At 45.9% G+C, this 70,930-nt stretch overlaps 5 protein-coding genes and 2 non-coding genes across 8 annotated transcripts in view; 5 read left to right on the top strand and 2 right to left on the bottom strand.

Moving 5' to 3' along the window:
• LOC128706718 (fructose-bisphosphate aldolase) overlaps positions 1–10,635 on the bottom strand; it is a 12,924-nt gene extending 2,289 nt beyond the window's left edge. Inside the window, exons 1-5 of one of the 2 annotated variants that reach the window (XM_053801659.1) lie at positions 10,501–10,635; positions 10,182–10,425; positions 7,914–8,104; positions 7,415–7,843; positions 4,947–5,064 (exon numbers count right to left, since the gene is read on the bottom strand). In XM_053801659.1, the coding sequence (XP_053657634.1) occupies positions 4,969–5,064; positions 7,415–7,843; positions 7,914–8,104; positions 10,182–10,425; positions 10,501–10,635 (1,095 nt within the window). In that variant the 3' untranslated portion in view covers positions 4,947–4,968. Of the gene's footprint in view, positions 1–4,946; positions 5,065–7,414; positions 7,844–7,913; positions 8,105–10,181; positions 10,426–10,500 lie in introns of those variants that run through there. The other variant, XM_053801660.1, reaches the window with a different exon arrangement.
• A 5,819-nt stretch (positions 10,636–16,454) lies between these two features.
• Positions 16,455–17,613, bottom strand: LOC128707451 (ras-like protein family member 10B). Its single transcript, XM_053802403.1, has 5 exons — positions 17,470–17,613; positions 17,155–17,391; positions 16,809–16,916; positions 16,674–16,741; positions 16,455–16,575 (listed from the first exon to the last, which is right to left on the bottom strand). The coding sequence occupies exons 1-5, from the start codon at positions 17,533–17,535 to the stop codon at positions 16,455–16,457; spliced, it is 600 nt and encodes a 199-aa protein (XP_053658378.1). The 5' UTR covers positions 17,536–17,613.
• A 2,299-nt stretch (positions 17,614–19,912) lies between these two features.
• Positions 19,913–19,985, top strand: Trnaa-agc (transfer RNA alanine (anticodon AGC)). The gene has a single exon. It is a non-coding gene; the product is annotated as a tRNA-Ala (tRNA).
• Positions 19,986–29,475: 9,490 nt separating this feature from the next.
• Positions 29,476–38,404, top strand: LOC128710079 (odorant receptor coreceptor). The gene is made up of 8 exons (XM_053805119.1): positions 29,476–29,914; positions 30,169–30,329; positions 31,841–31,939; positions 32,112–32,229; positions 33,752–33,959; positions 37,734–37,938; positions 38,027–38,182; positions 38,354–38,404. The coding sequence occupies exons 1-8, from the start codon at positions 29,476–29,478 to the stop codon at positions 38,402–38,404; spliced, it is 1,437 nt and encodes a 478-aa protein (XP_053661094.1).
• Trnaa-agc (transfer RNA alanine (anticodon AGC)) lies at positions 33,274–33,346 on the top strand. The gene has a single exon. It is a non-coding gene; the product is annotated as a tRNA-Ala (tRNA).
• A 10,474-nt stretch (positions 38,405–48,878) lies between the features above and the next one.
• Positions 48,879–56,927, top strand: LOC128718889 (alpha-tocopherol transfer protein-like). Its single transcript, XM_053812505.1, has 3 exons — positions 48,879–48,935; positions 55,932–56,236; positions 56,306–56,927. The coding sequence occupies exons 1-3, from the start codon at positions 48,879–48,881 to the stop codon at positions 56,925–56,927; spliced, it is 984 nt and encodes a 327-aa protein (XP_053668480.1).
• Positions 56,928–58,200: 1,273 nt separating this feature from the next.
• On the top strand, positions 58,201–59,982 carry LOC128709551 (odorant receptor 83a). The gene is made up of 4 exons (XM_053804558.1): positions 58,201–59,256; positions 59,491–59,595; positions 59,708–59,863; positions 59,932–59,982. Exons 1-4 carry the CDS (start codon positions 58,201–58,203, stop codon positions 59,980–59,982), a joined length of 1,368 nt encoding a protein of 455 aa, XP_053660533.1.
• Positions 59,983–70,930: the final 10,948 nt, after the last annotated feature.

Below are 70,930 nucleotides of genomic sequence, written 5' to 3'. Positions count from 1 at the left end.
AGCTCTGCACAGAACTCAACAGGACCGAATCGTCCTCTCCACCCATTTTGTGGGCAATGAATACGTTTTGTGCCCACGATGAGCGAGTGGAATTTCTACACATTTTCCCAGCTCTTTTGTTATAGCTTCCCACACTTCCTGGGTTCGGCGATTCTTCCGAGCCCTGGCGAGGGATAAAGAAGATTTATCTCCACTTTTACACACGGGTGGCTAAATTAATTCCTGTCTTAATCCATTTCATCGTACCGGGGTTTTGTCCTGCTCCCATGCAAGCCGACCTTGTCCCCGCTGTCTGACAGCTGCTTGACCCATCCCCGTCGAGGCTCCTGTCCCGACTAATGATGGGGAATGATGGGAGTTAATGAATATTCAAATGACATTCACAATGGAACTCCACACCCGGACACACACTCACAGTGTCTGGATCAAGATCGTACCGCCCCGATTGGCGCAACTCGAACGAGCAACACTGTTTACTGTCTGGTGTACCACGCGCTCGAAAGACCGGAAGTCCCGCCGGTCTACTGCGTGTACAGCGAAGGTATGAGTTCCCCGCACTGTGTCCAAACAAAGAACCACTTTCATCCAGTTCCCCACATCGCACACTCAGTTCTGTTCGATTACACCCATTATTGGAATCGGGTAGCTGGAAACCAGCTGGAAGAATCAATGTTCAATTTGCATTCAATTATATCCTCAATACGGGGGGGTTTGCTAATAGCTTCGCGATGCGATCGGGCTCATGTCAATTAATGTACAACCGAACATCCGTGCGGACGTGTCCAATTTTTAATTGAAGTCAAGCATTTTCGGTCAGCCATTCCCACACACACACACACACGGGAGGAATGATTTAGTGGCGATCGATTTTTGGGTGCGGCAATGTACAACTTTGACACATGTAAAGTCCTACTACTACCGCTGAAACGGGAGGTTCCGGGTTCTAATCTGCAGCACAATAGCACACGCAACAAGACTTTGCGTTTGTTTTCCAGCTACAAATAAAGCCTGTGGCGTACAAATCACAGAAAACCTTGAAAGTGAATGGCGCCAACTTGAGATTCTGTGTGCGCCATGCTTCCTCCTGTGCTAAGACGCATTCGTCTGAGGTTTGTAATCAACAAAAACAGACACTCAAAACCCCACGTACCCGTACAGTACTTTAAGACAAATAGAAAAAGTCTTTTGCTAGTGAAGATCGCGCTACACTTACGTTGGAAAGATTTGCATTCGGTCGTTGTTTGATCAGTTGATCATCTTGCAATATCGACCTTGCGGGTAATTCGTTATTCTGCCACAATGGGCCAAGAAAAGTAGCTTTCAAATCTTCAGTAGAGGCTCTGTTCCAGTGTTATACTCAACAGATTCTAGCGCTCCACAGTGAGAGATACTAGCAGATACTCCGAGGCACCACAAAAAACAACACCACATGTGACATTGATCGATGTTGGTACAATTCCAAAGAAAGAATAAATTAATTCTTCCGTCTGAGTTCAGGGAACCTCAGTTCAACCCCAGGTATCGGTTAGCCATTGTTCGATTGATCGATTCGCTTTAATTGCTTAATTACTGCTAATAAAGCACATCCACACGAATATGCGGAACTCGCTGGCAGCAAACCAATACATCCGAAATCTCTTTCGAGCAAACTAATGACCTTCTAGGATTTATCCGTACTCTAGCACCACAGCAGCAAACCACATTACAATGCGCATCCTTGTTGCCAGGGGTGTCACACACCGTTCGCACTGGTTAATGTAAACTTTCACATTCCATGCGCCGTTCGTCCGGGTGCAGATTGCCAACGTTGTACTGTCGACCTTGAACTTGCACACGTTCGTACATTCATGCATTTTTGAAAGGAATATAATATTTAGTACCGAGATTCGACGACTCCTTTACTGTGGCAGACGGGCTCGATGCCAAGCAGTGTTGCCAAACGGTGTAATGGAGCTGTAGGGGGTGGGTCCGGTATCTCGAAACCGCAACAACCCCCCGAGTGCCAAGAAAGCGTCGGAATAAACGATGTGGTTTAATTAGTTCTGGTTCGGGGTTTTCGGCAAAGTTAGCTTTCTTCCTGTGTACCGATTAGACGTTTTTGGGGGTTGGTGCTGTTGCCCTTGCTACAACAGCAAAACGGCCCTCCGCTACACAACCACTGCCCCAAAAACGCCGATGATTAATGCGAGATGGTTGAGCGGACTCTGGTTGTGGGATCGTGTGGGCTGCCAAGCACCAAGCTGGGTTGGCAGGAACAACACTCGGGAAACGGTTTTGCTAATATCATTTGGAAAAAGAAAAACCTCCTTCGGATCCACCCGGAGGGTGGTTGTACAGCTGGAGTTCCGAATTATTTCGAAACAAGTCGCTAACATCCTTCTCGGAAGCAGCAGCTGGAAACGGAAGGTTTGTTGTTAGAGTCAACACACTTTCTCGTTGGCTTTTCTGCGCAAACATACTTGCGGCCGGTAGTGAAGGACGCTTGGGCCGTACTTCCATGCTCCGTTATCGTTTATCATCATCACGATCATCACTACCACAGCCGTACACGCGTCGCCACATTGCATTATCGCCGTTTGGAGACACTTTTGCCATTGCCACCGTCACCGTCAAGGCATCGTCTATTAGTGTGCTATCCGCTTCTGGCCACACATCCTCCGCTGCACAAACAACGATGAACGACGGTGTAAATTAATTGCCCCACCAACCAGGCTAACTGTCGCTATTTTGGCCGATAAATAGTCCACAATCACGTTAAGAAGGCGTTCCTTACAGGGACTGGTGGATGTTTTTTTTTCTTCCTTTGTCTCCTTCCCTGTCTGTTCCCTCTCTACTTCAACGGCAACGGTGAAATGTAAACATTTCTCCAGCGTACAATTAGAAAGCCATTGTAAACTCTGCATCATCGGCTGACAGGTTGCCAGTTTATAACAATATAAGGTGAGCTGCTGCGTGGTGCTGGAAGCACTTTCATTTTCTTGCTTCCCCGTCGTATCATGCCGGCACTCGTGTCATGCTTAATGGAATTCGGTGCAAATCGATGCAAGACAGCGATTAAACGTTTTAAGCGGGTGGTTTTAGCTTCAATTGACAGCAATAATAAATACTCAATCGAGCAATATTTGAGGTACTATTTACAACTTCGGCAGCTTCGGGGTTGGTACTGCGGGTAAATTTTAGTTGTTTCATAAATCATAATTGAGTTTCGATTTGCTCGATATTTCTTTCGTTTGTTCTTATATAATTATTGCAGTAAGCGACCGATTTGAACTGTGTAAGTTACTCAAATGAAGAATATTTAAATTTCAGATGAATTTTGAGCTACCGGATCAGGATTATGAGAAATTTGTCTCGACTCTCTTTTCACGCTCCAATGGAGGGTTTGACGAATAGTAAAAAATATCAGTATACTTCCCATTGAAAGCTTACAATTTTTTATGCTGAGCTTATAATGATATATAAGCTTGCTTCTACAAATTTGAGTTGATTGAAGACTTTTTAAATTTTGCATTCACCAAGAGAGCTCACTGCAAACTTTTTCATGCGAGTTCCGTACTTTTCGCAGGATCTCAGTGTTTAACAATACACTAAATAGAGATTTTTAATGTATTTTGCAATGTTTTTGGTTGATTGGTTGAAATTCGTAGGGAAAACTTGGTTGCAGTGAACGACTATTTGAGTGACTGAAGTTGAGAATATTGAGAGAAAGTGATGATGAAAGTGATTACAGTTCAAATCAGTAACTTTGGAACTATTGCTTTAAAACAAGCATAACTTTGTCATGTAAGGTTCTCAAGATTACGCTATGAAACAACTAATTCTTTGCTTACAAAACTTACAAAACTAAATAAAAGCAGAGAAAGAAACACATAAAAGCAGATAGAAATAAGAAAACGGAGGAAAAATACATGCCTCGCCGTAGCGATCGAACGTGCAATGTTTTTTTTTGGTTTCTGTTTTTTTAAAGGCATTCCAGCAAACGAATTTATTTTTCATATACACTCTTACTTTCCAATGGCTGCACGCGCTCCCTTTCCTGACTTATGTTGCGGGTTGACTCCTGCGGTCTCAGACTACCTGCTGTGCGCATTCTCCCATTTTGGATCGATTTTATTCGTGTGGGGTTTTGTTAATTCCCGCAGTGATCAATTTATACATCTTTTTGTTTTCGTCACAGGCTTACGCACAGCATGTCGGTCCCCCCTCAACAGGGAGGCTGTCTTTCCTGAGTACTCGCACACACACACACACACACCCGTCTAGCTGCACAGGATTAGGGTTTCGAATCAATTGTTTGGGTGTCGTTTTTTTCTGCTACAATTGATTCGTTTAATCCTAATCCACCACCGGCTAGCAGCTGTGTGTGTGTGTGTGCTTCCGATTAAAAACATTGCACATACTGATGGTTTAATATATAGACGCCAGAGATTAGGAACAATTGTGGTACGGGTTATATACTATCGAACAGGGTCGGGGAAGTTTACAGATAAAACATTCAACACTTTGTGAGAACAATAAAAACATTGTTTGTTTATAAAAATAACAAGCGAGAATCGTAATCAAATCTAACATTTAAGAAAGTGTGTTATAAAACATTATTTAAAAAAAGAACGACATTCAACAACTCTGTGTCTCTGTGTGAGCGTGGTAATTTTGGTGTGCATCGGGTTTCCGATAGATGTGTAAGTCGCAACGTTGTTCGAGTGGATCCTGCGGTTTCGGAGCATGATGCCACACTTAAAAATGAGACGAGAAAATGTGTCCTGCACGGTTCATGCTATTGAGTCCCTCGTTCTCTCTCCATCTACTTCTTCCAGCTTATCCGTTTGTGTTTATCCGCTCGCCGTCCTCCTTCGTACCATCCGGTTCTCCTTTACAGTTGGGACACTATCGGTTTATCATCCACTGGATGTGTTTGTGTGTGTGTCTGGACGAGCGCGAAGAACCAGAGAATGGCTGGGCAGGTTACTAGTAGGCGTGCGACTTCACGAACAAGCTAGCGTTAGCGGCGTACGAGGGAATCGAACCGGGGACATACTTTGCCTGTGCAGCCAATCCGTTTGCCTGCGAATAATGTTGCGAATTGTTTGTGCATTGTTGTTTTGGTTTTGTTCAATTGCGGTGTGAACCATATTGGTGTGAGTTTGTAGTGTAGGGTAGGGTAAGCAGTTAGTACAGCCAATGTTAGTGATCTACACGGGGACACGTATTAGTATGGGACTACAGACTTCACACAAATAGAAAACGCATGCAAACACACAGGAATTTGTACATTTAAAATGAAATCTCTACTTTACTTCCTTTGGGGTATTGGACAACTGTCGATGTAACATCGTTGCTCTACTTCTCCACAACTCAGTGGCGAACTCTCGCAAGCAAGATAAATCAAACCACATCAAACGCCTCCACTCGCAACTTTACTACAATCCACAATCGTAAGCCGATCAACTAGGCCAACTAATTGCCGATGCCAAGCGCTCAAGAGCGACCGTTCGTGCGTTCGTTGCGTTGCTGGGTGCTATCCACCACCGAAGGTCAGTCTGCTCGTATTAGGAAGGACGTTTCGTGGGTGCCGTAGGATGACCAGCAGCTGAGCGGCATCTAAAACGATGATGGTTGCACCCCATTCCACGTACGGAGCGGTAACATGAGACCCGAACAATGACCGCCAACCACAATGGCACAATTCGTCGTGACGGCACTATTAAGATCAGCCACCGCACACGTTTTATGCCATTGAACTTGGCTGTGCGAGCATGACATCAACCCGGGGTCCACACATATTATGTCACTCCCCCTCCCAGCACCGTTGAAACCCGCGCGAGCGGTTCGGACAACCACGGAAGGATTTGAATTTGGTGGGCCAGATTGAAAGTTGTCCTAGCTTTCTTTGGCAAACCCATCAACGATCTCTCCGGGGTCGGTGAATGACACTGACTTTTCGGAAAAGGGCTGTTGAACTTGACCACCAAAAGAAGGTACCGGTTCGGACGAAAGATATGCGCCATTCGCCGGGTTCAAGGGTAGCTGGACAACTTCAGCACGAAACACACCACGGTAGCGGTCCGGTATTTTCCCGTGGGCATACGAAGCGTGTTCAAGGTGCTCTTGGTACAGGTGCATACCTCACCGTGCAGATGAGGTCACTCCCGAATAGTTTACGAGGGCGTGCGTATGTGCAGTACCTTCCACATAGGATCCGGTTTGCACCATCGGACGGCAACCGGTCCGCTCATTATGGGCAATTTGGTGGGACATCAGCATGAAATAAGTGGAACCATTAAAAAATATTGAGAAAGTCGCGCGTGTCGTCTAGCACACAATCTCCGCTGGACGATTAATTCGCTTTCGCCCACGTGCGCGCCCAAGATTCCGTCCAAGAATCTTCCCATACGGAAGGGTTAGATGCCAACGGCAGAGTCAGACGTCGCGTCAAACGATACTGCTGTGTAAGAAGAAGTAGGGGGAATTAAACTATTCTTTCTGCGACTCTTTTTCACTGCATGCGCGTAAATGAGAAGGCAGGCAAGCAAGTTGCACAAAACTGCAACCATTTCCCCTTCGTGGTTGACGATCCGAAAAGAATGAGCGGGCGGATAAATATAATGACGGATAAATTATGACAATTCTGGGGTTGGCCCCTCACGTCCAGCTCCCACTAAAGTTTCCTGCCGTCCCGCACCTTAAGGAACGCACCTAAGCGCTGCGATTCAACGGTGAAGGGACGTTTCTTTTTTTTTTTGTGTTACCTTTATTCATGGCGTTTCGTGCGCCACCGTAGGACACACGATGCGCCATCATGCGAACTTGGGTAAAAAGGAAATCGATAGTGGCGTCTGCAATTCCCAGACATGCCGGGCGGCGGGGCGTCGTATGACATCAACCGCATCTAACCAACCAAGGCGTGTCATAAATAAATGATGAGCGTGTAGAGGGGAAAAGCGAAATGGCATCGCTTTACCGGTGTGTTTGTTACAAAAATATATCATCGATTGACAGGGAAAGCGATCCTATCGATTCACGTGATCGGGTGAATGGAGAAGCGGGAGAGGATAAAGAGCGTACTATGAACGTCCGCACAAATAAACAAGTTGGATGATGCAAACATCCATTTGATTGATTGCGATACCCATCCTGCTACACGCTAGAAACGTTGGAGAAGGGCCAGAATCGGTACTCATCCGAGCAATAAGTAATTAATTCACTTCGTACCTAACATTATCCATACGCTCGGTCGAATCGAATGGACATATTTCCATAATATGCTATCGTTATCCCCTTTATGGGCAATATCAAGGGGAAAATGCGCTTGGACAATAGACAACACACGACACATAAGTTCCCATTACCAGTAAAAAGGATTTCATCCGTTAAGCCCACCTTCACCGCTTAAAGAACATGAAAACAAACTTACCTTTGCACGCTTGATGAGCTCCTCCTGAGCGGCCTTGAGGTTCTCCTTCTTGCCACCCCAGGCACGGAGCACCGAGGCCTGCAGAGCACGACCGTACGAGAAGGTCAGGGCCCACGGTCTCAGTAGCGGCACCTGGTTGATGGCGCTCAGGTTTACGGAAGCTTCCTCCTCGGACTGACCACCGGACAGGAAGGTGACTCCGGGCACGGCAGCTGGCACGGTACGGCGCAGAGCCGTCACGGTGGCGAGGGCAATTTCCTGTGCCGATGGCTTCTTCGCGCAGCTCTGGCCAGCGGTAACCATGTTCGGCTTCAGGAGCGTACCCTCCAGGTAGACGTGATGGTCGTTCAGTGCCTTGTACACTGCAGCCAACACCGTCTCCGTGACCTTCTGGCAACGCTCCAGATCGTGGTCACCGTCGGGGAGGATCTGGTGGAATGGAATGAAAGCAAGAGTTAGCATAGCATATCGAAACAACCACGATGGGTGGCGTGCTTACCTCTGGCTCAACAATTGGGACGATACGCTGCGACTGGCAGATGGAAGCATAGCGGGCCAGCACGTTGGCGTTCTCCAAGATGGCCTGGTAGCTCGGGATGTTTTTGCCGATCTTCAGCACACAGCGCCACTTGGCGAAGTCGCAACCATCCTTCTTGTACTGCGCGCAACGAGCAGCGAGATCGTCCAGACCTGGCAATGAAAGAAAATGCAACGATTAGTTGGAATGCACAAAGCCACATACACACACAGTAAGATGGCATAATTCAATTTGCTTTAGAGAAGACTTCTAGTGAGTGGCATAATCCGCTAAGAAAGACACCAACTCACTGGAAGAACACACCACTCCGAACAATGTTGTAAAAAGCAATTTAATTTCGATCTACTCCTCTCTGGCTGTAATCCGATTTACTACTGCTTTCCGAGTTTCAGAAGTGGGATTTAGCTTCAACTGTCTCTCATACTTCAGCAGCATTTGCAAACAACAGTTCCCCAGCAGAGCACGATGATTCATGTTGACATCCACTGGTTTTAGATTGTCGAGAAAAGTATAGCGATTTGCACGACACACCCGAGCGTGAGCTGCGATGAGCGATGAGCACCAGCTGTAAGAAAAGCGCTGCTCAAGTTCAGGGAAATAAAGATACGTATCCGATGCGATGCGACGCACGCTTCCCATTCCCATCAAGCTGTCGGTTCTGTTTGATTTCTCGAAAATAAACGACGGCTTCCTGCTGTCTGCTTTCGACCCAACGTAACACAAGCCAATGGAAATGGAATGAAAAATCGCATTACGTTAGGACCGAGCGGTGGTACTACAGTGCGGAAGACTTTACTGTAATAAAAGTCTCACCCATTCCCAGAGGGAAGTACCATAAGTGTTGCATTGACCCAGATAGCTGGCTGGTGGCGGGATTAATTGTTTGTACAGGGAAGCATTGCATTGCTGCAGCCATAAACCCACTTGTGTTACCAAGGATGAGGTTTGCTTCAACGAAAGAAGCACAATAAAATAAGTTTAAGACGTCGCACACAGCCGGCAGTACAGCAAATCTTGTTTCTTTAATTGAAATTTGGCGAAACACTTTGGAACACTGGCTGCTGCTCCACACATTGCACATTATGCTTTCGCAAATTCTTTACAGTGCAGTGGAATGAGTTTTTTTTCCCTAAAATAAAGTTCCTGTTCTGAGTCGATCGAGGAAATAGGATTTCATGTCATAAGCAGTGCAAAATGGACTTTAGTCCCTTTTGTTACTGCTTACAGTGGCAGATGGAACTTAATTTGTTTCCTCTGCTAAGCAAAACTCAACCACTAACCGTTCTATTACTTCCCGGTGGATAACGTGACACCATTTGCACGGTCCACTTTCTTAAAAGAAAATGTTTTGCTCAATCATCCATCCATCCATCTGCATTCACGCTTGAGACGCAATTTTCCGCAACGCAGCAAATTGCACAAGAAATGCCCTTTAATTAACCCACTTCTTCTATTTCTTGGTTTGATTTGTCCAACGGTCCAGTGCCGCACAGTGCACCAATACCCTGACCTAAATAAGGACGATTTTCTTTTCCGCTAGGGTAAGGATGTGCCTTCATCGTTGCAATGTTGATCTAGCGCACAAACACACACCCACATACCCATCCTTCCATCTATGGTCGCAATGATCAGCGAACCGGGAAAAACAAGAACCGTCACGGAGTAAGTGTTGGAAAATCCTTCCACTCTGCTGCGACCCCTCCCCAAAGGCACCCACACGTTTTCCGTCAAGTGGAAAACTAGCGCATAACGGCAGTGGGCGGATGTCCTCTTATTTACTCACTTAGCGGATGTTTTGTTTTCCTCCGCAGCAAGCCCCAGCATACAACAACGCGTGGGCTCGTGCGCTGGTATCCGGACGGTTGGTCAAACGGCAAACAACTTCCTTCCTAGCGCTACACCACGACAAACTGCCGCCCATTCATCTTAATTAAATACAACTACACGCTACAGACGCACGTTTTTCCCGCGCTTATCCACCTCATTCTCTCCCTGCGGATAAGCAATCCTTCGGCCGTTCGTGAGTATCATCATCGGCAACACTTTATCCGGCACATGCACAACGCAAAAAGGAGAAGCTTTAATTAACTGCTGATCACACTCTGTGCAGCTCCATTTGGGATGGGCCACCTTACAGACACCGTCTGACGACATCCCATACGAAGCGCACTTTTTTTAACGCACTGATACTTATTAGCCTACATTCCACACAGATGCTGGGATGCTTACCCTGAGTAGTGCATTCGCCTTCCGAGCCCATCAGATCGACGACACCCTTGTCGACCTTGATACCGGCCAGGATGCCCTTGCTTTTCAGCAGCGCCGCCAACGGAGTGCCATTGTCACCCTTCTGGTAGAGGGTTTCGTGGAACAGGATCACACCGGAGATGTGTTCCTGCAGGCGCTCGTCAGCGGTGAACAGCAGCTGGCGGTACTGGCGACGGTTGTCTTCGTTGTTCTCAACGCCGATATCCTACAAAGCGAACAGAGTGTGAAGGCACAACGTTAAACGCACTTCCGGGAGGCCATAGGCGGTTCGTTTACTTACAGCGAAACGCTTGCCACAGGTCGCCGTGGACTCGTCGGCGGCCAAAATACCCTTACCGGGGGCAACAATCTGCTTGGCAATCTTGGCCAGCTCCTCCTGAATTTCCTTTGGTGGATAATTGAAGTAGGTAGTCATGATGCTGGAGGTAAGTTTGTTGGTATTGATCGAGCTGTAATTAGAGAAACGTAATGATTAAATTTCAGCGATGATGTCTTATTTCAAATTGCGTGAGAATTGTGCGATAGTGAGATTATGAAACCGCGAAAGTGAGAAGAAGCGCACTCTGTAGAGAACATGGCGAACGTAAACACACGACCAGAATAGATGGCGCTAGCGTCCATAAAGCAAATACACCCACCGCCAATAGGAACTCAAGCGCCATCTGTACTCAAACCTAGGAAACCTATTGTGTACACATAGGTGGCGGAGATGGGTACTCGGGCAGACCCTCTTTCTAGAGCGTGATTTGATCCTAACCGCAATTTTGGAGCATCACTAGTTCCCATTGCATCTAACATGATTATTATTACGTCATTGTTGACTTCATTTCCATCATATTCTTCCCACTCCCGGAATCCTAACGCCTGATAACTAGCCCCCATTTTATAAACCGTACTATCGACTGGCGTGCTCTCAGTCATGATAAGCCCGTCGATTGACGATCAAAAATTAGGATCGTTTGTTTTGTTGCCAACGGCAACATGGGACACTCTCTGGACCGAGATTAGCTTTTCCATGCCTCTTGATGCCAAGACGAGCCTCCTATTGCGCTCACGACACGCAACTAAAGACTATTTAACTGATAATCATATTTACAGCCCCGCTCTAACTAACAAACGCGCCCGGTTTTGGTGGTGGAAACGAAAAGGTCATCTCGGAGAGGTCGTTGTGAGAAGGAGAACAAGTGTTTGTACTTGAGCTGTTCTTGACATCACAGCATGCATTGATTTGTAATACGTCAAAAAGTTTTTCAAGGATCAAAGGGCACTTACGAACGGCCGAGTTCGATGGGGCAAGACGCAAATTGGTTTAGAAACAACTAACTAATCGTGTTTGCAAGTATTGCTACAAAGGAAAACCATTAAATAAGGAGTATAATCATTCATCGGCGAGTGAAAAAAGGGTAAGTTAAAACAACAACTCGCCAGCGACTGGGGTAGTTCCTTTCAATTAATCAAAAAGCTATTTTTGATCATGCCCACTTCACGCGTTCAACGAGCAAAACAACCAAGTGTCGGATGAGAATGTCCGGCTGAAATCAGCTGACGTATTTGCGACGATCAAGGGGACATCGATGGACCTGCACGCACAATCGCACAACCGGCCTTACGTAACGAGAGCAATTGTAAACATAAGAAAAGTGAAAGTCGTCCTTGAACTTGTGCCAAGGATGAAAGTGATCTTATCAACCCGCATGCGAGCATGATGGTTTGAAGAACTGACACCATAAAGTAACCCCAAACAACCGTCGGTTGGATGTAGTAACGTGGTGCAATTTTCGCATCATTTGCGCTAGATTATTACTTCCGACTCGATTGCTTTATCACTTCACTTTAGCAAAAGCTCCAAATCCTCCACGCGGAAAGTGAGCCTCAGACTGCGCAGTTGCGCGTGCAAGATGGTGTGGTGTGTTTTGACTTCACCGAGGTGTGTGCCTTTGGTGCTGACATGGGAATGACCTTCAAAATGAAATTCTGTGGGGCAAAAGGTGATTGTCGAAAATTTCGTACGAAAATCAAGTTCGAGTGCGGGGGTTAATCCATCGAATCAACCGGGCACCACATTCTGTTTGGGCCAAGGGAAAAGTCCACCTGCTATACGGGTACGATTCTTCGACTACTAAGTAGTTGCAGCGCTTGATCTTAATTTTAGACAGTCGATCGTGTCGATCGAGTCCAACGTGCCATTGCATTCCGATCGATGACGACGTTCGAGTGCAAGTGCAAGTGTTTGGCGGCATGTGCACCACCACCAACAACAACAACCAACACAGCATTCCCGGTTCTCCATCGTGATAAGCCGAATCGAATGCAACGAAAAAGAATCATCCACTGTCATGCGCAGTGGAGCTTGCAACAAATTGGAACATGTGATAATATCAGCCAAAGGTCGTAAAAGGGAACCACTTTCAATCGAATGCACGCTCTCTCCTTTTACAAGCCGCTAAACAGGTGTCTTCCGGCAGATTACGGTGTGGAATGGCGTCTGGGTGGCTTAGATTCACCAACAGAATGTGGTGGACTCCATCTTCCCGTGAAGCCAACTCCTTCTTCAAGGTCATTTCAAAGGTGCGAGGGCAATGACACTTTCACTAGCCGGATCATCTTTCGGGAACATCCGCACAGTGAAAATTCGCCCCCGCGAAGGTTATTTCAATGTCGTACCGGAATCGTTGTGCAACCGCTTATAAACGCCCAAGTGGCGCTACGATGGCGCATCGAGTGAATGATGAAACTTGGACCCCGTCTTTGGAACAGTGTCTATAAGCCCCATCCTGTGCGGTTTTGTTGCAAAATCACCATGGCGACCATCATTATCACAAACCACCCCGCTTTTGCATCATTCCACGTATTCACCGCGAGCTGGAGGACTGGTTCTTCTTCCTCGCGCGGAAGATCAACCGGATTTGCCCATCAAACGAAAAGGCCACTTAAATTGAAGCACTTCCCACGCGGCGAAAACTTTTACATTGCACACAAATCCTGTTCTTGGGACACACTTATTTGCAGATAAAGCGACACTTTCTTGATGCAACTTGAAAGCTGGGCAAAGTAAGAAGAAAATACTCACTGGAAACCGGCGTTGACGAAAACACGCACACTTATCGGGCTCCGCAAAGTATAAATAACATTTCTCTCGGTCACAACTTATTTATATCAAAGTCAAAAACAATATAAACCCGACGGGTTCGCTCATCGCGTTCGTGTCGTGTCGTACGTTTGACAGTTGGGAGTGAAGTGTGACAACGATGGCGAGGAAGAAAATCGAATTTAGTTGATTTAAAGCTTTAGTTGAAGCTACATTGTTCATTTTTCAGCCTGTGCAATTGTGGAGTAAAATGCTGAAGTTAAAACATTGGACAGAACATTCCTGAATACATATAACTTCAGTTTGTTATTAGGTGTGTCTCTCCTACCATGCGTACACATTTTATTCAAAACTCCTTCGGCCATGTGCTCGCATGGCCTGACCGTGTCTTCATTCATTTGGGTAAATAGACTACCGTCTTTTATTTTCAAGATAATGGTTGAAAAGCATGCGAAGTGAAGACATAGCCATAATTTTCTTGATATCCGATTCTTTATAGTATGCTACACAACAACCAAACATGTGTTCAGCAAAGTTTGAATATTGATTCCCCAACGAATGATTGTACCCATAGTTAAGTTATTTTTGTGATGATTTTTAAAACATATTGATTCTTTGTCTTTTGCTTTGCTGCGCTGCTTCTTCCTACTAGTTTAATGTTCTTTATGCTTCTTTATGCTTCTTTCATTCGGAACATTTTTTATTTCAAATAAATAACGTTACATGAGATAAGATTTTTGTTCCGTTCCTGTTATCAAACTAACCATTTTCTTTTTTAATATTTAAAAAACTGCTGTATGGATAAAAGATAATCGTTCAATAATCTTGTTTATTATTGGAAAACCACCAACAATTTTCATTATAGCAAGCTGCTATAAAACGGGTGAGATTTAATAAAAGGTGCTATAAGCGGGATTAAAAACTGCAATAAACATTCTTCGTATGGTTTTCGCAAATTTTAAAATTCTAATAATAAACACAAATGTTTTAAACGAGTTAGAATTATTGAAAGATCTGCTAACTACGGAAATTAAAGATTACCTATCGTTGACAACTGCAGCGTACATGGGGAACTATAATCTTTTGTCCAACATAACCATTGTACCACAATTTCAGTTCATTTGAGGCAACTACTGCTGGAAATCTCTTTAAAATGGAAAAAGAATGATGAAATGCTTACCACTCTTGCTAAAGTTGCATCATTTAATGTCTGTAGCGCAATGAGATGCACGCATGTGAATGATGTACGCACAAATGTTAAATGAGTCATGCTCACCGTGACTCATTTTTCAATGTGAAACAACCATCCATCGGTCTGTATATTACACGTTTTTGATTTCGATTATTTTTCCGCTTTCAGGCAGATATTTTTATTGTTATTTTTCAACTAACATTGCTTGATTCAATATCTGATAACAGTGTTTTGCCATTCGTTCAGTCATACCTCAGCCTTATTGAACCATCTGTTTCTATGATCCAGCTGCCCCCACCCTACAACGCTAATCGTTTATTTGGCCAATTTCAATCATTCGTCTGTTTTTACAATTAGTCACAATAATAATGATAGCTGCAGTGACAAAACTCTTCTGAAATAAAAGCACGTACTGCTAAATTCCACTTTGAACGATATAAATGATAATCAATCGTTTATTTGCCTCTGCTGTACTAATGATAATGAATTTATCCTCTTCTTTAAGTGTCCTTTTAAGTGTATTCAGGAAGCGTATCAGGGTGTTGGAAACAAAACATAATAGAAATATTCGAATAACTCCCACAACTCACTAAATAGTGGCAGTAAGTCTTAGTTATCTTCAAACTTAAGCTATTCTTGTCCACTTCAGCGTATCTCATTCAACAACACAAAGCTATATGTACACCTGACCTGTGCAGAAGACTTACATGCCACCAAATGTAGCTGACGGTAACACTTTCCAGTAACGAACTAACTAATCGACAACAACTAATCCACGCACAGCTGCAAAACTGCTCGTCAAACTCTCGCTGCTGCTCTAAGCAATTCTAACAAATCAGCTAACGCTCTGATTCAACTCGTACGGCAACATAATGCACTACAGCTTAGTGTATGCTTTAACTTTTCCTAGCAACAACTTTGGCAACTTCTAAAGCGGCGCAGAGCGAACGGAACGGACAGGCAAACCGTGCGGCATTCTTCGAACCAGAGGGAAAAAGCTGCGAAAGCTCAATGCAAGCAAAACTGCATCACCTCTAAAATGTGTATTGCTGAACCATACACATGTACACCCATACGTACACACACACACATACATACATACATACAACGCTACGCAACTACTATCGATATTGTTCTGTACTCGCCATCGAATATCCCGGAGGTGCCCTTCTAACTGAAGCATCCCATGTAAAGGTGCGATGGTGAACTGTTATTGTCTATCTCTTTTTTTTTAAATCACGTAAAACCGTGCGGGTCCTCTGTATGTACACTGGAGAGTAAAACGTGTGGCCTGATTTCGATGATGACGATAATGATGGGTTTGGTTACTAACGACGGCTAGTGTACTGGCTACTGCGGCTGTCAATAGATTGAGGTTAGGTGTGGTGCTGTAACTGCATGCCCTAAAGGTAACTGTGCACTTCTTCGCACCGCCTTGCTTTGTGGTATCTGTGCTAATGCTTTGTTGGCTTAATATACTATATTAATTACAGACTTCCTATTTTCCCACACCCTTATTACCGAACGACTCATATCCTGGGTTGGGTTCTTTACACGAAGGTCCTGCGATGAAACACACTCGACCAAGATTCAATAAAATCTTTGCATAAACACCGGCAATTTCACACGAATGTTGGACAGGCAAGTGTGTGGCTGTAGCGTAGAACAACCGTTAGCATGAGATGAAGGGAAATATGCTACAAATGCTCCAATGTCTTTCCAAAAACCAATTTACAGGATACAGAGGTTCGGGGAACGATGTCCGAATCCCGTTGGACGAAGATTGCTGGATGCGATGGATGCGTGATTGGCACTTCAGATGGCACCGTTTCGCTGAAGGTGCGATTCTAAGCGAGTTGGATGGATTTAGCCTTTGGAATTTTTGCCGGCAATGACCCGATGACAGGTGCGATCAGCTGAACAGCGTTGGAGGAACCCTCCAGTTCAGCTACTACTAGAGTATCGTGCAACGATTTTTCGAACCAATCGATTGCGTGAACTCCAACTTTGGTGCCGTCCCACCGACCGGGTATCCCATCAGTTCCTTGAAAATATCTCCAATTTTGTAGTTGTGCCTGCAATGGAAGGTGCAAAAGGACACCGGCAAAGGAGAGAAGAAAAAAAAAAACGTTACCATAAACGTTCCAGGTAACGCTTCATCGCTTGCCCTTACTTTGCCGAACATTCGACGTACCCGCAGCGCCAGTGTTTCCGAACGAGGGTGGAAATGTCCTTCAGTTCCTGTGAAGATAAAGCGAAAAGGGCACTGCAACGCCGGAAGATGGTGGGTAACAGCTTAAATGCTCACCTGAGTATGAGGGTTAGATACCATGTCAACCTTGTTGCCCACAACCATTATCTTAAAATCACGGTGATTGAAACTTTCCAAAATTTGATCACGCATATTGCGGCAGTACTGTCGGAATGAGAGGAAACAGAACAGGGCTTTAGTGTATCTGCGTAGTTATTCTCAAAGTTTTGTACAATGTGTGCAAAAAAAACTAGAAAAAGCTACAAATTGTTTACTATTTGCATTGCAAAAGTCGCGATCGTCATTCAAGTTGCATACTTTAAGGCTGCAAAAATGATTTATAGATAATCATGGCCTACTTCATAGCGTATCTATGCAACAGTGCTCTATGGAAACAACTAACCTGGAAGGTGTCCAGATTCCCCATGTCGTACACCAGCACGTACGTATGGACGGTACGCAACCCTAGCGGATGGCCATTGTTCCACTCGGCCAGATTATCGATCGGGAAGTACTTCTGCGGTGGCACATCCAGTACCATCAGCTCGCGTATGCAGGTATCACAGACCAGACAGCTCCGATAGACGGTCCGCTTGGCGGTGCGGATGTGTTCCTTCGGGAAGTCGTGCTTAAAAAATTGCTACAAATCGAAATCGCGGACGGGCGCTAGTTAGCTCAGCTGGAAGTGGTGGACGAGGGCGAACTCTTAGTACGGTACCTGTAGGATACTGGTACGTCCAACGCCGGAGGCCCCCAGAAACGCAACCTTGAGGGGGCCTTGCATCCAGGGCGGATCCGGGCCTTCCAGAGTGATACGCTATGCTGAAATACACTTATTCTGTATTCGAATTTCCATATCGATGGACAGGATCTTGTTAAGCTTATTGCTAGCAGTGGTGCCCTTGGTGGTAGTGGTGGTGGTGTTGGTGGAGATGGGTTTAATTTTGGTGGTGGTGGTTTTGGTGGTGATGGAAGAATTAGAAGAAAGAGATGAAACTCTAGCGGCGCCGGTCGTAGCGATAGCGCCAGCAGAAGCAGTAGTAGTGCTTGTGGTAGTAGTAGTGGTAGTAGTAGCAGAAATAGAAGTAGTAGTACTAGCAGTAGTAGAGAAAGAAGAAGAACTGGTAGTGGTTGTGGTGGTAGTGATGTTGATGGTAGAGGTTGGTTTGGTGTTATTAGTTTGGGAGGGTTTTCTGGTTGTTGGATGGGATCGGGCCGTCTGCGAGCTCGCTTTGGTCGGTTTGGGCAATCTCGCCTTATCCGAGGACTTACTGTTATGGCTGATTTTGAGTGGGTTATTGCAATAATCTTTACCATTATCGTGCAACAGTCTATTGGAATTGGTCGGCGAGAGACGGTTCCACATTTTAACGACAAGCTTGAGCAGGCTAATGGCAAACACTTTTCCGCTCCCGGGTCGATGTGCCGGGACCCAGTACCCAGTCGTCGCTGCCTTCCCGCTGCTACTGCTGCTGCTGCTGCTGCTAGCTGGTGCAATGGCGGTGTTTTTTTGTCCAACTCCAAACAGCACTACACCGTTTGTGTCACCGTCTTTCTACTTCTTCCGCGTTGTTCTGCTCGGGCCCAAACAGTCGCCTCGTTCGCTCAGGCTGAGTTATGGTAATGCCTTTATTCAGATTTACAGCGTAACGATGCTCCCGGGATAAGTCGACGATGGTGGATGGCTCTTGTTTAGCATTACCTGGAGCGCAACCAACTCCACGGTGGAGTACATCGCAAAAAAAGGAGTACACGTTTGCACAGGTGGCGTTTGCGTGGTGAACTCGGTTGAAGTTCTTCGCTCCGGTACGGTCGGTCGCAAACTAACCACGCGTGTAAGCTTCGGCCTAGAAGCTGCAGCACCGGCTGGAACTACTCTAATTATCGCTAGTCCACTTCGAACACGTTATTGTCTGCTAAAACCATTATTATAGCAGCGAGCAGGTCTTTCGTGTTGGTGGGTGCGTCAGCCAACGTCTAGCCAGGGACAGACCTAAACTGTCCACCGTGTACATCCTGTATGCGAAGAAGAAACGATCTGTTTGGAAGTCGTCCGTGCGTCCGTCCGGTGGACATTCGGGGAGGTAGCGTGCCAACGGGAAAATGGTAAAATAAGGAATTAAATTTGAAATACGAGACAGGACAATTTTTCTAATGGACAAATGCACAGCGAATGGGAAACAGGGCAGACGGCTTGGTACGGTTAGGGTACATTTGATTGCCTCATTCAGTAATCCAAACCGAACGATGTACTGAATACTAACAACTGCGTCTCTAGTTGATTGAGAGCAGGTAATCCTTTAAGTTGCTATCGTTGTATCCCTTTACACCGAGAAGGTGTGCGGGGTTGGCCAACCTGAGGGGAATATGAAACCAACAAATCAATCACAATTTTCAACCTACGGGCATACATCTCGTAATCCTTTCCGTAAATCAAATCGATAAGTTCACTCATACATTAACTAATTGATTTCGAAGCATTCCTTCCCAACTCCCCTGTAGGACAAGTGCAACTTCTCCATATCTGCATTGGTCCTAAGTGCATCTTTCCTATATGCAACGATCTTCCATCCAGAGACTTCATTCGTGCCAATAGACGACCACACGCCCTGTATGCAGAAAGTCATCCTCTTACCCTCACGTCTAAGCCATCGTTTGGCTTGTTTTCGTATTCTACTCCTTCCTTTTGCTCGATGCCTTCGACTTTACAAATGGCTCCCGTACCTAACCACTTACCGAGCATCGTCAGCCGGTTGACGAGCATAAATATGTTTACGTGCCCGAACGAGCCACACACCACACAGGAGACAACCCACAAAACGGGAGCTCCAGTTAGCTCAATGTGCACAAGTACCATCCCCGTCGGGCGCATTGCTCCTAAAAATACACCTCTTGTGGGCTAGTTGTGTACGGTTGTCGTTGTTGCTGGTGCGGTTTTGTCGTCCATGGGCAGTCGCCTGGGACCCGTGTCTGTGGACGACAAATCCCCACCCACCGGTTCCACTAGTGAATGATGAAATGGTCAAGTTGAATGTCGAGCAGCAACGGAGCACGGCACACCGCGCTAATGGTGAGTTGAGATTGTAATAGGCTTTTTGAAAGTGAAAGTAGGCCAATGGTGTAGCCAACAGAACCGTTTACGGTGGAACACTTGCATACACGGGGATGTAGCTCAGATGGTAGAGCGCTCGCTTAGCATGTGAGAGGTACCGGGATCGATACCCGGCATCTCCAAGAGGATATTTTTATTGACGGCAACTATCCGCAATGACTGTACACGTACACGTCACAGAAGAACACTTAAAAGTTTTGTTACAAAAAAACAAAACATATCTTCATGAAATAATGACACTGCAAAACAAGAGCAATAAATGTGTTGTGGTAAACCCGGATCCAATCAAAACTGAAGGGAAAGGCTGCAAAATGACGCGTAAACTTGAAGGATTTATCATAAAATGTCCCAAAATTCCATAATGATTGACTCAATAATGTTTCTCCTTCCTTTCATTCTGCCACATCCTTTGCACTGTGTTCAGTTGCGGCGAACGATTAGAAGATTATGATTTATCGTCATTTGAAGCGTTTGGAAGGAAACAAAGAACTAAAAACTGTCGAACAAAAAAGTTCCGCACCTACTTTCACAGCTTTTGTTTCCATTCATTCGCGCGAAACGGATGAGGAACGTTGCTAACCCGGTAGAATTAAGTTAATTAACATCCCGCAGTACCTCTTAATTCGGAGAGTACTTGGAAGGGCTACCGTGTTTGTGCGTTACGGCCGTACATAACGTGTCAACAGAGCCGGAAAGGTTTGCCGAAATTGTTTGCCAATGGCAAGACGGAACAACAAATAAATACGGGTTTGCAGATTGATGGCAGGCAGTGAGATAAAGGATGAAATGGCTTCATAAAATGAGACAGAACAAAAACTTCTAAGCTAAATTCTGCCACTTGCCATTCTATTGCCACTTTCCTTCGATGGATAATTGTGGCAAGGTCAAAACAAATAAATTCTCTACGCGTGGTTGTTGTTTTTATCTTCCGTAAAGTTTATTACGCACGTAAAATTGAACGTGAAAGGAAAGCCGTGAAAGATGAGGATGAAAGTTGTTTCAATTGAGTTTGGGAAGGTTCAAAACAAAGCTGTCCGTGTCGTAGTTTGACCAAGGGTGTACAAAATGAGGGTGATGGTCAAGTCATAGGGTTTCTTTGGTGGAATTTTGATGGAATTGGTGAACAAGCCACTAACAAAACCTTCGTTAGACAATGTTGTCAGGCCCAGATTGAATGTATACAAGTGTATATGTACACTGATTGCATACATTCAGGCCCAAAACTACCAAGTGGACAATCTTCGAAAATGGAACAACGCCTAAAGCTATGCAATTTGATGTTGATCACTGCTTATTTATTCCTTCCTACGTCGTAATCAACGCAAATACACGTTGTTGATGCGAACAGGTCGAAAGAAATGTTTGTCGTTGTTATAAACTAGGGTGGCACTAATAGTAAATATTATTAGCTCATTGCCAACTCACCAAAAAAAAAACAATGTTTTTGTTTTATTTTTTTTCCAATGACACGAATACGGTTCTTAATGATCGTTGTAGATGCTGAAGTGCGATTTTTGTAGTACACCTACATTCGTTTTCCATTAGGCAGGCAGAAAACTTTTTTGTACGTGCTGCATTAAACTGAACGGATAGCCAAATGAGCTCGAAGAAAACTTCCAACCTTAAAGCATTAACGGGTGGCATTGAGGTTTTTCATTACGTTGTTTGCTTTGCCTTGTGCGCTTGTGTGTGTGTGTAGTTCATCAAACGATTAAGATTATTGTTTGGTAAACATTGGCAATAGAAAATCGATCAAGTTGATATGCACAGTAAAACCCTTCTGCCTAGTGGTGAGCCGTGGTGAGGTAGACGAGTATTTCCCTTTGATGAAGACGAGACTGACCTGACCGACTGAAAGCCTTGGTGGCACCACGAATGCCGGGCGGCCGATTTGCCGAAGGGTGTCGGAAACGGTGGGTTTTGTCTGGTAATCAATACGGTACACAGCGCTGATTGCAAAATCCATCCAAACGCTGATTAGATGAAAGGATTTCCGGACCTACGGACCAGTCCCATGCCGGCGGACAAGTACGTCGGTACGTTAGTTAGATCAGTGCGTGGCCGGAGTTGTTTGCCATCCAAACCGACCCATCTTCATGTCGGCGAGCATCGCTTGGAACCGGGTGGAGCCACCATCGAACGTAAGTAGATCAGAGAGCAGAATCCTTTGCCGGTGGTCAACTCTGCTAGTGAGTCCATATGTGTCTGTCTGACGATATGTATCCGGACGTGTCGAACGGATAGCATGTCATGAAGTCCTACAAAGGCGAATCATCTTTTTAGCCTAAAGCACGCAAAGTAATACGAAGCACGGGTAACTCTCCTTTGATGCCCACTGCTAGCAATGCTTCGTGATTCTACAATCCCAAACAACCGATCCACGCCCGCTTAAACTGCAATATACCCGTGCCACGGCACAAGTACAGGGCATATTGCTCACAGCGTGCTATTTATCGTGCGCTCCGGTTTGCATTTGATAAACGATACGTGCTATTTCATATCCATTACGGTAATGAGATAAAGTCGTTACGATGGTTTCAATAGAAATGCTTTCCCCTCCGAACCATGGCTGGTAGTGCAATCCTATCGAAATGTGGCACGGTGCATAATCAAAGAATTTATGCCTCAATTTGCAGCGCTGTACCGTCGATAACGATGGTTGAATTTAATAAATTTGTACTCGGGATGAAATATTTGCCATAAGTGTATTTATCATTCCGCCGGAAGGTATGCAATCAGCGGTTCACAGACAACTTTTTATGGGAAATGTTGGATTGCTGACGAAGAAGCGTAACTAATATTGCATACTGTCAGGGGAGTAAACGATACATTGTTAGTATAAATCTGTTTCGCTTTTAATAAAAACAGCGGTGAACGGAAACTGTTGGCAAAAAGTTTATAAGACCCCGTGAACAAAGTTCGATTTGAAATAACACTTCAACATGTACCATCAACAATTCGACCGTACCGCACGCGTAAACTTCACTTGTAGCAATTTAATAAAGCGCTTAGTGTGTTTGTGTTACTGTCACTTCAACAAACGAACCACGGCGAAAGCAGCAAAAAGCTACAGAGCTATTCAAATGGTGAAACCATGTCTGAGCCCTGTCTTTTTATAGCATTCTATTAGATCAGCTCCACTTCAGCTGACGGGTTGCCGGCACGGGGCCCGTACATCCACTGACAATGTTCCCGTTTCATGACAAAATAACCATTTTCTGTTGACAGTTATTTCGGAGCAAAAACCCGTTCGACCAGCACAACGCAACGAAAACCCCGTCCGCTGGGTTGGGAACGCGCATCTCCGTCGGCCCATCAACATTTGCCCAGCCTCCGTGTACCATTCATTGAATATTAAAATCCCAATCTGTACGGCTGCTGGAGGGCCCGTGATAGGGAACGCATTAAAATTCGCACGGACCATAAACACACGAGCCTTGCATTATTTAGTTGGGAAGAAACACAAAGTGACCCCAAAAGGGTAGACATTTGTCAAACCAGAGTTCTGCAATGTTCCCGCGAGGCGATGATTGGAGATGAAATATTGGCCGCTATCATCAGCGTAATGGCCTAGCCTTATCATGTTGTAAATCAATGTAGATGATTAAGTTCCTCGCTTTTCCGCTCTTGGTCTTGCTTAATCTCGCGAGTTCTTAAACGAACTGAAAAAATTGAAATCACTGCTTACGCCAACTTCCGTTTAACAAAGTCCACAACAATATGATGCTGGTTAGCATAACATCAATGCCTATCAAAGCTTGTTTTGAATGTAAATACCGCAACCAAAGGCAACCCTTTGGCAGCATCATATCTTCACCATCGGCACGGACAGACGTAAATAGAAAAACGGAGGGCAACATTACAGATGAAGTAAATCCATCACACAGTTGGGCAAAAAAAAAAAACACGTAACGCAGACACGCACGAACTATCCGGCTCGTCCCGTGCCGATATGCTGGCTTGTGATTGCATAACAGCCTCGTGATGCTCCTTTGTGCGGGATGGTGTTGTACAGGGCCGTCCTACGGAAATTCCCTTATTTTCCCCGGTTACCCGGTGAGTGACTCACTGCTCGGTCGCGGTTCGTCGTCTGAGCGACTCGGCGGTGAGTCTGTCGCTCACCCGTTTTTGCCGAGCGCAGACAAATTTGTAACTGCCCGCCTTCAAGCGCCTCTGCCTAATGTCTACGACATTCCTTCAACATCGCCTCCTGACACTGATCCTCGCAACCGGACCGGAATTATTATCCGCACAGAACCGAGGGGGCTAGGGCATACGAAAGCATCAACTGATGGTATCGCCATCCATCCATTGGCATCCACCACGTGCTCAGCCGCCCGTACACGATTGGTTTGCGACATAAGCCGATTACCGGAAATGGTTCGTGCTCATATTTCGTACAAGGTGTAATTCCTAGCCAACAGCACCATGGGTCTCGTTTGTTTGATTAATTAGATTGTTATTCCAACGCGGCCCAATGTTTTCCTTTCCTCCTTCCCACGGACACATTTCACTGAACCGAAAATTCGCACAAACACACACACGCACACACACAAGCACGCCCTAATCACAACCTCACAATTGGGGAAAAGTAAGGGTAGCAGAGGGAAATTCCACCAAAGCTATGTTTATTTACTTAACATCCTTACACTCCAGGTGTATCCGGAAGGATCGATAGGCTTAACGCCACACTCTGGCTTACTGTTTTGGCACCTTGTTCACTTTAATCCTTGCGTCTAGGTCGCTAACGGAGAACACTTTTGTACCTTATTTTCACCCTTCACACGTTTGAATGGACTGTACTTGTTGATAACACCTGCCAGAGGACAGCAAAAACAAAAAAAAAAACTGGGCTTGCGTTAAAACATCAAACACCGTACGAAACACTAAACGGTTCGCCCACCAGGCGTCTCCATTGAATTGGTGGTGCAGGCGCTCGGTTTTATTTTTATTTACACTAGCGCCTTCCTTGCTTCCACTGCGCTGCCAATAGCAACCATTGATACACCCGGCTGCTTAGAACACTATCCCATGTAAGGCTCACCCGTCGCAAACACGAAAGGCAATCAATAGGGCGAAATAGAGAAATGGGCTACAGCAGCAGCACCCCCAAAACACTTAGAAAAACAATACCACTTACTACAAGTAAAAACACAACAACAACTCCACACCGGGACGCGAAGAACGTGTTACGCACTAATGTGGTTGCTGTGTGTGTGTAGGCGCTCGTGGGTATGTGTGCGCTCGGTGTGTGGGGAGAACCGTTTTCGAAGCAGCACAGCCACACACTATCACCGTCAACGATCCGCTAGAGCATCCGCTTGATGGAAAGGTTCATGTACGACTAACTCGCGCTCGGTTCGGTGACTGACTTTGCTAAGCTTTGCTCGGTGCTTTCGGGAGACCGGGAAGAACCGTCAGAACGTTATGTCGTGTTCCGATGACCTCCCCGCCGAGAGTTCCCCGGAAATGGTAACATTTGCTCACCCTCATTGAGAGAAAGTGAGAGTGAGTTCCCGTTCGCTTAGGAGCGGGAGGGGGTAGGGAGAGGGTGGTGGTGGGGGGGAGGCAGCACTCACGGAGGAGGATGATTTTGTCGAAAAGAAAAGATTGTAAATAAACGGAGCGGGATGTTCGGTGGGCGGGTGAAGAAGAGGGTAAAAAAAAGGGAGGAACATCGGACAATTTTCCGGGAAAACAGCTGAGCTGCGTACGGTTCGATGGATAGACACAGCCTGTGGCAGTTATTTGTAACATTGCGGTCCATGCGGTATGTAGCAAAGCGTTCGGAACAGGGTGGCGCTTTACGGTTCATGATCAGCTAATTGATTTTTAACCGTGTGCATTATTTTGCAATCAATCCCGCACAGTGATCTTGTTTGATGTTTGACGCCCTTGCTTGAATGCAAAACACTCCATCAGACGTTCTTCAAACGGCGAAACCGGCATCTCGGTTGATGTGTTTGCAGAAGCCGCAATGAATTTGAAATAAGCTCCAGCCGCAGCTTATCAACCCTACTCAGCAGCAGTCACGCAGCAGAGCATGAGATCCCCCGTTCAATGAGTGACGGCGTTCAGCAACTTCCGAAAGCCGAAGCGCGGAGGGCGTTTAACGAACTTTTCCCCATTTGAACGACATGAAGCGTACGAAAGCGGCACACACCTTATGAAGTTTAAAGCATCGTTATTATGTTTTACTCCTCGGTACATTTCCGGCATCGATAGAGTAAATATGGCGCTTTTATGAATGAGTGTGGACAAGGATAAGACCCACCAACCGCGCACGATAGTGAAATCAATTAAGGGTTTAATTAAAATGGCGTCTCACAAACGTCAACGTGTGGCCAAACAGCAAAACATTGCAGAAGATACAGGACACGATTATTACTTCGAGCTTATCATTTCTGATTTTGAACGATAATGGAATAGTTTCGTGCGGAATTCTCCAAAGCACGTAATCGCGGAACTCTGCTTCAATCATACCACACAGAAGGGGTTGACGATTGAAAAGCAACCGAAACGAAACACATTCTGATAGCTGGCGATGAAACGATGAAAGCATAATGTGTCCTCTTCTTGGCGTGTGAATCGAGGGGTTCAACGTGGTACGATGATCTCTTTCCCATTCGGAAAGACACCGATTCCCTTACGACACGTCAGCACGTTGCGAAGGTGCTACCCCTTTTTTCCCTTTATGTGCTCCAATATCCCCACGAGACGAGTGTTTGGGTGTGTGTGTGTGATAGTTACGGTTAGCTTCAAGTGTCTCGTAAAACTAACGCCCTGTCGTCCGCATCGTTTATATCATGGTTGGAGCATGAGCCCCGCATGAAGCAGGTGGAAAGTGAAAGTTACAAGACGCGAGCCCTACAGCATGCTTCTGCCAAAGGGTAGAACAATATCCCGGATGAGCTTCTTTTCCATTCTGCTGTGTGTGTGTGTGTGTGTGTGTGTGTTTGGTGAAAGGGAAGCGCCAATCCCTTTTACCACCTTTTCTACCAACATCACAGCTGAGGTGTATAAAATATGCCTCTAAAAAGTCGTCCTATAAAAAGTCCGGCAGGCGTTCAGCCAGAAGCAGCCAAGTGTGAAGGTCCTAAATGGCATTCCTGTCGTTCTGTGTGTCCTCTCTCGTTCTTCGCACCGAAAAAAAAGGCTCCCGTCAAGCGCACACTGTTGGGGTGATAAGCGTTCTGTTAAACACAAGCGATTTAGTGTGATCGTTGTCAAGGAGGGCCCACTTTTTCGCCTCTGCTGCACGCGTAGGACCAAGTGCGGCTAGCTATTAGTGGACGGTTAAAATTATTGGCCCATTTTTCATCACGCATGTCCCTGTTGTAGTGGTGCCTGCTCAAGGTAAAGGTCGTTTCCTTGCATCGGGATCTCGGTATCTTTTTAATTTAAAAATCTTATTTACGTCATCATTCAATGGGTCTTTATTTCGAGGACACTTTCGAGGAGGCTACTGATACGCATCAATACGGGTAAAGACAATAAATTGGGAAGTAAATGCTACCTTTTATTATATCGTATCGCTTTGTGTCGCCGATAAGGCACGGTTTCTAATTGTAAACGCTTTCGATAGCATGTGTCCTTCGCTTGCGTTGACAGCGATACATAATTAATCGTGGGATCAGTGTCCGGCTGACAAATATGGCCGTAAATGCGTAGAAAGGCTTCTTTCGATCGGGTTTCTCATCTTTCAACCCAACTTTAAAACTGCTTTTTATAATAATTAAAATACCATAATAAATAAAACAATTTTAAAGCGTAAAAGCTGCGCCTTCAAGCTGACCTTAAACCACAGTACAATGTCGCGCACTGCCACCCACATATTCGCAAGGTGAATACAAATAACCGCCTTTTGTGGGGAAATTGTTGCCCACTCCACTCCAAGCAACACCCAAAGACCTCTCCATGCCACGATCGATCTTGTCTGATGTGAAAGAAAAGTGTGGCATCGAGTGGTTGTTAGCATAAAAGATTAACGCACTTAAAACTCCCCATTTGGGAAAGTCCTGGTTCTAGCGAGGCGCACGAACCCGCACACACATACACACGCTTGGTATGATAATGGTGTTGTGCGGTGGGAAAATGTGGCTAGCACCTTCCCAGACGGAACAGATGTTCTTGGGGGCAAGGCGGGCGCTTGAATCCGTCTCCTGAAGATGATACGCAGTCCCTTGCGGTTGGTGCATGTGTACCGAGGGCCTGCCAGTAAAAGCGACCCCCCTATGTTCGATGCGCTGGGATTCTACTTGTATGAGGCAACGTATTCCTGATGGCCACGTAAGCGCCTCAAGGACAGCGAACCTGTGCGGGATGATCCGTACCATCGCTCGCCTTACATTCGATTGATACGTTGAGCGGAACGGACGTATCAGGTTGATCGTATCGCCGTGAAGCGTATCCGATTGAACAGAGCGTTCCCACTGTGAACTCTCCATCCACGACCGAGCCAATCATAAAGCGTTTTCGTCAGAAGAAGGTTAAGCATTCAACGGTTAAGCGCTTGTTTCATCTCGGCTAGTAGTGATTGGATATTTTTTCCTTGTGTGAGCGTGTGCTTTTCCATGCCAATAATCTTCTGATGCTGCTGACGTGAACACGAAACGCTGGAATAATATACGGTGAAGTTCTGAAAGAACAGTCTAAACTTACGATCGACTTGTTGGTTCGGGGCGCAGTGCAAAAAAAAAAAACCCGTAACGATAACGTAAAATTGAACTATTTTACGGTCGCGATCCTTTTCCGCCCGTTGGTGGCCAAAGTATGTGTAAAGTTTTCGTTCGGGCGCGTCGTTTCTAGCTCGCTTGAACGTTCGCTTGAATGGTGCAGTACGGTGGAAACACAGAACAAAGAAGATAAGTTCCCGAAGACGCAATCGAACACATTTTTAGTTGTTTCTAGCTTTTGGTGTAGCTCTGGTGCGTTGTGTCTGGTGGTGGCGTAAAGTAAACCATTTCAAAGTAAGTATTGGAGCGATGGAAAAGTTTTTAGCCTCTTACAGTGGCAGTTTAATCTGTAGAATTTGTGCATTGTAAAAATGTTTACTTTTTGTAGAAATTTGTAAATAAGAAACTTGTCTTACCTGGTATCGAGTAGTTTCTCAGAAGATTGCTATAAATACGCCTAAAGATATGCAATATGTATGTACTATCAAATATCGGGAAACTGTCAAGCCCATCAACATTGCATACCTGTAGGCGCTTCAGTTTTGTAAAACATTCCTAAACTGTTCTATTCTCTCCAGCTCGGGCAAATATTGTAGTTCAATGTTTGGATACTGAATTTCTTCGTTTGTCAATGTTTGGCCATCGTAAATCAAGTTGAAACTGTGTCCAGATTTAGCAGGTCACATCTCTACATTCCACCAAACGCAAGCTTTGTTTGCTTTAGAGCTATTCTTGAGTTTCAGCAGTGAGAGCTCGTTTACGATTCCTCTTTGTTAGTTTTGCTGTTCCTCGACTAGTGTTCGTTTCAAGTGTACAGACAACTTTACTCCACGCCAAAATGTGTTGGTGTGTGTTTCTAGAAATCGATAAATCAATTAGTCGGACCTCGGACAAAAATCCAGGAACGAAACTTGTACAATATTGACCATCATTTCAGATGCAAGTCCAACCGTCCAAATATGTTGGCCTAGTGGCTGACCTGATGCCGAACATTCGGTTGATGCAGGCCAGCGGTCACTTCCTGTTCCGCTACGTCACCGGTCCGATCCTGATCCGGAAGGTGTACTCCTGGTGGACGCTCATCATGGTGCTGATGCAGTTCTTCGCCATCCTCGGCAACCTTGCCACGAACGCGGACGACGTGAATGAGCTGACCGCCAACACGATCACGACATTGTTCTTCACACACTCGGTCACGAAGTTCATCTACTTTGCGGTCAACTCGGAAAACTTCTACCGCACGCTCGGCATCTGGAACCAGACCAACACGCATCCGCTGTTCGCAGAATCGGACGCTCGCTACCACTCGATCGCACTTGCCAAGATGCGGAAGCTGCTCGTCCTTGTAATGGCCACCACAATACTGTCGGTCGTAGGTACGTCTGGGTGAGACATTCGGCATGTTCTGCCGGACTCAATCAACTCTCACGGTTGACCTGTGTTGCGTGGCCGTAAAATATCGCCCAAGAATAATTGAGTCTCCGGTGGGACGTGGGGGCAAATTTCGGTTAGATTTATCGTCGCCACGGTTCACTGGTTCTGCAACCGTGTGAGCCATCTTGGGGCCAGTTTCTTTCCTCTCGATAAATTACTCATCGCTTTTGTATGTTTTCTTCTTCCGCCCGAACAGCCTGGGTTACGATAACGTTTTTCGGCGAGAGCGTCAAAAATGTGTTCGATAAGGAAACCAACGAGACGTACACGGTGGAGATTCCTCGACTGCCCATCAAGTCGTGGTATCCGTGGAATGCAATGAGCGGACCGGCGTACATTTTCTCTTTCATCTACCAGGTACGTACCAGGTAAGATGGGATGGCATTGTTGGAAGTTTTCCCATCGGTAGCGTTCCCTTTGTCTGTGGAAAGGTTCTCAAAGCATCCAAGAATTTCAACTGTTCCGCTGTGTGCTTAGAGAGCCACAACGAGCCAAAACGAGTCAAATGAAATACATCCCCAAAAACGGAATGTGTTTGTCATCCAATTGCATAACCTTAGGCGCTATTGACTACGAAAAGTGAATAAAAACGCCCAAAGTGATGCGATTCGATTGTATGGCCTGTTTTGAAGCTGCGTTTCACTCCTAACAAGGCTGACGACGGGATATCAACTGCCTTCAACTTGTTCAAGGTCAAAGAGCACCAAGAATGGCAATGTTCCTTCAAGATTATGGCCGTTCGCCGTTCGCGTAACGCGCTCCGCTACAAAAGGCCTGTGGTGCCGAGCGCACAAAGCACAAGGAAAAGGACGATTATGGAGATGTCCAAACCATTTCCCGTCCGAAGCATTATCTGATGATTTGCGGGTGAGGTGGCTTTACCCAGTAGCCACTGGTACTGCTAGCATTCCAACAGCGAAAAGAAAATGGACGGTTCTAGCGGTAGACCACTTGAATTGAATGTGGGTACTTAAGTCGGAGGATTTATATCACAAACTGTCCGACTTTTTCTCCATTTTATGAAGTGGCACAAATTACAATGGCAATTATTTCATGCCAGCTCATTTCCTTTTATAAGTTTGCTATAAATTACTCACAGTATTCAATCCACCAGCACGATGTTCGTTTTAAGATACGGAGACCACGCGACTTGCAAATGGCGATTTGAAATTATCATACAATCTTATACAAACTTCTGTTTAATTAATTGGTGTACAATAACCTTAAAGCCTGCCACAGCTGTGATTCTCCTTGGCCGTGCCACGGCGACGGCAAACTAATTTATTCCCAGGTTTCCATACCAGCCGTTTGTGCATTTTAATTAGCACACAGCGATACAGAAAGCATCCGCCCCCAGCATTAAAACAAACTGCTGGCGAGCAATTGTTACGGTGTCGTTTTGTTTCTATTCCATCATGCCCGAGATCCTCCGGTGCTCCGGTTCTTTGCGTTCAGAAGTGCATATCCTAGTGCCGTTCCCGAAGGGGAGTTCCGTGGCTGATTCCGAGCGCCATAAAGTTTGATGGGTGTTTTTAATATTATTTCCGCTCTTAAGCACTTAATGGACTTTTCATGCTTGACTAAAGCTGGCTACCGTTGGGTACAGCCCGAGCACCGTTGGGTCGATTTCGGTGGTCTATCGCTCCAGCTAAACACTCCAATATTACCCTCATCAATCTGCGCTCCTTGTAAGGCACCGCGGGCAGGAAGTCAGCTCGTTGAAGATGCAGCACGACATACCAACGAAGGGATAATCCAACGGGATGGACCGACAATCTCACCATCTCGCCGGGCAACACCCTCCGATTGGTGGTTGCGTTCGCTGATGGATTGGATACACCGTTTTACAAACATTTTATGCTTCACAGATTTACTTCCTGCTGTTTTCGATGGTCCAAAGCAATCTCGCGGATGTGATGTTCTGTTCCTGGCTGCTGTTGGCCTGTGAGCAGCTGCAACATTTGAAGGTACGGTACACATGTTGCTACTTTGCAAGGCTATGGTTGCTTTTACGTCCACTTTTGCTTATCACCTATGCACTCCCATCCTTCCAGACACGAGCACCATTCCACGTTCAACACCATCCTTATCGACATGGTGTTAACGATAATAAAAAACGTATATCCTATTCTCTCGCAGGGTATCATGCGGCCCTTGATGGAGCTTTCTGCCTCGCTGGACACCTACCGGCCCAACTCGGCGGCACTGTTCCGCGCAATTTCAGCCGGTTCCAAATCGGAACTGATCATCAACGAAGGTATGTACCGTGCGGGGTGGATCAGGACCACTGCCACCTTCATCTGTCCATTTCAATGACCTCAGCACACCGGGAAGTTAAGCGCAACAGAGATGTGAGAAAGAAACCAAAAAAAAAAGCACCATCCACGTAAACTCGTCCTAAAGCGTACTGGGTACGGCTTTTCAGGGCGGAAATGACCGCACACCACACCGAGCAGATGACAGGAAAGAGAAAACAGAAAGATAAAACAATCCCACCGTCGGTCGGACGGATGTACCAGGCGAAGCAGGGCTAAAAAATACAACAAATAAATTGAAGTTTAAAAATAGATTTTGCACGTCCACGTGGGACGGTTGAGAGCGTAAAGCTCATTGGCCATCGGATTGCGTACAGTGCAGTGCAATAGTTATACGAACGAACGTAATCCTTGTTGCTAATCGTCGCTTTGCCATCAATGTTTTAGTTTGCTTCATTTATCTGCATTTTGAAAATTATTACAAATTATTTTAAAAACTTTATTGAAATCAGATCAGAATATCGCTTGCACTCATGCATCGCTGTGTGAAATCGTTTAACGGTCGGCCCGAAAGTGGCCACGGTGGAAAGACCACGCCCGCCTGCCTAGCCCAACGCGAAATGCATATTAAAAAACCGTTACCCACTCCCATTTGCATCGCAAAAGTGTATCACGCAGTTGGGCTTGTTTTTTTTTTGCTTAGTTCTCTCTCGCACTTTCATCTCGTGCTGCCACGGGCTTGACGATGAGGATTTAAAAGAGTGGTTTTGTGTGTTCTCTTGTACCTTCTTTTTGCGATGCCAATTCACTGGCATCGGGATCCCACTCAGCAATGGTGGGAGTGCAAGACCGATCGGGGCTAGTTTATTATCAGCTTTAGTTTTTATCCCACCTTGCGCTCGCACTCGCTAAGTCCCATGTAATTTACCGTGTTTATGTCGCTTGCCACCTCCTTCGTAGGATTTGGTTTGCTGGCCATACAACCGAATGAATGTAGGCCACACGGTAGCTTTTGTAGGCCTTTCGGCGATCGCTGTGTACCGCGTGGGGATGTAGCTCAGATGGTAGAGCGCTCGCTTAGCATGTGAGAGGTACCGGGATCGATACCCGGCATCTCCAGTTTGTATAAATACTAATGTAGGAAGATTTAAGGAGAGCAAACAAAAAGAGCTTTTGCCGAAAGAGAGAGCAGAGAAGCCGCCCTTTATCCCTTTCTCTCTCTTCTCAAGTCTTTTCATTTGTGTGATCATTTCAACAAGAGAGTGGCTCTTATAGCAGACTAAAATATATTCCGCCTGAAATCTTCTTTCTTTTTTTGCCCAATGTTTTGCATAACTCCCAAGCTGAGTAGCTCCTTTGTGTTTACTTCTTTTGCGCTTCTGTTTGCGCCTCGGAAGTGTTTTTTGTGTTTCCGTGCTTCGGTTTTCGCTTTGCGCTGTGGTTCGTGCACGTCATTTTGAGGTGCTATTGCTTGCCGGTTGATTGTTACATTGTCCCCCGATTGCTCTACTCCTAACCACACAGAGAAGGATCCGGACGTTAAGGACTTTGATCTGAGTGGCATCTACAGCTCGAAGGCCGACTGGGGCGCCCAGTTCCGTGCACCGTCGACGCTGCAAACGTTCGACGAGAATGGCAGGAACGGAAATCCGAACGGGCTTACCCGGAAGCAGGAAATGATGGTTCGCAGCGCTATCAAGTACTGGGTCGAGCGGCACAAGCACGTCGTACGGTAGGTAATTCCCCAGGTGTGTCTACACATCCGCTTGTTCCGAGCGATTATGGCAACGGGCCATTTTTACTATACTATTTCAATATTTTTCTAGATTTGGTCCAGCATTAACAGATTATTTACACTTTAAAATGTACTTTAACCTAGCTGCTATCTACCCTTCTTACCAAATCGTTCATGCAGAAAAATACCCAAACAACCCTAAACAAGCCCAATCCAAATGAGTAAAAGCGAAAAATATTTGCAAAACGGTTACACGCCTTAGGCTTTCGCCCATCCCCAAGCATACGTTAGCGTGGCTTTTCTCCCGTTCTGAGTGAAGTTATACTTTTTACACGATTTCACCCGTATCGATTTTCCACTAAACATGCTTAAATCGGTACACAAAGCTCCCAAAATCCCATTTCACCAATCCACCAATTTGAAGTCTATCGCCCTTTGTGTACGTATGTTTGGGCCTGGACGACGCGACAGAAGGCGCGCGAGGGATCGGAATTTTATCGAAAACCTCCGGGAACCTCTTGGAGTTGCTATGAGACGGAAGCGACACGATAAGAATCCCTTCGGACTGGCTGTTTTTTTCCCGCAGCCAGATTCCGATACCGGGAAAAGCCGATCCAACTGGTTGACCTCACCCTGGAGCGTCTGGGCTGGATTAGGAACCGGGAATTGTGATTTCTTCAGCTCCCATAAATCGCTGACGGTTTCCATTACCGCCTGCGGAGAGCGCGAACGTGAAAGGAAAGCGCAAAACGTTTAGATTCCAGCACTGCCGCTGCAAATTGAATCATCCGGACGCGATGACTTGTCCGGGGTTTCGTTTTGGTACGGCTGGTGGATTACAGCAACATCACCAGCTGCCGCAGCTAATACAGCTGTAAATTTCGTTAGACATTGACTTGATTTTGTAATAGTATCTACCGGTACACAGACGGAGAGAGATATAGCACAAACACAAAGCCTGACATGGTGCTGGCGTTTTTATACGGCTACAGTGGGAACACATAGCGTATCCGCCAGTTATCCGAATCACGATACGGCTGGCGTGCCTGTTTTCGGAAGATCCTTATCGATGACCCACTTTCGGCGTCTTGAGATGATAGCCACTTTGGCGCCTTTCACACAAAGACACCAAACCCCCAAAACATTGAAGATTTTCATTCATTTAGTCAAATCTATGAACATTTATTCAACCATGCTATTTTGCATGTATTTTGTGTAGTGTTGACACGAAGTTGTTTGTACAACCCGACTATAAAAACAATTTGAGCTACAAATTGCATACTTTCCGGCGGTACTTTGAACTATGGTTCGCGGAATAAGCATATCCAGCGCCCAAAGGTATGCAATGTAAATGTAATTTATTCCAATAACTTGCTTGTAATTCGTCAACAAAAAATTAATACCTCCAATACGTTGACACAATGGGCTTTCGGATTTTTTTTTTATTTCAGACTTTGTTTTGCCACTGATGAACTTTATTCAGCGTCTCTTCAGAGGTTTTACGTGTGGCTTCCTTTGTGTGGCTGTGAGACGATAACAACCGGCATGTGGTTCCTGCTGTTTAGACGTAATTTCCGATTCTTTTACTTCAACACCAGCACATACACACCGCAAAGTTTTCTTGTTTTTTTTTTTTTGTTGCGCTCTTATTTATTGGACGTGTTTTCCCGGTAGGAATACTTGAGCAGGGGAAACCCGTGGAAAGCAACACTCGCTAAGCTCAGCATCCAACCATGCATGTAAAATGAGTCGTGCGACAGATTTAAGCATCGGTTTTGCTGTACCATTCTATTTTGTTCTGTTTGCTTTTTTATGCCATTCTATCGCCTTTCATTTCCCCATGGCAAACCGTAAGCCGTGTGGAATTACGCAATCGAAACGAGCTAGAAAATGAGCACGCCAAATGCAAAGGAAATCCCTTTCTTGAGTGGCGCAAGGTGCGGGAAAGCTTCATCTTCACGTACCCGAATGCGCTGAGCCCGCACAAAACATTGTACCAGCGTGTACCAGCTCACCATCGCCGCCAGCAAACATCAACAATTTCCATTCAAACAGCCCCAGCAGTGAAGCACTGCACTGAAGAATTCAGAACATATCGTTCAGCTCCTCTGCTGCTTCGCGCTCCTCTGCTTCTCACCCGGACCGCCCAACGGTATGCATGGCGGGCGCTGTCTTCTACCCGGTGGATGAGACTTTTCTCAACATTACGGAGCTGCTGCTGCGAGTTTCAAAGAGCTTCAACAAACACGCCCGGCAGCAATATTTAACCGAAACAAGAACATCCCACCCGCAGAAACCAACCCAGGCAGCAAAACGCCTTGATTTGAATGTCATCCCCCATTGTGTGAGTTGTGAGGGAAACGGATGCACAACGGAGCTCCTTTGAACGTGTGTTTTAATGCAATGGTCGCAATTTTCTCACGATCGCGCCGACATTATTTGGCGTCGTTCGTCAGCTTGCTTGAAATCTTGGCACTCGCGTTTCCTTCGGACAAAAGTGAGTGCAACGAATGAAACAAATCGAAGCAATGGCGATGTGTGCACGTGTGGAATGGATGTTGTTGTGCTTTCGGCCACAATTAGAAAATAGTATTCTAATGAGAACTTCTTTCTATTGAGTTAGGGTTACGATGAACCTAATATGTGACGTGGCCTTCGATTGCTTCGAATTTAACCAAAAATTATCAAATATTTTATATACCCATGAACAACAGCAACAGTTCTGTTTACAAATCTAATGGTGAAATGATGACGTTATTGTGCGCCGAAATGTATGCATTTTGCATTACATACGTTTCATAGGAACCCAACAAATCAGGATCCGGACCACTCCAATTTCTACGCCACGAATTTCCACTGCTTGTATATTAGGGCGTGTATCACATCACGGTGGAAATAATTTAATTTGATGCTATCATCATTCCACCAGAAAACCGTACCGATTATTTCCACATTACCGAACGCTCCTAGATTGAGTAACACAATTACACGCATTACACTACTACAGTTCCAGTTCAGCTCACTACGAGCTCATGGTGCTGACAGATAGAACGATCTTCTTTATTGAATAATCTCACATTTCGCCCCATTGCGGCTCCTGTGCTCAACACCTCATCGATACACAGCATCCTCCATTATGCTCCCGTTTGTCGTATTTTCATTGAACAAATAAACGTTGCAAACATCTCCACCGGAAGCATCGAAAGCCCGCCTGGAATTCCATCGATGCGGAGCGAATTCAATTTGGTACGCTTCTTGGAATAATCGCACAATACTGTGCGGAGTGCGTTCTGCAAATTCTAATGTTTCAACACACAACACAAATGTTATCATTTCCACATCGCTAACAAACAGACGGCCTGCTGTGTGATTCCCGCACTGAATGATCGATTGTAAACGGACAGCATTCAATTTCGCACGAAAGAACCCATCTTCCATCGGCGAATCGCACATTGCGTATGGTGAAACATTGGAAACGATTCTATGTTCTGCTTATTTGAATTCAAACAGTCCCGTCAATCGATCATGCATGATTTGATTAATATTTTTATTATTCACCTGGGCGCATTTGCCGTTGCGCGACATTCAATTTCCGGCTAGAATTCGAGGAAGCGGCATCGATTTGCCATGCGATGATACCAGCAAGGATGAAGACTCGGGACGGAACAAGCCTTAGCATAGAAAATAAAGCTCTCCAGTTTGATTGCCTATTGCTTTATGGCTTCTGTTTTTTTGCTTCCCTTTTCCCTGCCTTTGCGTTCGGCAACGCAGACTCGTTTCGGCCATCGGAGATACGTACGGACCCGCCCTGCTACTGCACATGCTGACCTCCACCATCAAGCTGACGCTGCTCGCGTACCAGGCAACCAAAATCGACGGTGTCAACGTGTACGGATTGACCGTAATCGGATATTTGTGCTACGCTCTGGCTCAGGTTTTCCTGTTTTGCATCTTCGGCAATCGGCTCATCGAGGAGGTACACTTTCCACATTTCCATCATATTTGCATCACAAAGCCATATCAGTACGTCACTATTTTCATTTACCATTTCAATCTCGGCCCAGAGCTCGTCCGTCATGGAGGCGGCCTACTCGTGTCACTGGTACGACGGTTCCGAGGAGGCAAAAACCTTCGTCCAGATCGTTTGCCAGCAGTGCCAGAAGGCGATGACTATTTCCGGAGCCAAGTTTTTCACCGTTTCGCTAGATCTGTTTGCGTCGGTAAGTGGTGCTGCGAGCGTGGAACAGCGGCACGAGTGCAAGACATCATCGTCGGGTTTGTGTGCGCTGCTGCAGCAAATCCTTCCCACAACACATTGAGTGTTTGATCTAATGTTTGATCTAACGTTTTGTGTGTGTGTGTTTCCCATTTTACGCTCATCTTTTCCGCAGGTTCTCGGAGCCGTCGTCACCTACTTCATGGTGTTGGTGCAGTTGAAGTAAACAAATGGACACACGGTTTGTTTTTTCTGTGCACAAACTCCTAGCACACTTCTTTTGCTATGGTTTACAAACTGTTACACCGGAACGAAGGAAGTGGCAGTGTATGGCAGTAAAATAATTCGTTTTTAATGGAAAGAAACGCCGGTACACGGTTACGAAAGTAGATTGGTTTAAGTGCTTTAAATCGACTAGGTTGGTTAAAGAGAAGTCTCTACAAGCACTGTATGTGCCTTTCTAGCCATACATTTATGATAGTAGTGCAACAATAAAGAGTACAAATGTTTCTTAGTCCACCTCACGATTTTTTCTTTGTCATACATCATGTTGCAAAGTTCCGAATCATTACTCACAAAATAGAAACAAATACTAAGTCCAAATTCCTTCTTATCATAGCGCCATCTGGTAGGAAATGGACAGGATGTTTGTTTTTTGTAGGGTTTATCATTTGTACAGGAAAACTGACTCAAAATGGAGTTTTTCTCCGAGAATCGAGTGACAAGCGCAAGAAGAACCGTTTCGATTGCGTTCTACAAGAAGCTTTACCCGTGAAATGAATAAAATAGAGAAATTAGCATAAACTATCCTCATTCAAGGAATGGTAATTAATTCTCGTTTCTTCCCGTTTTTTTTTTGCTCAATCTCGAATCCAGCAAAAGCATCTCGCTCCACTTTGAACGCTAGAAAACCATTCACAAGTTTTATTCAGCAAAATTGTCGCTTAATATCTTCCGTTCTGCGTTTTTTTTCATTTTGTTCACTAGCAGCTAAATAAAGTGAAGCCTTCTTTGTCAGAGCAACCCCACAGCTATGTGGCAGTGGCATGTTTTCACGGAAAACGGTTGAAAACACCACTCCCCGTCCCCGTTGGGTACAATTTGATAATGCATAAATTAGCTAAAAATTCGCAAACCATCCCATCGAAGCGAAACAATCAGCTGGCGTGCGCGAAAGAATCCGCTAACGGCCCCAGTGGCACGGATTTTCATTGCCCGCTTGCTGTTGTTTCGTGCCCGTTTTGCCTTGTTTTTTCGGGGGTGAAAACTTTCCCGACCACTTCGGGAGGAAAAGACGCAACAAGAAAACTCTTTCTGGCCAAATTGCTCACCCGAATCTCAGCCCGAAAGGAAGTGTAATTGCGAAAATGCAAACTTTCCGATGCGTTGGGTATGTGTGTGTGTGTGTGGAAGAGTAGAAGGCAAACGAAGGGAGGTTTTGATGGTAAAATTGCATTCGCGAAATGGTACGCACAGTGCGTCGTCGTCACTTCACCAGCATCAATTAACCGGACGAGATTTCTACACGGGCGAGTGCAATAATTTTCTGTGAATTTAATGGGTTTTCTTTGGTATCCGCTATTCGGTGGCTATCACTTAAATCGATAATTCGAGTCAAGCAATGCAAGCTCAGTCATGGGAATCCACTGGGACCACTGGAAATGATCACAATGACGTGCTTTGTTATATTCAAATCGAAAGCTATGGACATATTTCGTCCAGTGCCGAGTTTGTTCGATAAGTTTGTTAAGGTTTTAGTTTGATAAGCATTACAAACGCCGTATATGTTCAAAATTGTAGTAAAAAGCCATTAAATGTGTTAACATTGCATAACTTTAGGCGTTTTTCTTACAAATTCTTGACGTTATGTGTTTAAGTTGTATTTCTTTACTTTGCTGCTATGAACACGTCTTAAATTGTGCTTTAATAACCTTAGCTCTATTCTATTTTCTATTCTATTCTGTTCATGCGTTTTCTTTCTAAATAGCCAGATAGCCATAATTTGGTAGATTCTACCGATTGCCGGCGAAAGCGGTAAACTCACGCACACTCAACTGTTTCACCATAAAGAAAACGATGTAAAGATGAACAAAAGCCTCCGTGGCTTAACGCACTATCGGCATAGTAAAATTGTCCAAAGTGACGTAAACCACAACCCCTTCCTTTTCTTTTTTCTACAACTTATCCTCCTGTCCCTCCTCCCACACGTCCTTTCCTCATCATTCCACACCGATTGCATCATGAAGCGCTTCTCGGGGGCAACCGAATGCTACAGTTATCTATTAGTGGATTTTGTTTGCTTCCCGAGAAGGTACATATGCAAGCCGGCCACGACCGATACGGTGTGGCCCGTGCCTCATGAACATACTGCTCGAATAATGAACAAATCATAAACATGTGTTATATCAGGAGCCGACGGCCACACGGCACGGCATCGAAGGAAGCTTTTCATGCATCAAGAAACGCTAGCTACCATCGCCGAATGTGCAGCTTGATTCGCCTGCCAGACTTTGAGCAGTACGCTTTTCGGTTGGATGGGATGGGTTTACTGGCCACCGCACATCACCAGGCCCGGGGAAGCTGCACAGCTGCGATCATCACCATACATTACCCACGCATGCACACACGTATAAGAAAGACGCACACGTACATGCTGAGGCAAATCGCGCCAGACCGTAACCAATGTTCCAGTATCGGGTATAATTATCTCGTTAGCAAGCGGGCCCAGAAAAAGGGGAAGTCCGCGGTGCGGCCGGAACGGAACGGTTTGCTTTCGCGAACTGGAAATAAACAATAAATCATCGGCCACCCGAAATTGTTTCCAGCAAAAAAGTGTCTCCATGTTGAGGTGCGTGAAGCACAATAGCGCCACGCGGTGCAAACAAAAGCCATAGCGTGGCGCTATTGTAATGAATCATAAATCGCATCACTCGTGCTTAAAGTGCAAGTATTATTGCCGACAGTTCCTGCATAGTACAGCACAGCGCACCTACAAAACGCGTGCCTCCCTTTGGGGCGTTAAAATGCATTTCTATCGCCCGGTAATGCAACCATGCAACTCGCCGTACAACAGCGAACCAAGGAAATGATAAGTTTTTCAGTGTTTTTTTGTTTTCGCAACCCATATATAACCTCTATTCGTTTCGCTGCACTATTATACCCATTGCACCATTTTGCTTTGTTTCGCCCTTGTTTCCGATTTAATGCAACGCCTTGCATTACCATTATGAGCACCTTTATTGTACTTTTCGGTTCCATCCGATGTAACCACGATGCCATTTCGCTTCCATGGCTGTCGGGCGAGTGCACGATAGTGCTGCACCCGGTTACGCATCATGGTGCTATTTTCCGGCGTGCAAGATTTACTTGCCCTAGGCGCCGGGAAATCGAATCGCCGCCCCCGGTGACCTTCGCGGCAGTTCGATTTCGTTCGCAGGGTTTGTGGGCGTCATGGACGGGGTTTCTTAAGAGCGATCGCAGTGTTAAGGATGTTTGCTGCGCGGAAAGAACGGATGGAAGTGCATGTTACGAAAGAGATAATAATTAAACAACCAAAACAAAAATATATAATTGTTGTTTCATTTCTGAAAGTATTAATTCATCAAACCACTAGCAATAGTTAAAAAATGTGTAATACGCTGTGTATGATGTGCGAATTGCATAAAATTAAGCATTCGACTCTAGTGCATATCCTTCCACCAGTTTATCCCTAAAGTATGCAATCCGTGGGACATAGTTTGCCAGTAGAATAGAAATATTGCTACAGTAGTAAACAGGGTTTTATTTCCGTACTTTATGGCAGTACTCGTAGGGTCATGGGATCATAATTACTGTTTTTAAAGCTGTTGACATTCAAAAGTTAATGGTAAACCTTATTGCCGTTTCAAAATGACTTTTTTTTCTAGCAAAATTGTTCATCAATTTCTAACGGATGCAGCTAAAAAACACATATTTCAAGTAGTATTGAAAAACATTCCACTAAAGTAATAAAACTCCAACACGGGAAACCAAGCATACATGACCATAAGCTATAGCATAATAAATGCTTCGAACATTTTCAAAATCAATTACCGAAGTGATTATTGATTCCGTGGATTTCACAGTTCCACCGAACACGAAGCTTAATTCCTGATGCGTTCATTACCGCGCATCATAAACAGAACGAGACCGGCAGCAGAACACGGCAGCTCCGATAAGCCAAAGCCATCCATGACAAATCCCGGCTCGGAAGAGGATTTCCATCAAATAAAGCACCCACTGACGAGGAAGGGAAACGGGGCCACACTTCCTGAACTCACGCCACTGCTCGTCGTTACTACCTGTTGCTACAGCGAAACCAACAGCAAGAAATGCAAGGAATGAAGCCGAATAGACGGACGGTGTCAAAATGGTGAAAAACGAAAAAGAAAGCAGCAAATAGTTGGGCAAATGAATCAAAACTGCTGCAAATAAAAGCAACACAAGCTGCAACGGGTTGGGCGGAAACGTGGAGGGAAATGGAGGAGGAGGGCTAAAATAAAGCACGATCGAATGGTTGAAAATGATACTGGAATTTTAATTGATAGCGTAGCAGCATAAAGCTTTCAGGTGTAATTACCAATCGAGAAGCACAGGGCAAATAATAACGAATTCCGGTCCGTTGCGTGTCAGGCAACGTGCGGGCAGATCGGGAATGGACGGTAGAAGAGATGGGATGCGCTGGTGGAGGGTTGATGAAATTGAAAATCAAATGTTGAAAGGCACGAAAATCCTCCAGCCACCTCATTATGGGCGGCTTTCGTTTGATAGCGCCATTGCGAACTCCAGATCGCGATGAAAATCGGGTTTTTACGCAGGATTAACGCCGGTGCAGTATGATATGTTTGATGCTGCCATGGTGGCTTGTTTCCAAACAAACTGTCCATAACATATCGGTAATGAATTTGAGGCATGTAGTAATCATTTACACTCACTTAAAAATGCCACTCTGTGTGGAATCGGAAGATCGGACACGACATACGCACCGTAACAGATTAACATAAAATATTATTTTATGTTATGTCTCTCAGCCGCTCACCCCTGGCGTCAAAGTTCAACTGTGTACGGGGTCACTTTCTCCTTCGGATTCACTTTTGTGAATCGTCCAAAAGCTCACCCTCCATGATGGATGGATTTTCCGTTTTGCCGTCTGGACAATCCATTTCCCAAACGCCTTTGACCACACCGTGTCCGTCCGTTGCATTCGGAAAAGTTCAATCACTCCCACTCGAGCCTTCCGCGCGAGTTCGAAGGATTGTACATTTCCGCTTCCTTCTCACAGTGTGTTCGCAATTAGGCGAGGAAAACATGTGTGTGTGTGTGTGTTTCAAAGCAAAGGTAATCAATAATGACGGACCGGCGGAGTCTGTGGCTCGTTTTGCGAAATGGCGCAGGCGATCGGATCGGCGCTGGAGTGAAATTGATTGATCGTTCGAGATGCGATTGTGGGTGTTACATCTGCACTTAGCGGTGTTGTAATGGATGTGTTGGCATCAAACACTTCCTAGATTTTCTTTTCGTTTGGTTGTTTGTTTTTTTTTTTTGCGTTGGAAAAGCGAGACTTCTTCAGCGGAGGAATTCTGTCGGAAAATGGCGTACGTAATGAACGTCGGAAGGTGGTTTGGCTATGGAAGCTCAGCGATCAAAATATGGAAGCGCAAGAAGAAAGGCGACCTGAGCACAGCAATGCTTTTTTTTTGCAATCGTGAGGTAATCCAAGAAGGCTTTTCATACTAAAGTGACATTCTCAGGCAATAAATTGGGTTGAAAACCCCTGCCGTTCTAGGGGGTTCTCCCTGCATTTTACTTGCTATAAGATTTTTAAGCTTTAAATATAAAACAAACAGCGATAGAAGAAGAGCAGAGAAAAATACAGCTTAGTAGAAGGATTGTTTGGTATCGTGCTCATGACATGATTGACCCCCGCTGTGCTATAAAAGCTTACAATTGCTTTCTATACCTCGATTCCACCTCAATAGCCCACCCGAAATTGTGCTTATCAGGTCGTTATAAAACAATCGAATTACCACTTTGCAGCTATTAAACCATTTCGCCCTAAGCTGAGTGAATTGAGGGAAATTATCTTGGCGAAGATAAAAATGAAAGTACAATTCGGTGAACATTGCTCGACCACCGCTCTCCCTCCGCCCGGGAAGAGCATTCAATTCGTTCGTAATTTTATGCAGTAGAAAACTATGGGCCATTACGAAAACAACGAAAAATCATACTTTGGCCGTTGAATCATTCATCAGGTCAGGATGGTTCGAGTGGCACCGACGGTGATGATGAGTCATAAAGTTCGACGCATGGAAAAATGGCCTCAAACGCATCGTGCGTGCGGCGCTGCATTTGCCAATATCGTACGTTGGGGCATGCACTCGTGCTGGATGTGTAAATCCAATGATAACACAACACAACTTTTCGAATTTGCAATCGCTCGCTCAATTTGCTCCCTTGCGAAAGGTGGAACGGATTATACTAGGGCTTTCGGTTGGAATAAAATAAGATAACTCAACAGCAGATGGCGCTGGACCATTTTGGGAGGCCGTGAAACATAAAAAAGACTCACATAAACATGAAACGGTAGCTGCTTGTTTCGGTGTGGCTCGTAGGACGCACCCTCATATGAAGTGAAATGACTCTCGTTTTATAATATCGTCGAAAGTCGCATCACCAATCTTCGCGCAAGTTCGCCGATAAACCACACCACACACACACGGGCCGTATGTTTCGCGCCACAAAAGCGAAAATGAAACTCGAAAAAGTGTAACATGCACGCGCTTCACGGGTCACGAGCAAACTTTATCACGCGCTGCATTAATTAATCATTGACGTTTATGGTTCTGCGTCGGGTGTCTTCAGGTTGGCGAGCCCAGCGAGCAGGAACGTCGAACCGCCACCGAAAACAATTAAATTTCTATCAAACGGGCAGCCTCTCCCTCCCACGAGGAAGCGAACTGCAACGCTGGAGGTGTTGTCATTGGTGTATGTGTGTCCGTTTTCCATGTTCCGTTGCATCCGGCGTTGGGTGGAAAAGTTTTATTTCTCACTTGGTGCGCTCCATCACCATCTTGCTTGTTTTCCTTTTGCTTGTCACGGGTGGGGGCGATATACTTCCATTTTAATGAACATAGTGCGGCCGAGAATGGTGACTGCTGCGTTCGCCTGATTGCAAAACATTCTCTGCTGGAGTTGAAGTTTATTTCTTTTCCGTCCAAAGAAGAACTTTCACTTTAAGCTAAATATGTTGCTAATTGCTTTTGGAGATGAGTTTCGTAACATGGTGTTTCACAGTTAAAATGGTAGGAAGCAGTGACACGGCTATAAGGGAAGTGAGATGATAACGGCTAATGTTTGTCATTTGGTGTTTTGCTGAAGTTCTTTTGAGGTTTTACAAAAGATACATTTTATGTTGCAGAGGTAAAATCCACACTGAGACTGTTTTTAACATGAGAGATTGTTTGATAGACAATGAAACTAATTCAAACAAGGCCATATCGGATAGTACTGAGAGGCACGAATAGATACATCAGAAATCTGTAGCAGGAATTACTGCCTTATTCCGAAAATGTTATGTTAAATGGTTTCTGCTGCTACATAGTATTGCGGCGGGGTCTAACATGTTGGATGGCACATGTGAAGGTTTTCTTTTCCAGGTGTCATGTCCATCTCGTGCTCTCGGTCAACAGTTGTTGGGGCTCCTATGCTAGTGAGTCTAGGACTCCAGTACTATTCAGTTTGTGATTCTATGGGTCCAGCACTACACACATAGAAATAAACAGAACACTTACTGCTAGAATTACTAAGGATAAGGAAGAGTGGACATGTTTCTGACTTTACTAACCATACTAACATTAACATCTTTCGGCATTATGAAAGTCTTTATAAGACCACTGAAGATGAGTTTTTAATGAGAAATGATAAGACATGAGCCAGGACATTACGCGGATAAACGTCCTGTATGCAAGGAGCCCGCCAAGCCAGGGTCGTAAGGAGACTTTTGAAGACATCATTTAGAAAACACTCCCGAGATCATCTGTATTCCACATCTTCTGCCAACGGGATAATTTGATTCAATGCCGTGTTTCCAATTCGTTTATCAGAATGACTCATTTCTTATTGGAACAGTTAGATAAATTTACGGATGATCCCATGCCATGTTGTTATGCCATTTCTCTAAGATACGACAATTGTGAGATTTAATCTAACCTAGAGCGTCTTCTCCGTAGTGATATGCTGATTGCTGATTAAGATTTTCCGGGATTCCATGAGAAATAATTGTTTTCTGTTGGATAGTAACGAAGGATCCTCGCAATTAAGTCATGGCATACTGAGATCCGACCGAATATAATTTGGAATGTGAAGCATTACTGTTTATATGGGAGATTACTATTGAAATACTATCCAAATAATTTATAACAATTGATGAAAACCATGAAAGTTGCAATCAACTTTCCAGCCAAACAAACTAATTATCCAAGTGCATTATAATGTCTATATTTTCATGTAGAATTTCCCACTAGAATGTTCAGTAAATCCCTACAAACTTCAACTCACAGGTCAGCTCAGCTCGTACAGTAAAGCGCGTGAAAAGCTTGTCGCGAACAAAGGCCACCACCTGCACAGTCGAGCAACTTCCCTTGCGTTCCAACACCAGGACATTACATCGATAATAACACTCCCTTACAGCCAGTACAACCGGAGGAAATTGAATTTGAGCATGCCCTTCGAGCAAACAAAGAAAAACACTCACACACAAACCCACGCTTGGTCGGCATTTCCAAATTCCGCAACCAGCGTGCGTAATCCGCCCGGGCATGCACGATACCTTCTTGTACCGAAGCCGCACCGCACCTTTTGCGCGTATTTAGAAACATCCTTTTTGCGTTTCCCCTCCACACCCCCTTCAGCCCCCCGACCAACCCTTTTTCATGACAAAACTATTTCGCTCCTCTAACGCACTCGGTGCGTGTTTGTTTGGTTGCGAAGGTATCGCGTGTGTTGCGGGCTGGTCTCGCATGTTGTAGCCAGATCCTCACCCCGGGTTTAAGTTTTCGGATTCCTTTTGGCACGCGGCGCCCCAAAGTACAAGTGTGGCGCATGTCAAGCCCTTGGCGTTATGCACCTCGCGGGTCGATTGGGTTGGGTCACTACTGTGTGCGTGTGTTGGTCACTTGGTGTTAACAGGCTAATGTTATCGATGATTCACCGGCGCGCGTTGCTTGGTTGCGTCTTCATGCATTTTTCGCGCATCATCCGACCATGTTGGGTGAAAATTGAAACGCGAACCAGCATATAGCACTAGCAGCGCGAAATTATGCTCCATCCCACTCGCACCACATGCTGCACGGGGTTGCGAATGTGTGTGCGTGCAGGGGTAGTGCGAGCGATCTTCACCAGCCAAAGATCTCCCCACCAGCGCGCGCAAGGGTTGCAGTTGTGTTGGAGCGCACTGTGGTGGTGTGTGCGGTTCTTTAAATATTACCTCCCGGCGCACCGAAAGCATCGTTCAGTTCGGTTTCAGCGGTTCAGCAGTGCAAAGCTAGCAAAGCAAAGCTCTCCAACGAATAACTCCGCTTTTGGGACGATCGGACAGCAGCAGTAGCAGCAGCAGTAGCCACCGAACCGAAAGATCTCCTGCACCAGCAACGGCAGCAGCATAGACCAAAGAGTGTGAACTTCGTGTTCGTGATTTCTTAGCTCGAAACAGAAACCAAACCAACCCCCCATTCTCCAAGGTATGTGCACCAGCGGGACAAAGCCCGTTGCGCTAGCGCATTAAAACCATCGTTTGTGCAGGCCACCCCACACCCTCCCCACCAAAAAACACAAGTGAACCCACCAGGCCCATAGTGAACAGTTTTTCCAGTTTCGCATAGTCTCGGTGGCTCGTTTTGGCGTACGGGAGCGAGCGGCCCGAGCGGGCAAAGATTCCCGGGAAAACAGTGGTACGAGCAGAGTTTGTGAACGACGGACCGCAAAACCGGTTAGCGGTTGCGAAAAGGCATCCCCCTTCGGGGAGGTGACAAACGCTCTAAGACCTGATGGCTGATCGAGTGCAAGATCGCTTACGAAATCGATCATCTTTGTTCGGAGTGTGCACACTGTACTGTACTGTAGTGACTGAACGTGGTGCTACTTGTTGGCGCGTTGCAACACCGTGATCGTTTACTGTACGGCGAATCTGAGGGGTTGCTCTCGATTGCTGGAATCTGTCCGTGTTCTTGGAATTGGCGATGTTGAAGTTACGATTCGAATGTGCAACCGGAAGCCCCCCCCCCCCTTCGGAACGGGTTTTCCTTTCTATTTCAGTCGTACGCTTTCCGGATGGAAAGTGCCTCGGAAAATCTGCGACTTTTCTAGTGTATTTCCTTCATTTCTTTTGGTGTGCTTTTCGTGATATTAAGCGCAACTTCGTTCCCTTCTTGCAAACATATCTTTAAAAAAGACAATTCTTTTCTCTATCACCTCTTTTCTATAAAAAAAAATCAATACCCTCCAACTAGGAAGCTTCTTCCTTTCCCGTCGTGTTTTTTTAGATGCTACACTTCCTCTCGCCAGCAAACCAAAATCCACCCTCTCTCTAATCTTTCCAATTCTTTTCTTCTTTCACGTTCGCACCCCAAAACGCACCATCGAAAAGAACATAGTATCGGTAGTCTGTAAGCAAGATTGTAGCAAAGATGCCACCGACCGTGCACAAGGAGACCAATTTCTCCACCACAGACCTGAAGTGGAAGGTATGTTCGACGGTCGCTGCCCACGGTGGCGTGATCGATGTGCTTTAACCGTTCGGTCGCTACGTAACCAAGTAATAGCTGTAAACGGATGTAACGGGGGACGGGTCACTACCTTTCCCGAAATTGTCTAACCACTCGATGTTGGGATGCATGTACGAAGGGTGCCCTTGCTAAACCTTTGTTCCCTTTACTCCTCAACTTATTAAACATAATGTTAACGCAAGAAAAAACCAACGCTTCTTAAAACTAATTTAAAATGTAACTACCATTCGCGTAAGGGCCTGTTGAACAGTCTAAAATCAAATCCCTCCCCCCTAAACATCATGTACGCTAATTCTTACCCATTAAGTATTCGCTCTGGTTTGGTTTTGGATATTACTTGCAAAAATGCAACTCCCGCAAATCCGCATAACGGAACGGAGCAGAAAATTTCGTACGATAATCAATCAAACGATCGCGCGGATGCGTTCATCTTTGCGGCCCCGTTCGTGCTCGATTTACGAGTTTCGTGGTTGCGGTTTATAGCTTCTTCCTCGGATGGGAGTTTCCCTTGGGTGAAATAATCACCTGCCTGGCCGGGGCCTTTCACCCACGAACGGTGGAGAAACTGTTAATGGAACGAAAAGCGCAGGAAAGGAAAAATTGGCCGATCGAACGTTAAGTGTGCTGCATTTTCTCCGAAAACTTCCACACCGCTGTACGTGTGGCTGACCCGTTTTCTTGGGTGGTTAGGAAGGAAGGAAGGAAAAAAAAAGGAAAAACATTAACTCAACCGGAAACACGAGCATTCAACAAAAAATACACACACATTGAAGAGGAAAAGAAAATCTTCCCTGGTTGGTCGCTGGAGCTTTCATATTTTCATTGAAATCGGCATCGATCGGAAAAAAGCAAGCTTGTCGGCGTGTAATTGGGGGAGTTGGAATTATATTTTTATCCCAGCGGCTCGTTCCACCCATCCGAGAATGATTTTCAACACACGGTCGGCGTTTTGTGTGCGGCTGCAGATTAATATTTGACTAGTGCACGAGCATCGGCTTAGCACGGGCACATAGTCCCGTAGAATTTCATTTCACGGTCAGCTGCTTTCGGGGCAAACTTCATCGCTTGGTACCTCGCTACCCCGATCGTGATATTTATTGCACGCAGTAAATATGCCACATGGCCAGTTCGATCGACGTGACTGAATTCGATGCACGGGGCCGGTCAGGTAGGAAAGCGCTAGAATAATTGATTGCACGAATAATTGAACGCGTAACGTGTGCGGTACCTAATTGTTCTGATATGCCATATTTGCGTTGCTACGTGCTTCGGTTGTTGCCCATGCAGAAATTTGATGCGGAACCCCCCTGGAGGGTGGTGGAGAATAGTGGAACGGGGGAATGGTGGGGAAGTTCCGGAAAGAACATAATCACGTCTATTTTTCTGCTTGACACTCGGCAAAGTTTACGATCGAGTTCGGTTAAGTAATCGATTCGGAAAGCATGAGTTATTGCAGTTTGGGGATGAGCTTACGGAAGTCTCTCACTATTTCGCTTCTTCCCAGCTTTGCAATCCCATGTCATAAATCTTGCAACAAAAATAAAAGAAAAGAGCAAATAGAGCTGTTTTCCTTTCCCCTTTTTTGGGAACTCCCCATACCCATACTACCTTGGGATGATGTCTACAGAGTTCCGAAAAAGAACTTTCCACACCACAACACTGAAAGCAAACTAAAAATCATCCCAAAATGGACGCAGCGAAATTGCTTGCACCAAAAACTCCGGCGAAACTCATATCGATCGGACACCGGCTCCGGTTGCGAAACCCGTCTCCCGAAACGGTTGGCCAGAGAGATGGCAAACTATCATAAATTTAAATAGGAACATCCTGGTCGTGAACTTGTTTACAGCGAGGGAGCTTTTTCTGGCGAAGCGTTGGCGTTTTTTGGTGGTGGCGTTCTGAATGCTTTACTCGCCGCGCTGTACACTGTTTAGTGTGGGTGTTGCAGGAGTACTTGCTGCTATGTCCGGTGAGCTGGACCAGCTGGATAAGGTCCTGCCTTTGACAGTATGCTCTTGTGGTGTGGTACCAGCTCCAAGTTAGTCTTGTAGTTTTCCCGTGAGTGTGATGTTTTCGCTGCATAACCTTCGGGAATGCATTTACAAGTGTGAAGTTTCGTAAACTATTTCCCTGATACTGAGAACAACGAATAGCGTACCTTTTAATAACACAACTTCAGAAAAGGGCTAACTTGTTATAAATCTCACCACGTGTTGTATAGAGATGTTGACCGCACACATAATGGAAGTTCACCACCCAAAATATGTATGCCTCCATTGGCGTTACTCTCATTGACAGTTGCGTTAGCCAAAGGTGAAGTATCATCTGCAGACCACTTCATGGCCTTTCACCAAGGTTTCTTCTCCCGTACCTAACCATACTCACCACATCCCCCCCTCAATGAATGTCTCATTCGTTAGCAAATAGGGTCATCAAGTGCCCAACAGCTCAACAGCTCCATTAGGCAAACGATAGAATGAGTGACCGAATAAATCCCACGATGAAAAGCCGCCCGGGAATTGTATGTCCACTCCAAGGGCTTCGAAAAGTTCCGAATGTCTCTTATATAGGAGGGGTGTGAGTTTTTTTTCGCCTCGAAATTGACTTTTGCTCACTAAACTTACGGCCCTCGGTGCGGGACGGACGGGTAACGAGATGCCAAGACGAACAAATGGCAACATTACGTACCACGAGTCATGCAGCCTCGGAATATCTTGAGTATCTCGAGCGCAAAGCGAGACGAAGCAAAAGCCCTCACATGTCTTGTTGCATAACTTTCACCAGGCCTACGCGCTGGTCAGTACCGGGGGTCTCCCCGGCATACTCCGAGCTTCGTGCCACCAGCTCGGCGATTTCTATCGTCATCATTATCGTCATCAGACATTGCCCCTCCCGGCCCAGCGACATATGCACACCGAGACTGTAAGCAGCTTCAAGCGTACCAGCAAAAGTGCAAGTAGAAAATATTGCGAAAGCTCCGTCGTTACATTCGTCGTGGTCGCACACCGTGTACGGCAGACATTCTCAGTTTTGTTTGAGGCAGTCGCCCTATTTTCCACCGCGTGCTATTTCTATCCTCACGGCTCTATCCATTCATCTACACACACACACATACACACACATACCGATTCCTTTAACCTAGTGCCCGCCATTTGCACGTTCTATTACGGTAAGTGCTTTTTCCCGTTTGGCTTACCACATCCGTTATCGCCTTGGTGTCGTCGGAAAAAAAACCATACGGATGTTGCCAGCCAGCTAGACATCGGAACCTAACCTAGTTGTCATCCTTTTGATGATGGGGATTTTATGTTTTATTTTTTTGGTTTTGTGCCCTTGCGTACATGAACCCTTCGGCTTTCTGACAACTGCGTCAAGCCCTTGGGAAGATTTATGCAACACAACCAGACACACACACACACCTAGAGCGCGACATTCGCTACTGTGAATGAAGTGTCCTTCTGGGACAGTGAGGGAATTGCATGAATCAAACATGAGAGTGCTGCTGTACTGTTTGATTTTCCCTACTCATCTTAACCGTCACGATGGGTTTGTGAAGGTTTAAAATGAAAATTTCAAATATTCATTGACGGGTGGCCCAAACTTCCGGCACCCGTTTCATTTCATTATCCACCAAATACGAAAATGCCACCATCGCTTAATAGCTTCCCTAGCCTCAAAAACCAAAAAACCCACTGTGCCTGAACAGAGGTCGGGAACTGCCCCGATTGTGTAGATCATCCGTTTTGGCGTACGAAAAACTTGCTTCACGGTTGCGGTGGTCTTATTTTCGCACTCTCCAGTCGGATTTACCGACCCGGAGCGCTCCTACATCTAATGGATCTAAAATAGGTGCTGAAATGCAGTGATAGCCACTTCGGGCGAGAAAAATTAAGAGAACCATTTCCTGGGGGTGTTAATTAAGGAGTAAATTGCGTTTGGCCGGCAAAACGGATAGAATTGGTACGGTGCAGCAAAAAGGCAAAAAAGGCAAAATCTCTCGTAGACTAGAGTAAGAAAACGGAGTATGAAAAAACAGATCGTTGCTTCGGTACGATTTTTTCATAGATGATAATTAAATCCGATAAAAAAAAACATTACCGGGGCGAAGGAGAAGAGTCGGCTGACGCATTTTCTACGCTTTCTTGCTGTTCGATAGCCTGATCCAAAGCCATCTGCGGCGATGCGAGGATGCTTTAAGAAAGGCAGAAGCTTTCTAACGTTTGAATTCGAAAACTACCCCCTTTCAACGCGGGGAGTAGTTTGGGGGGGGGGGGGAGTTGTTCGACTGTTTACTTTCACCGCTTCGTACGTAGTGGAGATTTATTTCGTTGCCCACTTTTTTCCTTCTTTCTTTCTTGCGTCTTTAATGATCATCCAACAATCAGCATTACGTGGTGGATTATGAAACAGTAATAAAACTTCAAATTAACCCAACGTGTGCTGCTGGGCCAAGTGCTCCATACCAACCCCGGCTATTTGATCCGATTGCCCAACCGCTCAAGCGGATGGGGGTAGATGAATAAATCTTTTGGTTGAAATTATTTCTCAAACGGCCACGGCAGCTTTGCGTCATCGTTTGGCAGTAGTTTGTTTTATATGCAGCTTCCTAGTGTACCACCTTCCAAGCCCCGCCAAACGGGGCCCACTCTTTCGTCACACTGTCCAAAACTGGCGCAATTCACGCTGAATGATGAGAAATAACATAGCATTAATGATAATTTAGTTTTGTTTCTACTCGGTGTTGTTGCCTTTTTTTTGCACCATCTCCTATTAAGAGCAAATGTTCCATGAAACTCAACAAAAAATAAATACCCAACAGTGTGAAAGACTCGAGTGACTAAATTTGAAGGTCTCGTCAGCCTTATTTCTCAAGGTTTTCTTGATAAGATTGGACATTTCGTGTTGCTTTTTTTTGTTGCTCACTCGTTCAACTTTGACACGGGTTGGACTCGGACCTTGTCGGCAAGATCGACGAAAAGCTTTCCAACTTTACAGTCCACCAGATCACGACTGCCCACCCCGCCGGGGGGATATTCGTGTTGACATTGATTTAATAATCTAATTTACCGAACCGCAGCCGAAAATATCTTTCCCATTTCTCCAGCAAAATATGGCAACAGTTCGCAACGTTGGCCCCAGCGTGGTGGGTTGACATTTTTTTATGCTTGGAGCATTTTTTTGTATCCTCCCCACTACAGACCCGGACCATCCATCACTAAGCTAACCTGCTCGAAAGTCAATGTCAACGGCATGCAGCGAAAATGAATTGGGCGAATGACGGGTGAGCTCGGGCCGGACGATGAAAACCGGTGGTTATTTGCTTAGCCAAGATTAGAAACGGGACATACTCACACGCGTGAAACAATACGGCCCAGACTTCAGCCAGAAGGCCACGCACAGGTTTACAAATGATGCTTCAAGTGTGGAGAATGCGAAAAGTAAACACAAATAACGGTTCGCTAACGGTTGAGTAATAGCTTCATCCGATCCGATGCAAATGAACGCAAGCAAACTACTACGCCAAAGGAAAACAAAGCTAACCTTCACGACAGCATCACGCATGGTGAAAAGTATCGCATCAAAAACCACGCCACGTGTTCGATCCCGCCAACTCGCCCCGTGACGTTTTGACAGCTGTCAAAAGCTTGGGCCGGCGCTGAACTTTAAGCGGCTCATGTAAAATGTATCGCAAACCGAAGTGTGCGAACCGAACCGATTCAGGCTTCACACTTCGACAGCTTTCTAGCATTACATGAATAATTGCTGCAACGCTTTTACAAGGTATCGTTTGTTGCACTACTCCTTTCCCATTCCAAGGCGCGCGGAAACATTGCGCGATCGTGGTTTTTCGCGGCATGCTGCGATGTTTGGAGCTACCTGTTTGATGATTATGTGTTGGTGTTGGTTTTTTTTCCCTCCTACCACGCTGCTATTATGCTTGCTTCATACTTCGGTATGTTTGCTTGTTTTATGCTTGCCCTTGTTTAGGATACTGTTTCTAGTTTTGATTCTTCATCTGTTCAACTGCCCCTCCTACGGACCTTGCTCCCTTTCCATTCTCGGATGCGAAACGTTGCATAAAATCGCTCCAAACACACAACTACCAAGCAATAGCGTCCCGCGGTAGGGCACAGCTGGAAAGGTTTCGCCTTTGGATGCGTCCACGTTGTTGATTAAGACGCGGACCCCATCCAACCGAACGCCAGCGAAGCCACTGTGGCGGTCCACTAGTCGTGTTGTTGTGCGGGTTTCGTTTCAATGAGCGCGACTTTTGATTGGTGTTGCGGCACCAGCAAGCTGCTGGAAGCTTGTTGCGGAGATGCCCACACACGGGTGTCGGCCACAAGCCCGTGACCGAGCAGAAGGCGAATTTTCTTACGGGCGAAGGATGCAGCCAGTACAGCACGGTGTGGTCGTTGCGTTACCGAAAGCCGCACGTAATTGGAACGATTCGAACGCGATTTCCCGGCCCGGGTCTTCAGACCTGCAGCTTCGGTTCGTATGTTTGGCTTGGCGCGTAATTAATGGCTTCGGCTTCGGCGCTTGAACGGGACCGGCTGACTGGGCTGCTACCATCGACCACGTCTATGTTATGTGTCGGTCTGCTGCACAGGAAGCAGTCGCGTGATGAGCTAATTGCTTCCACCACCAGTAACCGCAAAAACCATCGTACCCGGGAAGGAAAGTCATCACGAAGGCAGCTTGCGGAGCATTATGCAGTCTAATATTGGACTAACTCGAGTATTGTGAACGCTACTTTAGGGGGGGATTGAACTGGATTGGTTTAAGTCAGTCTTAATTATTCTCCTTCGCATGATCGACATCTTAATCTAATCCATTGGAAGATATCTCTAATGATGCTGCTAAGGTGCCTGGAATTCTCCAATGTATTGATGCGCACAAAACTAACCGTACGCTTTCGCGATTTGTCTATCGCCTTTACCCCCAACACAGATGTCTCTGATCCAGCCGACCGGTGAACTGAGCGCCAAGATCAAGGAGGAGCTGCGCGAGCCCGCAAACCCGGCCGACATTGAGCGCGACATTGGCATCATCCGCGAATGGCTGGGCAAGCAGCCGCATCTGCCCAAGGATATGGACGATGCCCGCCTGCGCACCTTCCTGCGCGGCTGCAAGTTCAGCCTGGAGCGCGTCAAGCAGAAGCTGGACATGTACTACACCATGCGCAATGCCGTGCCGGAGTTCTTCACCGAGCGTGATGTGAGCCGTGCGGAGATGGCCGAGGTGCTGAATGTGATGTAAGTGGTGCGATTTGGTGGCAGCTCTCGAACGTTACGCTAACACCAAGCCCCTCCCTCCCTCTGTAGCCATATGCCGCCACTGCCGGGTCTGACCCCGAATGGATGCCGTGTGGTGATGCTGCGCGGTACCGACAAGGATATCGCCACCCCGAACGTTGTCGAGTCGATGAAGGCCACGCTGATGATCGGTGACATCCGTCTGGCGGAGGAGTCGGTCGGTGTTGCCGGTGATGTGTACGTGCTGGATGCGAGCGTTGCCACCCCGACGCACTTCGCCAAGTTCACGCCGGGACTGGTGAAGAAGTTCCTGATCTGCGTGCAGGAAGCGTACCCAGTGAAGCTGAAGGAGGTGCACGTCATCAACGTGTCGCCGATCGTCGACACGATCGTCAACTTCGTGAAGCCCTTCCTGAAGGAGAAGATCCGCGAGCGTATCCACATCCACAGCAACATCGAGGATCTGTACAAGTTCGTGCCGAAGGCGATGCTGCCGAGCGAGTACGGCGGCGATGCCGGCTCGTGCAAGGAACTGAACGATGCGTGGCGCGCCAAGATGGGCGAATACACCGCCTGGTTCAAGGAGCAGGAAGGCTCCAAGGCGAACGAATCGCTCAGACCGGGCGCACCAAAGACGGCCGATGAGCTGTTCGGCATGGACGGTACCTTCCGACAGCTGACCATCGATTAAGCCAGTCATCTCCTACAAACCCCAAACCCAAACCCAACCCATCATCCACCGATGCTACGTCATGAACCCGCTTTGAATCATCTCATCAAGTGTGTGAATCGTCCGGTACCGTGGCTCTCTCGCATAGCTTGCCCACCGCACAGCTATGGACAGCGCCCGGTAAGGAACGAGCACGAGCATAACGAAAAGAAACAAAAAAAAGAAATCCATCCTCCAATCCCATTTATTTTTCAACCCTTCATCTACGTCACATAATCATGTTTTTTTTGCGTGTAGTGTTAGTAACGAAAAAATCCTAATTCTCATTTTGTATATCCCCTCCCTTCCCCCATAAAGCGTTTTCCTTTTCGCCCCCACGCCGGTCCCCGGGGCCGGGCGAGAAGGCTTTGAATTCGATTCGGAGAATTGTCTAAAGATTTCAAGACTTATAAAGTCTGCCGCTAGTGATGCTCAAGGAAATGAAACGGAAAGCGATCATTCCATCCTAACGGAGCTGGGAATAATGTGCGACGCGGGCCACTCCACTCGGGGAGCTGCACCCAACCCACATCGATCCGCTCTTTTACTTTTCCTCGTTTTGTTTTGCACGCTCTCGTACGAGAATTGAGATTTTTCCTGATTACTCATTAATATAAGCAAAAAAAGTCAATTTTGTTACAGTTTGTTGTATTGCGTATTGCTATTAAAGACTTTCTTGTTTAAAAGGAATTTACGTGTTGTATGTTCATTGCTTTCATTTGCGTATAAAAATATCACAACGAGTTTGATAATTCATTTAAGAAAGGTTCTCCACAGATGGTCCTCAAAATTGCTCCAATCAAGCCCACTTTAAAAGGCTCACCATGAAGGTATTCAAAATGTCTTGGACCATTTATTGACTCCAATTTTCTTCAATTATATTCTTACCTTTGGCTCCAGAAACCCCTTTTCCCTTTAATGGCAACCTAACCGAAGAGGATTATTTTGACCATTTAACCACCTCCAAGAACCTTCAGGGCGCCGAGAACGATCCAAACCTGACCCCTTAAATTATGCATGCATAATTTGACAATTAATACCCACGCCAAACCATGTACCGCACCGAAAGGATGCCCACGATGAGCTGCCTCGAGAAGGACCGAAATTCGCTCCGTGGAAAGGAATAAATAATTAAAGCAAATATATTTCCCCGCGTAGATTGTTCAGATCGGAAAGTCATAGAGATGGGGCCGTGATAAAAAGGTACGTTCTTGCGTTGACTTTGGGTTTGTGTACGACATCAGCTTACGGCAGCATGACGTTGCGGTCAAGCAGTGAGGACGATCAGACATTGTCGTTGAATTTCCGGATGCTCGAACGGGTATTGCGGTTTGTGGCCCTGTGGCCAACGGACTATAATCCCTATCTGCCGAAGTATCTGCGCGGTCGGTACCTGCTCTCGGAGCTGATCAATTCGTGCTACATGCTGTTTTGGTTCTTCGTCTGCGTGCATATAGCGGCATTCCACATCGTCTCCATTTTGACGATCAATTTAAGCTACGACGAGCTGTTTCTTACGCTGATCACCACCAGCATCTACTCGATCATGACGGCGCTGGGTGCGTATCTTCGACTGTACGAAGCCAACATACGGCAGCTGTACGAATTCACGACGAGACACTTCCGGAAGAGGTCCGCCGCCGGTGTCCACTATATCTCGATCAGTTCCTCCGTGCGGTTCACCAACCGGTACCAGTTCTGGTGGCTCGTCATCTGTGTACTGGGCACGATGCACTGGGCAATCTATCCGATTCTGTCCCAGGAACGGACGCTACCCTTTCCCTGCTGGTACCCGGTGGACGTCCAGCAGTCTCCGATGTACGAACTGGCCTACATCTTCCAGGTGCTTGGACAACTGCAGGTGAGCCTTGTGTATGGTTTGGCTGGGGCACTCTTCATGGTGCTGGTGTTCATGACCTGCAGCCAGTTCGATATGCTCTGCTGCAGTCTAACGAACATCTGCCAGTCGGCCATGATCTTGAATGGGGGCTACCGCACGGAGCTGCGCCACTACCAACACAACCACGAGATAGACACACGCGAGTACGTCCTGAAGGAAGTGTTCCGAGAGGATCTCGAGCATGTGCAGCCAACTAAAACCAAATCGAAGCTCGACCAACTGTCCGCATCCCAGCTGTACCTCACGGAACTCTCGGCAGAGCTAACCTGCGTTCTGGAGGACTGCATTAATCATCATCTACTACTTCTGCGCTTCTGTCAACTGCTCGAAAGCTGCTACCATCCATACATTCTGCTAAAACTGTTCCAGATTCTACTGCTGCTTTGCTTCCTCGCCTTCATGGCAACGGTGGTAAGCTTTCTGTTTCCTCTTCTCGTGTCCTGCCTCCTCCTTTCCCCGCATCCCATCCAAAGAAATCCAATCAAAATTCCATCCATTCATTACGTGCACCCGGAGTGTATTTGTCTGCTGTTCTCCGTCGCACCCACACGCGCAACCCACTTGAATTTCCAGTTCATTGCAAAGTATTTTACACTCATATACTCGCGCTGAGCTTCTGTATCCATCGTTCTTTTTTTTATGCAGGAAAGTTTGTCTACAATGAAATTAATTAACGTGCTCGAGTACTTCATGCTCACGATGACGGAACTGTATCTGTACTGCTTTCTCGGACACATCCTCATGAACCAGGTACGGGGGTTGGTGGGTGGCCGCGTTGCTGGACGCTGATTTATGTTCTGATTTGTGTGTGAGTGTGTGTGTGTGTGTAAGTGGATTGCAGGATTTTCATTGTCAATTGCAGGGCTTGAAAGTGGGTGACGCTCTGTGGAAATCTCCATGGCATCTGTGTGGAGCTTCCTATCGCCGTCGTATGTTGATTATCCTGATGAATGCCCAGCGCCCGGTACGCTTGACTGGTTTGAAGTTGTACGAGTTAAACCTGGAAACGTATTACACGGTAGTTTGAACTTTATGTTGCTATCCATTCATGGTTGAGATATGTGCTCTGTTTCGCCCTTGTTGCAGGTCCTGAAGGCGGCCTTTTCTTACTACACGTTAATTAAAAAGTTCCGTTAGCTGTTCCTGTTGTTGTTCGAGAGTCTTTCATCCATAGCTTGTAATAGCTAATTCGCACAATCAAAGCGGCATGCATCACAAGAAACGAACCGACATTTGTTGACCGTTTATTTCAATCTCTACAACCCCACAAAAAGATTCTTAGCCCACTGATAAACCTTACCTCAGCGCGTCTGATTTTAATGAACGGTTCGGTTAAACACCCTCGTTCAGGGTTTGATGTACCGCATTATCCTTCGTCAAAAGCTCGTACGTGTACGGGCCACTCCGTGTAGCATAACCGACCAGATGGATAATTTTTCCTCTCACACGTAGTTCCCTACTCGCTCATGTGCAGCATCCCTTTCAGTTCGAATTGGGTTGAAAGGGATAGACGTATCCTGAGGCACATTTGGAAAGGTACGCATTCCTGGTACACTTTTCAAAGCAAAAACAGTTCCACGACTAAATTTCCCTTCGATCAACACGATTTTGACTTGTGTTCTAGTTCTCGTTCACTTCCCTCGATGCTTCTTGATGGAGGTCCCAACCGAACTGGCTGAATGTGCTCGGAATTCGAAGATGGCTTCATTGATTCTAGGCACGTGTCAACCGCTGGAGACATCGTCGTCATCGTAAAGGAAATCCCAGCTCCCTTTAAGCTTCGGCTCTTCCTGTGAAATGCGAAAAACCCACGTCCAAACATTAAAGCCGTGGTGGCTTGCGTGATGCGTGCAGACGAAACAAGAAAAGATCTTGGAGATGTAATCATCAGAATCATTCCGTTCGGAACATTCCATAATTTACGATAGTTATACAGCAGGCTGCAGATGTTTTTAATTAAATGCTGTGAACGCATAGTTTCCATGTGAAAATTCTTTGATGTCTCGAAAAGGAAGAGGTTTATGTGAATGTGGTTCATGTTATTCTCTTTTATTAAGGAAGTTCTATTTGTATTCTCAGGGTATATACCCTGCCTTCTGGATGGATTGTAAGGTTCAAAAGGTTCCCTTCTTACTTATCGTACGCGTTGTCGAGTAAATGAATGAAATCACGTTCACCATTAAACTCCCTTGCATAATGTATAATAAAGAACCAACCTTTACCACTGACAGACATTAAACACACCCGCTTTTTCGTGTCCTGGAGCATTACCGGAGCGTTGTTTTTCGGTGCTAACAAAAGCCATTATGCGGCTAGATTTTCTTTTCTTCTCGTACAGAGTAATGATTGAGCAGTGTAATGTCACTGTTTCATAACGGAATACCTCAATGGCGGTATTGGTGGAACAATGCCAATTCTGCAGTTTCCGCATCGCTCCGACCCCATTTTAGAAGGTCCTTTGTGTGCCACGTGGTGAACTATTCTGAGTTGCCGCCGCGGTTTCAGGATTGGCATTAACATTTTGTGGCTTTGCTTTTTGTGGTATGCGGCAGGATACTTTTCACCACCGAGAAACATTTCAATAGTTCCTATGCTTTTTTTTACAGCGGCACCAGTACAATAGCTTGCTTGGTACATTGTGTTTGGAAGGGCGAGTAAAAAGCTTCATACAATGAAGCTGGAATTTTACGAAGAGAAAAACGAAGTCCTCATTGTTATATTTGTATGAATACTTTACATTTTCTATCTAATCTCTTGATACATAAATATTGGCAACGAAAGACAGTACAAGTTTACAGCAAATCATGATTAACGGTAGGACGGTAGTTATCGACTGGCATTGAAAATCCATTTGAAAACCCTCGTTCGATAAATTATTTACTTCCCTTACCAGTCGCACCGTTCCGTTCCGTTGGCGGAACGTATTTAACATGCTAAATTGCTCAGAAAATATTTGCCCAAAAGTCTCCGTTATCTCGACACTGCTAAACACCTTCTTTTTAGGACCATTTACGTCCGGCAAGACACCCCCCGACACAGCCGCACACGATCCTTGCCGGTTTTTCGAGCGGCAATTTGCTGTCTTGGTTTTTCCGAACCCGGGCTAACGCTGTTTGCCCTTCGTTTGCTAACACTTTGGTAAACTTGGCTCCAGAAACTTTCTCCTTTCTCCGAACTTCTTGCCCACCCGAAGGATAGCCCCGTGTGCTCGGTAGTCGATGATTTTCCGGGACGATAATTTGGTGCGTTAATTTATACCCCCCGAAACAGTGGGGATGATGGGAGACTAGCCTGGATGAAGAAGCGGAAGTCATGCCGGTTGGGCCATCGTCCAGCAAAACGTTTTGCCGAATGGTGCCTTGGTAAACAGTTCGTTTCAGTCCCCACCGTACTAGGGACAAACACAGATCCACACACAAATGCCTTTCAACTTCAACCAAACGCTATCACCACCATCGGACCATCGGAGCATGGACGACGGAGGGTATGAACGATACTGTCCGAACGGTCTGCCGGTTCTGTGCCGTCTCCCGGGGATACTGCGACACGAGTTTTCCAGTCGACCGGGTTTGCCGGGACGGGATTTCATGCTTCGAAACATGGCTGAAACAACAAAATTATGAGACAGCTGGTCCATCCGTGTTATCTTTCATCCCGAAAGCTTCTCTTGCGCACTGTAGATACCCGTTTCCGGCGCTTACTTCCTGTGACGCGTTGGACAAGCGCCGACGATGGATGGATGGATGGTTGTGGCGCGACAAATAAAATCTACACGCAAACGACTGTGTGGGTTTAGGAGAAACAACTATCCTTGTGCCAGCACACATCCCTAGACTCGACTTGTGCCCATATTGGTGTATTATTTTCTCACCCGAGCTAACGTTGCAGGGAGAAGCTTAAACTTTAATTAGAATCAAAGCACATTTGTTAACCTACTACGCCAAGGCAGCTTTGTGAGGCGAGCGGAATGCCGAGGTGGACTAATCCTGTTTTCACCAACTACAACCGACTGTCGTCGATGGAAACCCTGAGTGTTCTCATAATAACGATGAATTATTAAAGCAGATTAATTAATTTCCATCTTCTTCCATAGGGTGTTCGGTGTGGCCGTGTCTCGCTCGGGATATAGTAACTGGATGAAAACTAAATGAAATCACCAACCGGGGAGGAAGTATATGTTGCCAGGGCGATACAGCATGCCGTGAAAGTGATGGCGGTTTTAAAACATATCATTTGTTCCCGTCGTACCACCATGTGGTATGGCTTTAATATACGCTTTAATCATTTTTACTAGTTCCGTTGGAATAAAATTCACTTCACGTCTAAATAAAGAATTGGGTCGGTCGAAAAACCGTTATGCTAATACATCACATGAAAATTGATGTACTTTACATTAAATTAAAAATTATATTTGTGTATAAAAGTTATTTAACAATATTTGTTTTAAACATTTTTAATAATATTTTATCACAGCTCTGGCTTCCTCGCGCAAAAGCTCATTTTAAAGCCAAATGCGCCTGCGCTATGCAATCCGCATTACTTGATGACTATGGCACAGGGAGCGGTCATGAAAAAGAATAGCTGGCAACAGACTGTGATCGTGGCAAACGTGGATTATTGGTCAAATTTCTTCAAAAAATTATTAATAATAACACGATATTGTTTAAATAGTTATAACATCTTCCTTGAGTTATTTACCTTTTTCTTCATCAATTTAAAATTATTTTTATTTTATTTAAAAGTAACGGTAAGCCCAATTTTTTTTTTGTTTGGAAAAACGGACTGTTACATCAGAGCATATGTATCCTAAATGCTTTAGATTGTTCGATTTAAAGTTCCTTCCACTTTGGAGTTGTTTGTTTAATTCGAGTTCTGGAGTTGACCGGTCCAGAATAGGTTTTTCCTTTCGATTTGGAGTGATGTTGTCTGAGGCCATCACTGCAATAGCTACACGAATAATCAATGAAACCAAACTGTTCTCGAATCCAGATGCCATTAAATGTAAGCTATCAACATCACATAATCTCATTCTTTCATTTTGCGTTTTTTTTAATCCCTCTTCCTGAAACCTGAACGGTGTTAAGCTCGCGTCACGACCAAATAATCAATGCCAGATTTCCTATCGGGAATACCGCATAATGTGCAGGATTAGTTTATTTACTACTGGAAATACCGATCAACAGGAACTCTGCATACTCCACTCGCCATCCCTCAGCGGGCTTGTCCCACAGCCGTCCCGATGATTGTAAAGTGATCTCCGGCCACCTTTACCACGGCTAACCGACAAAGATTGACGGAGCGTTGATAACGAAATTAGCTTCCAGTGCCAGAAGTTTCGCATGTGTTGCACGAAACCGTGACTCCATCGCGATGCCTCCGTGCCGCAACATCACCAACCTTCTTCTCACGTGTCCGCTCGCTTGCCGGGTCTTGTGCTTGATTAAACAAATGCACCCAGCATGTGAAGTGAGACGTACTTTGCCGCTTCACCAATAATTACGATGTGCGAAATATTCTCCCAAACGGGTGTTGCAAAGCGTTTTGCTTCCAGCAAATGTCGAAGTGGGCTCACTCGAAACCGATCCCGGTGCGTGTGGCCAAATGTTAGACGGGGGATTTTCCACGTACCACCCGATCTCCCCAAGCAGCTGATGGCTTCCACGGTTGAAGTGTTGGAGTCGGAATTTGGTAATGAGATTAAAAAATAAAACATCACTATTGCTCCGAGGCAAGCTCACCTCATTTTTAGGGTGAGTTGAAACCTCCCCATGATGGGAAGACACATAATCAGCGTAAGCATGTTTGCCTCTTCTAGTGGGTTGTTTCGGAAAAACCCTCCGCATCGCTGAGAAGGTACGTCACGGTTTCATTTAGATTAAATCACTTCCAACCTGGTGCAGCAGCAGCCAAAATCAAGCTTTAATTAATCGCTTACTTGACATTTGTCGCAATGTGATTCGACAGGTAACGCACAACAGCGCAACGACATAACCAGGCAAATGAGCTCACGGGAGGGAAAAATTCCATGGCATCGGTGTAACGATCGAAGAAGATCGTTTTACGGTAAATTGGTCATTATGCTGTGCCGCTTGAGACCGTTTTATTGTGAGTTTATTGCGCGAAATTGTACGGCGAAGCGGACCAGGTGCTGCCGTGGTGATGCAACGGGGACGCACTAGTAACGCAATCCATAAAGCTGTCGGTTTTTAATTAATGCCCAGCTAAATAAATGTCGTTATCAGCTCATTTTGGGGTAATGGAAAGCCTTGTTTCCGGCGAACAAAGTTTGTTAACTCTTCTCTCAGCTCAGATGGCATAAGAATTATGGTTGGAATGGCAACCTCTGTCGTTATTGGAAAGGTGTAAAAATAGTCATTATTACGTTGTGATTTACCCGTTTCAATCTTTTGGTTGGATAACGTAGTAGCAATTCCAGAACAAAAGATGTCCGCTAGCATTGATTTATACCTCGATCATTACGACTATTGGTGGTGTGTCCAAAAATAAATGTTGTATAACATTAATGAGCCAATGTTCGTGGCTTGGAAGTTGGTTGAACGTCAACTGATCAACTCCTTTCCCAACTCCAAATTCTAAGTCTCCTCAATAACAAAACTCATGACCTATTTTTCAAGCTGTCCAGAATTTCTCTTCTACCTCTCGAGTTCCACAAACGATAAGCTAACCTAAAACCCAAAAACGAAAAGTAGGTTTCCGATTTGTTTGATAAATCCTTCCCAATGGCGTCACATTCCTAATCTTCATCAATCACAATACCTTCGAGAACTGTGGCTGATACTCCAAACATAAACCGCCCAGCAATGTCGATTGCCAACCGCTGAACTGAAACGAGCCCCACAAGACGTGAAGGAACTGCAACGAAACACCACCAGACAAGTCATGCGAGGTAGCCTGATCTAACCATCTGATACCTTCCGAGCCTTCATCCAGAACTCGTACCGTCCAGGTTCACCGCAAGTTCAACCCCGTGGCGTTCGTTTGCATGGTTCCGTTGCGCACACCGCAGCCCGAAAGATCGATCGGGTGAACGGGCGTGCGCACGCTTGCGCCGCCGCACGGAGTTTCGCGTCATTGAGACCGAACAGCGTGATAATGCAAAGCGCGAAGAGAAAAATAATTGCGAAAAGCCTTTGAAGCGGCTGGTTTGTTGGTGATTCAATCCCGGCCCAAGAAAGACGGAAGGAGGGAAAACAAGAAAACACAGAGAGAGAGAGAAAGAGAGAGTAATGGAGGGAGGTTGGAAGAGAGACACCATTGTGAAGAAACGTGAAGAAAACGGCGACGCACTAATAAGCCACCTCTCATTTGTTGGCCAAAGCTCGCCAGGGAGACTTCAATATCTTCAGATACCGAACTGCTGGGTAGATCGCGGGAACGCTTTTCTTATTCCGTGCGTTCCTGTGCTCCATCCGAAGAGGGGAGTGTGTGCGTGCGCTTTTGTCTGTGTGCCGCTGCTGTTCGATCCGCCGAGATCCGCACATTTCGTACCGCGCGGTGTCGTAAGTGATCGAGAAGAATTTTCTCTCTCGCGGCTCGCGTTTCGCGATCGCGCGCACAAGCCAAGAAGGTACGTCCGCTCGGAACGATCGGTTCAGATGATCTGGTGAAGTCAACCGGGACGGTGTTGTCTGTCCTGTCGAAGCAGCTACGGCCGTGTTGTATCGTGCGGTACATTCCCCATCGCCATCGCCGGAAAGTGCCATAGTGATCGTTAAGCGAACGAGCGGCTAGTGAAGTGAGATCCAATTTTTGGTGGCCATCAACACCTCACAGTGCAATCCCGGTGGTGTGCTGCAGGAAGTGATCGTCCAGCGGAGTGCAATTATCGAAAAGCTCATTAGAAGCTCGTTACGCGACGGACACATTGTGCGGAGAGACAATACACCTGCGGCGACAGATCGTTACGGCAGCTTGACACTTCGACGCACTTTGGGAGTGCTGGGCCCGAGCAGTGAAAGAAGGTGAATTTTCCGCACTTTCCATTTCTACACCCCATACACATCCACGAGGTTCCGCGATTGCTATCGAATGCTTCCTTGCTTGTTTTGTTGCACATAAATTCCGCGTTGCGCCATGACACCAACGGGTAGCAAATGCAAAACGCACCCTAATTATCTAACACCGTGCCCCATCCTCCTTCCTTTCCCTTTCCCCCTTCTCTCCACGAGCTTCAAAGATGGCACCGACATGCGATCCGTTGGGACGCCAGTTGTTAGCATATTTCGCGCTGTTGTCTGTTTCGTTATTTGCTATTGGACGCTAAATTATGAATATTCCGAATCATTCCGGGGCCATGCATGCCATGGCAACGTACTCCCCCCAAGCAAACGAAAACATGACTTGGAAAATGCAAACAACACCAAACAATCTGCCAGAGGAATTTTCCCTTTCGAACAGAAAATAAAACCTCAACACTCATTTTCAGCAGACCTGCGACCCCTTTCTTTGCCCATTTCGCTCCTTCACCGTTCGCTTGCTTTGATCGGTTGCTTTTCATGCATTTAATTGTGTGTCGCTACGGTGTCTTGGGATGGCTTGGAAGGTTTTGGGACGAAAACAGGGTATGAAAGATGGCTTCACCCCAGCTCCCCTTTTAAACATGCGCTCCCTCTCACGGAAAAGCGGTTTGAAAAGGCAATGATGGAGCACATTTTCATGCCTCCGGAACGCATTTGCGCTGTGAAGCTGCATAATGAAGAGGAACCCGAAAAGCGGGAAGGAACTTTATAAGGCGGGTTTTTGTGTGACTGTGCAGTACATCGCTTATCAGCTGGGATCTTCACCGTTTTGCCATCTTCGCTGGAAAGACAATCGAAAGTAAAAAAAAACCCTTTTACTTTGCTCCCCCGTACCACACGCCGGGAAAGCACACCGAAAACAAAAATCCGAGAGAAGGAAAAGGTTAGCTTGGCTGGTGGAAATAAAATTCCCGTTGGTTAAAAGGTTAAAAGGAAAAACAATATCCGGCTGTGTACGTGTGTGTTTGTGTGATATGTACGTGTGCAACAGCAAATGGAGGAATTTTTACCCAAATCGGAAGCATCCCCCCCCCCCCCCCCCGCGGCAGTGTGAAAACACGCACCAAAGTGTTTCCATTTCGGGCGGGGAAATTGATGCATTTTCCTTACTCACCCCTAACACGGGGGATGAAAAACCTCAAAATTATAACACATTGAATCAAGCACATCACCACCAGATTAGTGATTTGCTTCGCTTGGGAAGTTTGTTTTTGGAAGTCACACCCTCCACCGTCATAATAGACGGGCTGGCCAGGGGGGGCCTTCGTCTTTTGCCAAGGGGAGGGTAGTTTGTCTGCCACCCCGGCGACCACGGGGAGGTCATACCGACACGGGAGCGTATCGTGACGCGAGCTAATCGTGGGAGTACCCAGATCCGCTGCTTTCCGTTTCATTTCCTTTTCCCACACGAAAGGGGGTGAAAAAGTCGTGCCTTAATCTTGGCGACTTCCAACGACTTCACTGTGGGCATCTCCCGACCCGCACGGGTTGTTGTATTTGCATTTTTGAAACATTTTTCATCGTGCACCACCGAACCGGCCGGGCGCTATGATTGGGATGATTTAGCATTAGACTGAATCGCTTTGCTGCATGGATGGATGCTCTCGGACGGTGGCGAGACGTGCTGATTATGGGGCTTTGTTTATGAATTCCCCGATTCGTCCGGACCGCATCATCTAAGCCCCGATGTCCGTCCCGCTTGAGGCATTAAGGAGTTGATGGGAGGGAGAACATATTTTTGTTTTGCGAAATCGTGCCCACAAAAGCAGGCAAGAGGAGGGCAGACGATACAGATGGCAGTACACCGAAAAACGCCGTTCGGCACATTGGATTTGACCTCTCTAAATAGCAAATAATAAGCTGCTGCTTAGGTAATCGCTTGGTACTGGGTTGGTAATGCTAATTTTCTAACGCAAAACCCCGTACCCCACCGGTATTGTATTTTTGGAAGAAGACACCCAAACCGACTCGGTCGGTCAACATCATAAAGTTAAAGGGGGGTCGGAAAATCATAACACTCGCGGCGATGCTGCTCGAATTTATAGTGCGCTACACAGTGTGAGAGAGAGAGAGAGGGTCCCTGGGGGCGAGCTGTTGTTGTGATTGTTTCATAAGTCTCGGTTGGGAATCCCTTTACATTCCACCGCGCCTAGCCCTCCCAAACCCAACCTTCACCGTCCATCGAAGCAGCTACTCTAATGATTGAAGGATGATTATCATGAAGCTGAAGGGCTCGCTTATCAACAACGGTTGGGGCCTTGCGAAACCGAGTGTCTCGTGGTAATTGAATCGAGTTACAGTTTGCTCGGAAAATGAAAGAATAACTTAAGACAAGCGGACCGAGGGAACACCCGAAAACATGGTTTGAAGCGCAGAGGCGTAGACACAAAAGAGATATACACACACCCGCACACTTGGTGTCCCTTTGATACGCTTGCAAGGGCTTGATAACGTGGTGATGCGGCAGACGGGGCGTAGGTGGGCAGTTTGTTGAGTTGTTGACAAGTTGAAATAAACCGTCCACTTTTCCCGAGCACTTCAATCTGTTTAACATAAACTCAATCCAACTTCTGCGTACCGCACACTCTAATGTGATTGGAGTTTAAACTCCAACTCCAGCCGAAAAGTCCTCACACGGTGCCAAGCCTTTCTGCTTCCGGCCAGAGTGAAGTTATCATTTTATCATAAAAAGTATTTACTGTCCATTTTATGCTGAACTCTATGGCACATCATCACCGATGCCATCATCACCATCATCACCATCACCATCGCTGTCGAGGAAAAGACACTTGAAAGTGTCAGAAAATATCCGCCCGTAGGACACATACACATCCTCCCACCAATCGAATGCTGTTGTCGTATGAAACTTGCATTTGCTTAACGTTTCAACTTTGCCGATAAAACTTTTCCACCGTATTGTGTTTGTCCCATCTGCCGCACACAACACAAAAGTGTCGAAGCGTTAAACTTGCCTTCGGAAACTTTTGGTCACCAACCGGGCACTGCTCGTTTGGGTTCTTCCACATGATACCTGGCGAAAGAATACGGCGTAGAGGGATGATTCCAGGCTTAATTATGGACTGATGAAGGACGGTTCCACCGGGAGAGTTGTTCGCAACGGAAGAGCAATTAGTGGAGCTCAGTTCTTTTTAATGCCATTCCAGAAACAGTATCGCACCCTATGATTTACTCATTATCTCGCATCGGTTGAATGTCGCTGCTAATGATTTGGCCATACACTTTATTCAATATTCCGGATAGGGAATCAAACCAAGCCACCGATAGTCCTGAAAGTTGAAACAAAGGAATTATCTTGTTGTGTTTTTCGTCTTTCTACTTACGTAACCTAATTATCAGCTTCCAACGAACGGTGGATCCACTGGGGAGTGTTGAAAGACCACTGGGAAGGTACGAAAGGCATCACGTTCACAATCCGTAACAAATTATCACAATAATTGCGAACAAACGATTTCGCATTACGCAATATGATACATGATGTGCTATGCTTTTGTTTATTGTTTTTATTAAATTCTCCGCCTTTATCCATCCACCGGAGCAGTAATCGAACGCCCATCGCCGTACACGAGCGGAAATAAATTGCAACAAAGTGTTCTGGATCGCGCTGGCAGCAGCCATTTGATAAATTGCTCGAACCGTATCGATGACGCTGCCAAATTGAATGTTCTACGGGTATGCCGAGCTGCAAGATAAATCATCACCACCGTGATATTAATCGCCATTCTGTTTTTCAGACGCGCAAGAGGACAACGGATGGGAAGAGTGCGGGATTTTCCAAGGGACAAGACACGTTGCAATAATTGAGTTGTGTGTGAGGTTTACGAATTTGTAATACAGATGTTTTACAGCTTTGAAACACACACACACACATATCGAGTGATTTTAACGAGACTCGATTCGAGATACAATCAGAATCGTCTAATTAAAGCTCCACCTCAAGTTGAAGTAGAGGTTAAATTGTTGAGGAACAAAACAAAGAGAATCTTCTAGAGGCATTCTTTAATAGCTATTGAGCGGTATGCCTCCAT

Source organism: Anopheles marshallii, chromosome 2 (genome assembly GCF_943734725.1).
Source record: "Anopheles marshallii chromosome 2, idAnoMarsDA_429_01, whole genome shotgun sequence".
In the NCBI taxonomy this organism is placed as follows: domain Eukaryota; kingdom Metazoa; phylum Arthropoda; class Insecta; order Diptera; family Culicidae; genus Anopheles; species Anopheles marshallii.
This window is presented reverse-complemented; position numbering and strand designations above follow the sequence as displayed.

Bases quoted from the DNA above. Each gene is read 5' to 3' on its own strand.
- LOC128718889 (XM_053812505.1), top strand. From the start codon at position 48,879: ATGCCACCGACCGTGCACAAGGAGACCAATTTCTCCACCACAGACCTG. The intron at 48,936-55,931 runs GTATGTTCGACG...CCCCCAACACAG, and splicing joins CCACAGACCTGAAGTGGAAG to ATGTCTCTGATCCAGCCGAC. The intron at 56,237-56,305 runs GTAAGTGGTGCG...CTCCCTCTGTAG, and splicing joins GCCGAGGTGCTGAATGTGAT to CCATATGCCGCCACTGCCGG.
- LOC128710079 (XM_053805119.1), top strand. From the start codon at position 29,476: ATGCAAGTCCAACCGTCCAAATATGTTGGCCTAGTGGCTGACCTGATG. The intron at 33,960-37,733 runs GTAGGTAATTCC...TCGGCAACGCAG, and splicing joins CGGCACAAGCACGTCGTACG to ACTCGTTTCGGCCATCGGAG. The intron at 37,939-38,026 runs GTACACTTTCCA...ATCTCGGCCCAG, and splicing joins GCAATCGGCTCATCGAGGAG to AGCTCGTCCGTCATGGAGGC.
- LOC128707451 (XM_053802403.1), bottom strand. From the start codon at position 17,535: ATGCAAGGCCCCCTCAAGGTTGCGTTTCTGGGGGCCTCCGGCGTTGGA. The intron at 17,392-17,469 runs GTACCGTACTAA...TTCGATTTGTAG, and splicing joins GACGTACCAGTATCCTACAG to CAATTTTTTAAGCACGACTT. The intron at 16,742-16,808 runs GTGAGCATTTAA...TTATCTTCACAG, and splicing joins TATCTAACCCTCATACTCAG to GAACTGAAGGACATTTCCAC.
- LOC128709551 (XM_053804558.1), top strand. From the start codon at position 58,201: ATGACGTTGCGGTCAAGCAGTGAGGACGATCAGACATTGTCGTTGAAT. The intron at 59,257-59,490 runs GTAAGCTTTCTG...TTTTTTATGCAG, and splicing joins TCGCCTTCATGGCAACGGTG to GAAAGTTTGTCTACAATGAA. The intron at 59,864-59,931 runs GTAGTTTGAACT...CCCTTGTTGCAG, and splicing joins ACCTGGAAACGTATTACACG to GTCCTGAAGGCGGCCTTTTC.